The sequence below is a fragment of the Artemia franciscana genome, chromosome 21 (assembly GCF_032884065.1).
Source record: "Artemia franciscana chromosome 21, ASM3288406v1, whole genome shotgun sequence".
NCBI classification, from domain to species: Eukaryota; Metazoa; Arthropoda; class Branchiopoda; order Anostraca; family Artemiidae; genus Artemia; species Artemia franciscana.
The window spans coordinates 5,888,649-5,956,274 of NC_088883.1; the positions used below are offsets into that span (position 1 = coordinate 5,888,649).

General features: G+C 34.6%; 1 protein-coding gene across 2 annotated transcripts; it reads left to right on the forward strand.

The window, feature by feature from the left end:
• The first annotated feature begins 22,513 nt into the window (after positions 1-22,513).
• LOC136041069 (delta(9)-fatty-acid desaturase fat-7-like) lies at positions 22,514-60,354 on the forward strand. 2 transcript variants are annotated; one of them, XM_065725621.1, is made up of 6 exons: positions 22,514-22,632; positions 34,349-34,544; positions 37,370-37,503; positions 50,742-50,947; positions 55,500-55,685; positions 60,017-60,354. In XM_065725621.1, exons 1-6 carry the CDS (start codon positions 22,555-22,557, stop codon positions 60,312-60,314), a joined length of 1,098 nt encoding a protein of 365 aa, XP_065581693.1. In that variant the 5' UTR covers positions 22,514-22,554; the 3' UTR covers positions 60,315-60,354. The 2 variants fall into 2 exon arrangements, with proteins under 2 accessions (XP_065581693.1, XP_065581694.1); XM_065725622.1 differs by lacking the exon at positions 22,514-22,632 and adding an exon at positions 26,516-26,584.
• The last annotated feature ends 7,272 nt before the right edge of the window (positions 60,355-67,626 follow it).

Sequence of the window (67,626 nt, forward strand, 5' to 3'; positions counted from 1 at the left end):
GAAGGAATCCATGTCTCAGAGCTCTTATTTCAAGTCCCAACCAGATCTTTTGATATTGGGGGAGTTGGAGGGGGAAATCTTGGAAAAACACTTGGAGTGGAGGAATCGGGACGAAGCTTGGTGGATAGAATAAAGAAATGTCCTTGATACGTGATTGGCATAATCGTACTGGATTCGCTCTCTTAGGGAGAGTTGGGGGAGGGGTTCAGTGATTTGGTGAGTTTGGTGATTCTGGACGTGCTAGGACGATTGAAATTGGTAGGCGTGTCAGGGAGCTGCACAATTTGACTTGATAAAGTCGTTTTTCCTGATTCGACCATCTGGGGCTAAAAGGAGAGGAAAAATTAGAAAAAAATAGGTATTTATAACTTACGAGTGGGTGATCGGATCTTAATGAATTTTGATATTTAGAAGGACATCTTGACTCAGAGCTCTTATTTTAATCCTGACCGGCATTAAGCCTCTTATTTTCCTTTTTAAATCAATCTATTGATTCATAGAATTTTGTTAGAGCTCGTACCATATGATCTCTTGGCTCTTAGCTCTTCTCGCCTCGTCACAAGTGCCATATGAGCTCTTAGCTCTTGTTAATTTAATGTTCTTCGAGGAAAATACAGAAATGACATTTTAAAATAAAAATACCCCGAAAACGTATTTTTCGAGGGAATCTAGGGGGGAAATACCACACATCCCTTCCCCCCCCCCCCCCCCAAATAAACGCCTTTGCACCTGAGGCAAAGTCGTGATTGATCTGATTTAATAACTAAAGCTTTCAAACTGACGTTTCAAAATTCTAGTAAAGTTTGGAATCCTGCAAACAAAAAAGAAAATTAGTATTCTAAGATTTTTTTAGTGCATCCAACTATTTAAAAAAAAATTCAGAAATATAGTGGTCAATTCAAAGATAGGCTTTGTTGAATAATTTAACTAAGACCTAGAGCTCTGTAAGATAAAGGCCAATCTAAAGAAAAATCTTGAGGGGGCACAATGTGACAAGGGGTCTATAATTGACCAAATTGGCCAGTTTATTAAAAAAAAAGATACGAAGTGAGGCCTCCTGAAAATCTTGGGGGAGGGTGCGGTACCCATCTGCCCTGCTGTATTTGAATTAAGATAGGCTTTGTAAGGCTCATAAACACTTGGAACTATTTATGCATAAAAAAATTAGCAATGCAGGGTTTCTCAATAAGAAGGGTCCGTTTTTTCGAAGTTTATGCCTCCATCCTAAATAAATTCCCCAAAATAAACTCGTTATGCCTGTATCGTAAAGTTTTTACCGTAATTAATTTTTAAAATATTTACAGACCTTTATAAGGGGTTTCAAGTGACATTTCATCCCTTAGGCACATTCATAGTGCATAGGAGGAGGTACATTAAAGATGGCGCAAATTCACTAAGACAAGTGACTATTCAAAGAAATATACAAATATTTCAAGATTTTGGGATAGGTCGCAGCCCCAGCTCCCTTAATACTGGCCACCAGTATTATCACTGCTATTAAGAATAATTTGTCTTCTGACGTACTTTATACATAAATCTTGTCTCATTTGACCTCTTGATCTTAAATTTTATAGAATAATTTAGTATAGATTTGACTTGTAGATTGTTAAAGTGACCCTTGAAGGTATTTTTAGTAAGAGGATGCTGCCAATCATATTCAAATTCTATTTGAAAGCATACGAGGTGTCATTTAAGGGGGAACGGTATAGAAAACCTTATGGCTATCTCTTCCATGTTAAATATTTTTAGCATGTCTGACAACAACTGAAGTATAAGGGCATTGATTTTGGTTTTTATTTATTGCCCCGATCAAGCACTATAATCTGTGTTGGCTACTTATTTCCTTTTTTTTACAGGGTTTCTGAATTCAGCTTTTTCATGCGAATTTTATTTATACTCGTCTAAGAAAATGGTGCATACAATTTTGATGATTTTGTTCTTAATATTTTAAGCTGTCCTGAGGTGGTAATACAAATAAGACGTCATGTCATTTGCAACTAGTTTCTACCTGTTAGGCGGAAACCAATAAAAGTTTTTATTGCTTATGCTAATAAAAAATAAAACTGAAGACTATTTCATTTTTTCCTCTCACTACACTTTGTGTTTTATTACATCTTACTACGCGAATGTGAAGAAAGTCTAAGTATTGCTTAATTTTTGTTAACTTTAACATACTTATCGAAATACATCACAAGCACCTTTCTATTTTTAAATTTCACATTTTCCTCTAGATTTTGACAGATAACTTGTTTTTATGTGTTCCGGATTTTACCATCTATCGATCAACAGTAAACTTAAGGCCAATTTCCACCAGAATTAGAGTTCACCTTCCTTCCTCGCAAAAACAACCATTTTTTCACTACAAAACGCGAATTTCTTGAGTACCATCCAGTTCGACTCTTATCCAGCGATACCAGCGCTTTGACATAAACTTTAATAGTTTTCCCAACAACAATTGAACCACAAGAGATTAATTTGTACCATCTAAACAGTAGGTCAAAAATTTGTCCTAGTAAGGAGACAGTTCTCAATAAATTAAAACCTGTTTACTGAGAATTTTCTAAAAGGTGATTTTAAATAAAACCAAATATACCGGAAAATTTTATCGACCAATACATTTTCAAATGTACCATATTGTACGAGGACCTCTAAATTGTACCTAAAACTGTTCAATTTCACCTGTTGGTCAATTTCACTGTTAGTCCTGTTGGTTCAATTTCACTGTTGCTCAAATTAAGAATATCTCAGGGCAGAGTTGATGCAGAGCTTGAGCCCTTGTCTGAGGGCTCTTGAGGTGAGAGGAGCATCGAACAAAAATATAGGCCCGAGACGAACTTGGCCTTTTTTTTTTACCGAGTGTTAGTTTTAACTAGCGTAACGTTTATTTGTCGTTGTTACTCTAGCGCATACTCAGTGGGCGGTAAACATTCCATCATAATAGAACCGATGCATCATAAATAGAAAACAGACCGGAAACTGAAATCTGAAAACAGTTTTCATAGAAAACTGAAAAACCGGAAATAGAACTGAAACCGTGCAGCAAGAGTTTATTTAGTTTAATCTTCGGACCAGTTGCCTGTTAAGCAGTTGCAAGTTTAAGACTAATTATTCTGTATTTGTTCATTGAAGCCTTTTTGTATTTTCATTGGCAATAATCGAAATAACGATAATTTGGCCCACCTACACACATTGAAAAATAAACTGTATGTCCCCCTATATTAATATGAAATTTATACACGTAAAGACATTGGGAGGGGGGCAGTAGAACTAGAAGCAATTCTGAAACCAATTGCAGGGACTAACTTAGATCCAATCCCCTGACTCCCTAAAACTTCCTTGCATTTCTAGGCGCCTAAAAAAAATTATTTAAATTATTTACCATTCCTAATAAAATTATTTACCATTTTTTTACAATTACCCTCTCCCTTCCCAGGGATTCTCCAAAACCCATTCATTTATGACTTCCAATTTACGTTTTTCTTTTCTTTACGATATACTCTCTGCATGCACACTCTCTCATCAGCGGTAAAAAATAAGAGCCAAGAGCTTATATGGCACTTATGACGAGGTCAGAACCTAAAATTAGACTCGGTACTAGAGTTATCGATTTCATCGTCCTAGCATGTCAAGAAGCACCGAACTCGCCAAAGCACTATAAATTCTTACAACTCCCCCAAAGAGATCGGATCCGGTTAGCTTATTTCAATCACGTATCTAGGACTCGTGCATATTCTTCCAACCAAGTTTCATTCCAATCTCTCTACTCTTAAGTGTTTTCCAAGACTTCCGGTCCCCCCTACAACTCCCCCCAATATCATCGGATCCTGTCAGGATTTAAAACAAGTGCTCTGAGACACGAGGTCCTTCTAAATATCAGATTTAATTAAGATCTGATCACCCGTTCGTAAGTTAAAAATACCACATTTTTTTATTTTTCCGAGTTAACCCCCCCCCCCCTAACTCCTCCAAAGAGAGCGTATCTGGTCCGGTTATGTCATTCACGTATCTAGGACTTGTGTTTATTCTTCCAACCAAGTATCACCCCGATCTCTCCACTGTAAGCGTTTTCCAAGATTTCCGGTTTCCTCCTCCAACTCCCCCCTATGTCACTAGATTTGGTCAGGATTTAAAATAAGAGTACTGAGACACGAGGTTTTTCCTAATATTAAATTTTAATAAGATCTAATCACTCGCTCGTAAGTTAAAAATACCTCATTTTTTCTAATTTTTCCGAATTACCGGATTATGTTCCACCTTCAACTCCCCCAAAGAGAGAAGATCCGATCTGGTTATGTAAATCACGTATTTAGTACTTGTGCTTATTCTACCCACCAAGTCTCATCCCGATCTCTCCACTCTAAGCGCTTCCCAAGATTTCCAGTTTATCCCTCCAACTCTCCCCAGTGCCACCGGATCCCGTCAGGATTAAAATAAGAGCTTTGAGTTATGAGACCCTTCTAAATATCGAATTTCAATAAGATCCGATCACCCGTTCATAAGTGAAAAATACAAAATATTTCTAATTTTTCTGATGAAATTAAACGGTAACATAAACAAATAAACTGTTTATTTTTGCAGTTCGTTTATTTTAGTCACAAATTACGGCTGCATTGCTGCCGTCGACGTTCGTTTCACCGAGCGTTTTTTTTTTTTTTTTGTCACCCAATGTGTACGTCACAGTACTATTCCATACACCTCTAAGAAAAGTTTGGTAAAAATAAAAATAAGAAAAAACTCTCGGTAAAAAACAATCATGTCTCGGGTCATATACTTTTCAGTGCAAAAACGAAGGTTCACGCAAATATACCGTTTCTTTTTGAAAATGGCCCTTAACTAATCAATATTTAAAAAGTATTAAATGTGAAAAGAAGATATTTTGGTACTATTACATGGTCCAGTTGCAACATATGTATATGTGTATAACGAGGCATTATTACTGATTTAGGAAAATTCAGATAATGGGGAAACCTATGGGAATCTTGATGTTGAAAATGGGGAGTTCTAAGGATTTTCCTCCCGTCTAGTACAGATTTTATAAATTAAATAATGGAAATACCTCATTGCACTCTCCCCCCCCCCCATCAAAAGAATTATGCTTTCAGGGGCACTAATTAAAACAAACAGAGGGGGAGGGTCAAAGATTAAATGAAGGTACAGATAAATTCTAAACTTAAGGGGCTCTGCTTATCTTCCTCTGTAGGCCTATGTCTTTTTGCATTTTTCTTTTAATAAAAAACACCAAAGAAAATATTTTTCAAAATCCTAGAGAAATTCCACCCCTAAACTGGCGACTCTGTATATCTTCCTGGTGGAGATCCACTTAAATTAGTAGAGGTCCAAGAGTTCACTTGAAGAGAAATGGCAAATTTCCTTGAATTTATTAAACAAGCATAAGATTGTTGTCACATAGGAGTCAAGTTACGCTTTAGCGTTTGGATTTTGTCTTTCCCTTCAGAGCTGATTTTTTCCCACCCGGAGAATATGTGTTGGTATCTTGTGTTATCCCCAGTCCTAAAGCAGACTAAGGTATTCCCCTCCATTTTGCTTTTACCTCTACTAAATCATGTAAATCAAACACATTAGATCCTGTTTGAAGTAGAGGGAGTAAAAAACAGAATCAGAGCCAAGTTACAGAAAATAATTGCAGGGAAACCACGGAAATCCTGGGGGCAAAGAAATCACCATGTGTGTGCACCCTCTATCTTATCTATAATGCAGAATTTGTTATTGGCTATTTTTGGAACTGATTAGATTGGCTTTAAACGGTAATGGCTAATCAGCACATATGTTATGCATTAAATAAATGTTTACAGGATCCACGCAAAAACTGTTTTGGAAAGGGTGGACACCAGTGGCACCAATTGAGAGGGTGAGGGGGTTGGACCCCTGAAATTCCCCCTAGAATAAAAAACTACCTTTTCAGTTTTTCTACTTGGAAAAAGAACTAAGAAAGCTGCCCTTGATTTTGAAAGCTACCATTTTCCCATTGCTTCTCTACATTTTTATGAATAAGGTATTGTGAATACAATAAAATAAGGTATTGTGGAAAAAAAGAGAAAATAGGAAGTTACTTAAATTTCGGAGGTGCCCTACCAAACACAGGCAAAGACCTACTTTCCCTGTGTACGTGCAAGACAGCATTTATGTTGTCTCATTTAAATATTTCCTTTAATTTTTTTTATATTTTTCATTATTGTTTCATATTTAGCAGCCTATTACTACTACAGAGTATTTTGTAGAATAGCCTTTCTAGATTGGATGGATTAATGTCATCATTAACTGCCAAACTCATACACGGGGGAGGGAGGTTAATCCTCCTGTATATATGAAGCGTCACCCGTGGCATAAGAACAACTCCTAGAAGAGCAATCGAAGGCAGGATGAAAAAGGGTTATTGCTATTACCAGCTCGAAGGATCAAGTACCACTTGTTGCTGATGATTAACACATGGTAATCGACCCTACTTTCTCCTTTTAAGAATGGTGGGGTCCTCGAGATAGGGAAAAATAGCATTGGAAACCTTGACCGAGGCTTTTTTGTAAAGAGCAAAAAAGAGATACGTATACCCTGTTCAGAACATGACGCATTATAGCCCAGTAGCTAAAGATACTATATTGATGTTTCTTTGTGTGTGTGAAGGCAATGGGGCTTTATGGCCTGCGCCTTGTTTTAATTTTTTAAATCCGCCCAGGATAGTAAGTTTTTTTTCCATTTAAACGTGCTTTTCAGTTCCTTATGCAAATTTTGAAAACCTGTTTTTTTGCTGCCAGCAGTGCTCAAATAAAAAGATCAACAGCAACAGCAACATCTCAAGCAACAGAATTCATCAACTATCTTCACACCTCTATTTAAGCTAAAATGCATTTCTGGTTTGATAACTAATACTTTTTTTAACTGCTAAGAAAAAAACGCTAGAAGATATTATTTTCTGCGATATTATATTATACTCTCCGACACCTAAGGAACTTGTTCTAGCAAAACTGGTTCGGTCACAACTTGCATACTCCGCACCACGCGCAGACCCACTTTATTCCTGACGTACTTCCTCATGTCAAGCTTGTCATGACTTCACCATGTATGGCCCGTACCGAATGGTGTACGCAGTTTGTGAAAGTGGGCAGCCCCATGCAGTTTTCACAGCTTTTCTTATAGGTCAATCGTATTCAGATAGTCAATTTAGGAACATGATAAAAATGCCAATTGCCATCTAATCTGTGTTGAACTTGCACTGGATTTCCTGTATATCCGTATTTTTTGGACTGATATTAACACATTGGCTACTATTATGGGTTTGGTAAGCTAGACTTTTGTATTAATATATATATATATATATATATATATATATATATATATATATATATATATATATATATATATATATATATATATAAACGTACACCATTTATGGTGTAAATGGTATTTATGGCGTAACGTTTATTTCTGTGTTTGTGCTGTTGCATTGGTGATTTCTTTTGTCACTATATATATATATATATATATATATATATATATATATATATATATATATATATATATATATATATATATATATATATATATATATATATATATATATATATATATATATATTGGTGTAAATGGTATTTATGGTGTAACGTTTATTTCTGTGTTTGTGCTGTTGCATTGGTGATTTCTTTTGTCACTATATATATATATATATATATATATATATATATATATATATATATATATATATATATATATATATATATATATATATATATACTTTGCTTTGAGGAGCAAGCAGAAGGGTTGCCACCTCCAGTACTATTTTGCAAAATGATAAAATAGTATATAAACCCGTTTTTTTTGCTTATCATCGTGCTAAGATATTAAATCTTTGGAGAAAGAAATTTTTTAAGGGAATTTTAGGATTAAGATATCACTTCTTTTAACGTTCTCTTGCAAACGTCTCATCATTCTGCACTGATCAGTAGTAGAGTAATGATAAGTATATCATCAAAGTTATCTTGTCCTTGTCCTCTCTGGCTGAAAAATGGCGTTCTTTGCACTTTTTTCTAATATTAATGGACTAAAAGATCTTAGAACAATGAACTAAAGAACGGTAATCTGTTCCGTTAGATCGTTTTACTAGGCTTTTTAATACTCCCCTCTCCCCAACTGCCCTCGGCAGAACAGAACCTCTTAAAGCATTGGGGCAAAAAGTCAAACATTGTTGTAAAGAGCTAAGGGGTCAAAGGGAAAGGAGTAGCCCCATTTATAACGGACTGATTCTTATTGAGTGGAGCAGTAGGCCTAGTCGAACGTTAAGGAACGAGGGGGCCTGTGGTGACCACAGTCCTCTTCTAATAAGGAATAATTTCTGCTCGTTTTTAAGTATCATTGTAGGTCTTTACTACCATTTGAAAAAAAAACTTGTTTTTTCATGGTCTAATCACGTTCTAATCACATGTTGGGATCGTTTAAACTCTATTGCGATAATCTACTCTCCCCTGAAAAAGAGTTAGTATTTATTGAGAACCCCCATTTATCTTAAAAACCCCGTCTAACTAAACAACATTATTATCCACCCTCTATTTGACTTTAATGCTTGATTTTGTGAATGTAAATAGTAAGCTGTCGTGTAGATAGACAAGTACGCCAAAATTTATGTCGAGGGCAACACCAATTAAAACAAGCGAATTCTATAAACAATATAACAACTATCCGTAAAAATTGGCCTTTATCTGGCGCGGGGTCCACCAAAATTTTTTTATACTCAAGCTTTGAAGCCACTAATTACAAATATAGACCTACAATCGTAACATGAGTTTCACGAATTTTGAGGGGGGCTTAACACCACCGTGGTTTTCCGCCACCCAGGAAATCTTGCATCGTCAGGAGGACTAGTAATAAATTAATATAATAATATAAGTAATAAACAAATACAAAGTAGAAACAATAGGGAGAATCTTTTCAAGACAGTGGAAATCAGTTCTAAAGGAAATCAGTGGAAATTCTATGTCCAAGGGCCGTCTTCAGCACAATACGAGATCAAGAGAGAAAATATGTATATATAAATAAACTTACATTAAATTGTGAGAATTAAAACTAAATAATGTTTTTAAATACTTTTTTTTAAAACAGCCCTAGCATCCTTACTTCAACGAAGTTCAACCTGGACTGACAAAAAGAATGAAGTGAGAATATAAATTCATTCAAACTAAAGAGAACAAAGTGATTAAATGCATTTTCATTAAATGCAATTTTAAAAACTTTAAAAAACCTTATTTAGTTTTAATTCTCACAATTTAATGTAAGTTTATTTATATATACATATTTTCTCTCTTTTTCTCGTATTGTGTTGAAGACGACCCTTGGACATAGGGCCGAAATATTCACAGAACTGATTTCCGCTGTCTTGAAAAGATTTTCCCTATTGTTTCTACTTTGTATTTGTTTGTTATGGAAAGGCAGTGTGGTCTTCGTCGTTATTTTCGTCTAGGCTATGGGGAGCAGTTGACCTATGATATCTTCTTTTTTATTAGTCTAGGTAAAAAAATGCTAATATTATCAATCAACAAAATTTTTAGAATCCTATAGAAATGAAAACCTTATTCCCAAGTCTTTAAGATATAAATTACACTTAAATACCCGGAAAGAAGGGCAATTTGCCCATACACTACAGTTAAAAACCCTAGTCCATATTATTAAGGACAAAAAACTGAAAAGGCATATAATTTCTTCAGAGAGAAAATCGTTGGAAACTTTTTTGCTGGAAAACCTGTCCACTGTTGATTTGGCTGAAGTTGTTAGATTAGAAAGGAATTTGTTTAGCCACGATTTTCGCTTGTCCAAGGAATGCCTCTATAAAAAATTGGAAGGCTTGCGAAATGAATCTTGGATAAGAAACCGTATTTATTCTCCAAGATTCACTCCTGGACCTGCTATTGTTAACCTCTCTTTTAAAACATCGGAACCCCAGGAAATCGAAACACTGGGAGAAGGTTCAAAATTCTCTTTTCTACCGAAACAGGTTCCTGTGGCAGATATAGTTTCCTCTCTAGAGTCCGCTTTGCATAAACACTATCCTTCTGTTTCTAACCCTGACGAAGTTAGATCTGGTCTTATAAATACCCTTTATAACAGCCAAAAAAAGTTTAAACCTCCTACCACTTCCACACCGAAAAATTTGCACGACATAAAAATACTATCTAATCTCCGAAAAGATCTTTCTATTATAATACCTAAAGCAGACAAAAGCAATTCATTTGTTGTCATGAATACGACAGACTATTATAACAAAATTCTTTCGCATTTAAATGACACAATTAGATATAAAACAATAACTCATGATCCTATTGATCAGTTCAATAATATTGTAAATGAATAAAAGCAGCTATAACAAAACGGTAAAATCACCCCATAATTATACAATAAATTTTTTCCCCGTGATAGTTTCTGTCCTAAACTCTACGGTTTACCAAAAATACATAAACAGCATATTCCCTAAGGGAGTGTGTACTAAAGCCCCCGCTGCCATTATTGGGAAATGGCTTTGCACAGCTTTCAAACCTTTATTGTATTCTCAAAATTCCTATATTCGTAATTCGGCGGATTTGTTTGAAAAACTTAGCAACACAAGTATTTCAGAAAACACAATAGTTAGTAGTTTTGACATTGTTTCCATGTATACAAATATAAATGTAACTATTTCAGAGGAATTATTAAAAAACAAAATAGAAGAAAATTACCACTTGATCGAGACTTCAGCGACAGGAATTGATTGTGAAGTTTTAATGACTCTTGTTAAAATTTGTAATAAGTTTTCAATTATTTCGATTCGTATATAAATGCAGAAATAAACTTTATTTTTATTTCTTCCTCATGAAACTAGTTGCATATTGATGTTTTCTATTCGTAATAAGTTTTCTATGTATTTTCAATTTCGCGATTCTTTTTATCAGCAAAAAAATGGGTTACCCATGGGGGCACCTTTATCCGGGCTACTGGCAAATATTTATGTCGAGAACCCTGAAAATTGGGCATTAAATTCTAATTTTTTAAAACACGTCTATTGTGGTCGTTATATGGATGACGTAATTTCGCTTTGGAATTATGGGGAAGCTGAACTTTGGGGCCTCTTTGGGGCTTTAGATCATCTTAACATTTATGACCGGAATTTGCAGTTCACCCTAGAAGTTGAAATTGAAAATAAACTACCGTTTTGAGATGTGTTAATTATTCGTAATGCTGATTAAGTGGATTTTACTATCTATCAAAAGCCAACACAAAACAATACATATCTTCACTTTAATTCAAATCACCCGCGACAAGTTAAAAGACCAGTTGTAACTTCCCTCATTGACCGTGCCAAAAATATTTGCTCCGATTCGTATATAAATGCAGAAATAAACTTTATCAGAGATATTCTTTTTGGTAATGGATACCCCATTCCTTTTGTCAATAAAATAATTAACCGTAGAATAAAAAGACATTCTTGTAAAATCGAAGAAGATACTTCACAATGTGAGGCTACTGATAAGCCCTCAAATATTGTCTATCTTCCGTATATCCCAAAAATCACAAGAAAATTAAAAAATATTTGCACAAAAAATCATTTGTACGTAGTTTTTACTAATAATTTTAAAATCATTAATTTCTTAAATTCCGGTAAAGATAAGACCCCAGTTACTCGCCAAAGAGGGGTCTATCAAATACCCTGTGATTGTGGAAATTACTATGTCGGCAGGACCCATCAGAATCTAGAAAAACGGTTACAACAGCATAAAAAAAGACATAGACAAGGCATTAATTTCAAATAGTTCCAACAACTCCTTCGATTCTGCTTTAGGTTGGCATATATTTAATATCCGTCCCACACGATACTTTTTGAAAAATCTTCACTCATCAGTAATGATTTGGCGATAAAACAGGTGGTTCGAGAATCAGTCAAAATTAATCTAAAAAAAATAATAATATTTCTTTGAACAGGGACTTGGAATACTCACTAACTTCTTTATACTCAAATTTAATTAAAAATGATCTAACAAAATATTTTACTAAACCGATTTATAATAGTATTGAACCAGCTACGAAAAGGCCTTTGACACAGGCTGCTAAAAAAGCAAGGTTGGCTCTGAGAAATTGCATTTAATCACTTTGTTCTCCTCAGTTTGAATGAATTTATATTCTCACTTCATTCTTTTGGTCAGTCCTGGTTGAACTTCGTTGAAGTAAGGATGCTAGGGCTGTTTTAAAAAAAAAGTTTTTAAAAAACATTATTTAGTGTTAATTCTCACAATTTAATGTAAATTTATTTATATATACATATTTTCTCTCTTGTTCTCGTATTGTGCTGAAGACGGCCCTTGGACATAGGGCCGAAATATTCACAGAACTGATTTCGACTGTCTTGAAAAGATTTTCCCTACTGTTTCTACTTTGTATTTGTTTGTTATGGAAAGGCAGTGTGGTCTTTCGTCGTTATTTTTTTTTAATATAAATAATATTATTATAAATATAATAATATAAATAATAATAATATAATAAATTAATATAATTAATAAAGTAATAGATCACTAATAAATAAAAGTTTAGGAGGATTAGTTGGGTCAGAATAGGCAGGTTAGGTAAGTCTTTGTCTATATCTGTGTCTATGTCTGTTCTTATATCTATGTCTATTTTGACCTACCTGAATTAAAAGGTGACGGAAAACCGCGTTGGCATTAAAACACTGCTACCAGTTTCGCATAGCACAACCGTATGTATCTGTTTCAAATCTTGCACTGATATCTAAAAATTTCACCCTCTCTACGAAATTTCACGGACCATACTGTAAATTTACGATCAAAGTTGGAATTGCGAAAATAAAGATCCACTTTTAGAACAGTTCGTGGTAGCGAACTGTAAAGTAAGGAGAGACTCGGCTCAATGCTAACCGAAACTCTAAAAACTAAAATTTTGATACCAATGGATTTATCAAAAGAATTAGCTTACTATGCAGTTTTCAAATATATAGGTTTCATTACGTTTGGTCTTACCAATTAAAGGCTACGAGCCTGAGAAAATTTGCCTGATTTTCAAAAAAGGGGAAACACCCCCCTAAAAGTCATAGAATCTTGATGAAAAGGATACCATCAGATTCAGCGTATCAAAAAACCCTAGTGAATAGTTTTCAAGCTCCTATCTGCAAAAATGCAGAATTTTATATTTGCGGCCAGAAGAAAGATCACGGATGCGTATTTATTTGTGTTTTTTTTCAAGGGGTAATAGCATCGACCCAGAGACCATAGAATGTCGTGCGATGGCTCATTCGAACGAAAAATAAATGTTTTAGTGTCCTTCTAAAGTGACCAAAAAGATTGGAGGGCAACCAGACCCAAATCCCGACGGGGGGAGGGAATCGTCCGATCAATATTTTGAGATAGCCATTTTGCTCACCATAATTTAAAGACCTAATAACTATGCCTCTGGATATAATATGACCCTCTCACATCCCCGGAGGAAAAATATTTAAGTTATAAAATTTCTCTGTTGTTTACGCATGGTATTTATTATTTGGAAGTATGTAGGCTATACATTTTTGTATGGGGGGCGAATTTTCTAAAGGGAGTGTTTCAACGAAGTAATTTTCCACTGGGAGGGGAGTTTCCAGATGGTTAACTTATCAGGAGAAATTATGCACTTGGGGAATTAGCCAGAATTGCTAGACAAAATTCTTTTTATATGTCTTGCTTTCTCTTTTCCGTCTATTTTTAATCTCAGAAATTTTTAAGGGTAATTGTCAGAAATTCAGTCTTTTCACTGAAATTGAATTGTCTAGAGGATACTTCCGTGGAGAGGGAAATTTCTCCGTGAAGTTGGGGCCAGATTTCCAGATATTATTTAAAAACAAGCCACAAATTATATTAAAAAAGAAAGTTTTTTCAACTGAAAGTAAGGAGCAACATTAAAACTAAAAACGCAAAGATTGCCCCTTCCTCAATGCCTCGCTCTTTACGCTAAAGTTTGAATTTAGTCCCAATTCCTTAAGAACGACTCCTGAAACACAAGGGCCGTTTAATTTGAACAATAAAAAGCATTTTTAAAAGTAATAAGAAACTTTAGCGTAAATAGCAAGGTGTTGAGGAGAGGGCGATCCCCTTCATATAAGAAATAATTCATGCTCGTTTTAATTCTCTATGTTGTTTCTTATTATCAGTTGACAAAACTTTCTTTTTTTATTTAATGAAAAAAAAAGAACCATGACCCATTGGGCTTTCGTATAGACGTGCATATATATAATTATTCACACCCGAATCTATAATTTAACTATGGGTGCAACACAACTATGGGGCCAAATTTAACTATGGGGCCAACTATGGGTGCAACACAAGGACAAAAAGAGGCTAAAAAGACACATCGTCATTAATGGGAAATTCGCTTCACTCGTAAGGGAATTTTCATCAAAGTCACGTAAATTATGCGTTAAACCGAAAACAATTGTCGTTCTTAGCTTCTTTGTTAAAAATTGTATTTTTATTTCATTGATGCATGAGCGTAACGTCAATCGTCACCATTTTTAGCCAGCCCCAAAATTCCTTCAGCGCATGTCAGAAGGGGGGCCATTTCAGCCCATCTTCTTGCCCGTTGTTGTATTTACATGTTGGTGATAAACTAAATATTGGGCCAGTAAAAGAGCACAAACTATGATTGGCTCTATTGTATGATGTTTTGAGCGAATAGAAACCACGAAATTTTTTGGCATCACAACATATTTTACAAGTAAACTTTGTTTCTCTGTGATACATGCGCAGTTTAAAAATTATTTTTGATTTGTTTTACCCTGAAGCTATGTTTGAGTATCACTAGCTGAAACATTTATAACTTCACTACAAATTTTGTCAGGGTTGCAATTATTATGCACAAAAATCTGGGTAATAACAAGTCTTCGTGAAATTTTATCACACACTTCGTAAAGTTGCTGTCAAAGATGTTTTTATACTTTTCAGCAAATTTTTCCATTAAAGATTTAATCTTAGAAAAGGGAAAATGTTATTATTTGTAAATATCTATAGCTTCACGAGCAAGCCGCGGTTACAGCCCGCGCCCACTGGATGAGAAATTTGCTTGATTCGTATACATATTTTCCACGGTTCTAGCGTGAATTGTATATTCAACTGGTTTAACCCTAGGAATAATTTAATTTACGGTAATATAGAAATCCAAAAGCAAAACACAGCACCGGCGAAATTAAAATAATATATGTATTCTTTCCTGAGGTTGTACTAGGTTTTCTTCAGACGTGATATTTGCAATTGTAATATGAATTGCAATATTTGCAAATGCAATATGAATACGAGCGAAATTAATATATATATATATATATATATATATATATATATATATATATATATATATATATATATATATATATATATATATATATATATATATATATATATACATATATCCTTAAGTTATGCTTGGTGATGTAAAATTCACGATTTCGTTATGGATTTTTCACTGAGCTCTAAAGTGTCACCATCTTTGCGAAATTTAATAATGCGCATTGTTTATATACGACCGAAATTGATTTGTTTTACTTTTTTGATGGAATATTGCCGTTTTGGGATCCACCTTTGGAAAAGATCCACCTTTGGAAAAATGAAGAATATTATTCTCAAGCTAGCCTATTTTCACAAATTGGATCAGTTGGAAAGTCATACTGGATGCAAAAATGTTTTTGATTCGGATGGGCATTTTCTCCGGATCTACCATGAATTATGCATTTAACTGGTTTAACCTTTGGTAAAGCTTAACTTATGGTTAAATATGAAGATATCAGAGGATATTCTCATCGAAAACCATTTTGGGGGAAATCCAATGATGGTTCTGGCCTCTCTTGCGCCCGGAGCAAAATCTTGACTAAATCCTCCCTCAGTCACCCAAAAAAAATTCAGGCCTAATTAAAAAAAAAATTCATTTATAAGAAAAACTGTTTTCAATTTATTAATTAATATATCATTTGTTTTCTGATTATTTTTAATTTATTATTTAAATTACTCAAATACGTAACTATTATTAATCATTTTAATATAATCATTCCAAATCTTATTATTATCATAATTTTATTTTGATTTTTAATTCATTTTTGCTAATTAGTTAATAGTTCATTAATTATTTTTATGTATTAACTACATCCTCTTCTTTATTTTGATAAAAATAAAGTTTCAAAAATTACAAAATGATTATAACCGTTGGATTGTTCATAGAAAAGTTTTAACCCTTAAACTTTCTACTCCCGGGCCAATTCCCCCCTCTGTTAGTCCCCTAAAGTCACCTCTGAGGAAACCATTGGAGTATTAGAAGAATGTATTCATTGCATGATTATTTAATTATGAGTAAATCTTATCTTATTGATTACAAAATGAAAACTAAGACTACAATATCGAACTCTAAAAGCGAAACACAGGATGTGCATTTTTCAAAAACGATTTCATTTCTTCAGAATTGCATTCATGGTTTTATCATACGCTGGTTTCCGTTAAAAGCACAGTTAGCAATCGCAATGTGAATTTTGCGCGCAGCTGCGAAATTCGCCATCTTTGTGAAATTTTATAGCCCGCATACGAGCTTACGATTAGCTTAGATTTTTTTTTTTACTTCTTGTAGTTTTTATGGCACTTGATATTTACCAAGTGACATATAGCGATCGCAATTTCTGTCTGTCTGTCTGTAGGTCGGTCTCGGTTTTGCTAGTTTGAACACACCCTGATAAGCTAGGACGATGAAAGTTGTCAGACATATCAGGGACAAGACCATATTAAATCAGAAATAGTCGCTTCCCCGATTCGACCATATGGGGGGGGGGAGCGAGCAAACGAAATAGTTGAACAGAATTTCATTTGCTGATAAAACAAATGATTGTTCTTCTTAGGTGTGGCTTGCTGATCTAGGGGGTGTGATTTTCACTTAGAGTGCGAGAGGTCTTAGGCTCGAAACCCGGACCACCCTAATATTTACATGAAGAAGATCCAAAACTAGATAGGTGATCAATATAGCGATTGCTGAAAGTTGACAGGTGTATCAGGGACCGGACCAGATTAAATTATAAACAGTCGCTTCCCCGATCGACCATGTTTGGGGAGGGGAGTGGAAGGACGGTTAGTTTGGAAAAATTAGAAAGAATAAGGTGTTTCTAACTTATGAACGGGTTATCAAATCTTAATGAAATTTGATATTTAGAAGGACCTCGTGTCTCAAATCTCTTGTTCAAAAATTTTGGCTTTGGCTCTTCCAACCTCGTCATAAGTGCCATACGAGCTCTTGTTTTACTTGTACACTGTCGATGTAAAGTCAACTTTTGGAAAAATTTTTAACATAAAGCAAGTCAGCGAGTATACAAAAACTTGTTGGCTTGAGTATAAGCGTTGACGGGTTTTCAAGTAGACCTTTTGAACTTTTAAATCACGTAAAACCATTGCAGAAATAATTTACATATATAATATATAACATAGTGTTTTAACAGTTGTATTTCCAATATGTTATATAATAACTATGAAATTATTTTTCAGCTTTCCCTTCAGAACATATATCAATCAAATCTGACATAATTAATCGATTTAATACATTTTGTTCAAATATAGTTTTTCCTATGTCGGTTAGTGCATTGAGAGTTAATATTGCTCTCTGACAAATGGAATACGTTTTATTTCTGCAATAATAACAAAACCAGCAAGTGTTAAAAGTATTTGACGGTTAGATTTCGTGATGATACAGGTAGGCCTAATTCTAACATATTTAATACCAATCTGCCTCAATTAGACAAACATGTCAATTATAAGCCAGTCATTCAACCAAGAAAATTCGAGAAATCCCTGGACTGCGGATATGGGGTAACAAATCGATAGTTTTATATGTATATATTTCGATATATGTACCGTATGTTTATATTAATTTATATACGATCAACATTAGTAATACATATTCATAATTTTAAATATTGAATTATAAATATTGAAACAAAAATGGAGAATAAGCTAGGCATGGAAAAAAAGTGTACAAACAACACTTTTCCTAAGAAGAAAATCAGAATTTTGATCAGTGCTGATGACTGGTAGCCCTGCAACCACTATTCAACATCTCCCTCAATGTCTCCTGAAAGTTTCATTTCAGGTGAAAAATACTTCACCTTCTTCCAAATGCCTCCCCAAATAAATCTTTTCCTGCAAGTCTCAACTCGATCCCAGGACGCATCTTGGGCTATAATAAAAGAATGGTTAAGATGACTAGGGCACGCTCTACGTATGAAGGATGACAGATAGCAGAAGATGATCATTTCGGTCACCCGTTTAGGGCTAGACCGAAAGCAGGTCGTCCTCGTCTGGGATGGGAGGATGCCATAAAGAAAGATTTAAAGGAAACGGGAACTTCCTGGTAGGGTGTAAAGAGGGGGGCAACAACGAAATATATACTTAAGCACACATATACTCTCTTATTATTAGCTCAAACAAACTGACTGATAACAAAATTACTCTGGAAAATCCTAGCTTCTCCTATCCGTTTTATAACCTCACAAAAGTCAGCTGGAGAGGTACAAACTTTATATGTTTAAGTTATAATTTTTCGTATACCTATTTGAGTTGATCAAGTGAAATCCTCTTCACCATTTAGAAATGACTAAATAATTAACTGGGGAATTCCTATTAAAAGAGGAACTTTCACCCCCTTTACACCTCATACAGCACGCTCTATTCTGTATATATATATATATATATATATATATATATATATATATATATATATATATATATATATATATATATATATATACTTTATAAGGAAAAAAACTTTATTAGTAATTACACTTCATAAGGAAAAGGAAAATTTCCTCAATTTGCAGATAATTCATTTAGGTTTCTCATACATGAAAAATTTCTCGTCATAGTTTCAATCAAGGTGGCACCTCTTTTTGGGGAGTTTCTTTTCTATTTCAAAGATTAGGCAAATTTTCATGTACTTATTGCTTTTAATGAGTAACATTAAAATTTGTACATTTTGCCTATTTAGCACTGGCATAAACAATAAACTTTGTTGCATATGTTGTAATCGAAACCTTTTCAGAGTTTCAATTTCATTTGAAAAAGATTGCTCTTTATTTACAGTTTGTTTCCAGATATGTTTGATCCAAGGCTCTTTTAGCAATGAAGAAGGTCAACTAATCCCTCCTCCAACTCCTCTTTTTACACTCAGCTTCATATTTGTAAGACAATATTTTGACAATGATATTCTTCCCTGAAATCATTCCATGGTTTAAAGGTAAATTTATAGAACCAACCTGTCTTATAGGCACGTTCCCTATGGACGCAATCAGGGCCTTTTGGAATACAAGTAGACATTAAACATCGACACCCATGGGATACCAGTAGACATTAAATATTGGATACAAATAGAAAATGAGAAATTTTACCGTTTAATCTGTGTGCAAAAACCAAACTCCTGGTAATACTTCTCCCTCCCTCTCCCTAAGAAATTTCCTGGTCACGCTCATGACGCCCCAGCCCCATTTTCTACCTCTATGTCGGGAGGTTTTTGAATGTGCCCCCTTATACTAAAAAAAAGGCTGTTTGCCATAGAAGGGGCGCTATCTCCTTATCGCCGGTATTAGACAAGACTAGAAACATTCCCGGGAATCAAGAAGGATTAGAGATTGACCTCTACTATTACAAATGCGCCAGCATGAGACATTCAGTAAGGCATTGATGTCGCTCAAACTGGAAACCCCAATATGTAGCTTTTGACGTATGCAAATTAATTGGTTATCTATGGATTTTTATTTGATGGTTTCAAATATTTCGGCAACCTTCGGCGAAAACCGTCATCTACGTTACAAAACGACAGAAAATGCTACTTTATTTCGTCACAAACTTTTCTGGTTATTAGAAAGTTCAGTAGAACATTAAATCTTCTTTCTAATGAGCGTTCATCTGATATTCTAGAGAATAGCAAAAAGACAAATAGCAAACAGATAAATAGACACGCATCCGTAACCATCCATGTCGACAATAAATACGCAATTTCACATTTTTATAGATTAGGGCATAAGGCTTTTACAATAGATTTCTCTTATAAGCTGAATTCAATGGCATAATTTTGAAAGAATCAAAGTCACTCTCCTTTTCGGGTTGCTCTCCCCTTTTTCAAAAACTAGTCATATTTTCTCAGGGTCTTAACTTTTGATGGGTTACTTCAACTTAATTTAAAATTAAACTTATAATATTCAGAAAATAAATTTTAAAGAATAAATTACTTCAACTTATATATTTGAAAGCTTTAAAGGTGTAGGTTGTTATCACTTTTGTGTAATACACAAATTTTGTGTAATACCCTTTTGTGGAGTTTTGTTCATTATTAGCATAAGTCGCTCCTTACTCAATATTCGTCACCACCAAATGTCAAACAAAACAAAAAACATAACTCTTTATTTTCATCATACGTCGATAGCAACAAATTTCCTGATGTGACCTGACTCTCCCTCCTGGTAAATTTTCTAGTGTTGCTCAAGATTTACCCCCCCCCCCCATCCCTCTGCCTTTTATCCCAGTTAGAATATGTGTGTAAGCTTGCATGTTACAAAAGAAAACGAGTTTCTACAACAAGAATAGAGCTATCACCCCAAAACATCTTTATTCAGGCTTAGTTTAGATTAAGGGAGACTGGATATTAATTCCAACCTTCACCTCCCGCCCCTTTCTCTCGGATGATTTTCTATATTTATTTGAAAAATTATTGAGAGTTAGAAATTTTGGGTATTAAATTGCACTCTTTGAGGAATCTGATACCCTCCCACCCTGCTTAAGCCATAACCAACCACCCCTCCTTTGTAATAGCTGACACACAATTAAACATCACTCTACATAATTTTGTGAAATGTCAAGTGAATCAACTGATTTAAGTTTAATTATTACTAATACTTACTAATAAGTGCGTATATTATCGAAGGATCTTATGGGATCCTAATGGATCTTATCGGATCCTAATGGATCTTATGGGATCCTAGTTCTAAGGGACTTCTTAGGAACGATTGTGCCCAAGAACATACCTAGGATTTTTTTTCAGGAGGAGGAAAGTACGAAAAAACTTTAAAATACACATAAAATTAGGTTATATTCATTTTTGTTACGTTTTTACGAGTTGGACAAAGATTTCTTGGAGAAATCTAACCCCCAGAAACAGCCCTGATTACGCCATTGTGCGGAATTATTTGTGTGAAACTGGGGTAACCCTTAATCTTTACTGTGAAGTTTGAAATTTTATCCGGATTCATTAAGAACGCCTGATGAAACCCAAGGGCCGAGTTGGAATTAAAAGCTTCTTCAAAACACCGAAAAACTTAAGCGCAACAAGGGAATGGCTGAGGAGGGGTAGCCCCCTTTACTATACGGAACGATTTCTGTTCGTGTCAAGTTTTAATGTTGCTCTTCACTTTCAGTCCGAAATTCATTTTTTTATTTAATTGCCATATGAAGCGGTCTCTTAGTAGAGACGAACAGAAAAAGGCGATATTTCGGTTCTTGACGAACAAAAAGGTTCAATGCTTGCGAATCGCACTGTCAAAGGAATTTGCAGAGAAATATGGGTAAAAAAGAGAAATATACTTAAAGGTAAATACAAAATACGGTAGTTTGATCTATAAAGATGATATTATAATAGGTAAACATTCTGGTATCAAACCTTTTCCATTATTCGATATCACTGTTACCATAAGCATGGCTGTACTGAGCAGCATTTTACCGATACAGTTGCGCACAACTCTATAATACACCAATCTATTTCGGATTTTACTGTTTTTTTCATTCCCTTCAGTTTCCCACTTTCTTGAACTTTTTTCTGGCGACGCTTTTCTCATTCGATTTGAATAAGTCCTGCTTTTCGGGCGCCCCCAACTTAATTATCGATAAGCACAGTTTGATTGGATACATCTGAAGCTATAGGGTTGGATTGGAATAGACATAGATCCAAAAATAACCTATTTTATAGTTATAGTTATATATTTTATAGCCCCTCCAAAGTTTTACGACAATTCTTTCCATACGAAGCGCCTTGGTGAAAAGAAAAAAAGAAATAATTTATTTTATTTTCAATTAAGCGCGGATAACACCTGCCTTTTGAGGGCTTGAGGGGCGTCAACGCTACTCACATTTGTGGTGATTTACGTCGTTTTAAGTTTGACATATTATATAAGCGAAATTTTGTTTGGTCAAAGCTTAAAATTCGCTCTTTACTTTTCACGACAAACTTGCTATTTTTATATTTAATTACAATTTACAAAACTGCCGTCCTAATTTTTGCTTCCATAGCTCTACTCGACAAAAACTGTAGGTGCAGGAGCAGGGGGCTTGGGGAATCGCTCCTTAGATTTTCAATAACACCTTTTTATGTATTTTCAATGAAAAAATTATAAAGAAAACAAAAATAACCTATTTTATAGTTTCGAGATAGTTATAGCAACAAAGTGGTATGCTAATCTTGCCTTTCGTTTTTAGTTCTAAGAAAGATATTTTTACATTTCACTCGCTTCAAACGTCACTATTTTTATCAGCTTTGGCAATGTTTATGTGTCATTCATTTAGCAGTTTGTTTTCGCTAATTGCAAGGGTTAGGAACCGTGATATCTTTCCGCAAATGGTAAATAACTTTTAATTGTTAGATTTCAAGTCTATATTTTTAGAGTTTATTTTAAGGATAAGTTTGGGGATACTAGTACAGTCCAGGGAAAATTGTATTATAGTATTGCCGATGTATCAGATTATACCTCCACTGAGGAGATGAGGGCACTGATGAATACCGCCTCTTCCATGACCAGGTGAATAAATTCCCCTAGAAAAATTGGAAAACAGTTGAAAATTTTAACTGTTAATTCTCTAATAATGTAACTGGGTATTTCCCACGCCCCATCAACCCTTCGAGAACTGACTTTGGAGAGGAGGGGATCATGTAGCACTGAGCTAATTAAAAATCGTTTTCAAATGGTAAATATTATAAAAGTACAGCCTACGACTGAAGCTCCGAAGAATTGTTGTAGTGTGTCCCTACGAAAATTGTGAAATTTTGGAAGTGTAGGATGTATGTTTTTTATGCGGAATAGATAAAAAAAATAAGTAGAATTCTAGATTAGGAGCTTTCGTTGATCCAAGAAAGTACCTAAATTAGGCAGATGAAATTTTTGGGAAGGGATCCAGAGACTGAATAATCCCCAGCGAGGGTGTTTTAAAGCAGAAATATCTGCCTTCCCCCTCCAAATGATATTGACATTTTACAATCTTTGTGTTGTTCGTATAAAACCATCCAAAATAGACCCCTGTGCGAGTGAGGTACAAGAAAAGCTATTGTGGTCTCACACCTTTGCTCAATCCTCATTTATAAGATTCTAAAGATATACAAATCTTTCTTCTATAAATGTATCTAATATTCTTCTATAAATTTATCTAATAAATTCTTATAAATTTATCTTGATCTATAAATTTAAGGTAAAAACCCCCTTGAGATCGCTTAAATTCTATTGATCAACAGGAATTGCGCTGCAAAAAATAGAGCCAGTGAAAAAGATTTCAGAAACACAACCACTCCCCATTCCCAAAAACAAACGAAAAAACTTGTGACCCCTTCATCACAGAAATAAATGAATTAAATGTTCCACTAGTTTCTCCTTTTTTCTCTCTTTTTTTTTATTGGCTGATGGTGCTGTCCAGGTTGTTTGCTTGCTTCCCCCCTCTGATTTTTAGTTTCAATTTCTTATATTTTATATTTATTTATCGTTTTTGTATTTATTCACTTATTTTTGCCCCCCCCTCTTTGACCATTTTTTATCTTTTTAACTTTTCAATTGACTTATTACAGTTTAATTATCGACTCATAAATGATTATTCATTATGATTTTTCTTTTTCGCTGTTTTTTTTTTTTTGTATTTTTGCCAGTTTTAGTGTAATCATTTGATTTGTCGACTCCGAAGTCCAAATTTGGCCCTTTGTGGGCTTCTGATAGAAATTTTTTTTAAAAATAAATATTTTATCTTATTCTATACGAAATTAAGGTAACACGTTTTTGTAAGAATTCTGGTAGGTGATAAACTTATCATGCAGACTATGCAATTTTCTAAGCCCTCCAAAAACTATCCAAGATAGACATAGTAGCTTGACAGTACTTTCCGGGAGTATATTTTAGACCCTGATTTCATTCCTGAAAGTTCGATTCGCCCTACTAAACTACTGTTTAACACAGCTAAAAACCACTAAACTAAAATTTTACCAGTTATTCATGTTAATATTCTGTCAATCTAACAGAAATTTGTATTCGTTTTTTTTTGCAAGAAAAGAATGTGAGTTTATTTGTTTATTGATTTGTTTTCCCCAGGGGTGATTATATCGAACAAATGCTCCCAGAAGATCAGGTGAGGGAACAAACGAAAGCAAATCAAAATTTTTAACGCCTTTTTCATTAACCAAAAAGATTGGAGGACAACAAGCCCCCTTTTACACCTCTTTTTCTCACAAAGATACCCGATCAAAATTTTGAGATAGTCATTTGATTCAGTACAAATTGAAAGGTTCAAACATGGCCCACCTTAGGGCTCCGGAGAAAGGGCTGTTAGCTATGCAATTTTCCCATGGTTTACACAAAGTATTTTTCAATATGAAATATTCATAAATATTTTTGGGGGGTCCTTTTATGCAGGGAGGGGGCATTTTCAGCGACAAGAAATTACGTAAGAATGAAAGATTCTGGGAGAAATTTTACACGGGGACAAGGGGGGAAAGGCAACTTCTTGCCACAATTTCAAAAACAATCATAAATTAAATTTTAAAAAAGCTTTTTCAGTCGACGGAACGTTAATGTTTGATTTTCCAGACACTAAAGGTTTTAAGTCAAAATAACCAAAAGGAAAATATGAGAAAATCGCTATTTTCAAGTAAGAGTAACCAAGTTGGTTGCAGGGCGCAAAAAAAAATATACATTTTAGCACAGGTACTTATTATTTTTTCCGAAATCTATGCAGAAATATATACTGAAAATCCTACAAAATTTACTAAAAAGAACTATTACAAATATATGTAAATATTTTAATGCAGTTTTCCAAAATGTCAAGAGGTATATTGGTGCCTTTTTGGATGCCCCAAAATACAACATAAAGTCTTGCTTTTCAAGAAAAAAAACACACGTTTTCTCTTAGAAAATTAAAACCTAACATAGGTAAAAAATAGTCCGTAATTGGTATCATTTAAAAAAAAAGTGCAAGTTTCACGCTCATTTAATTAGCATTGCTTGGAAAAATTTAAGTTCGATAAATAAAAGTAACATTTGTGACATGTTTGTGGTATTTTTCTGGTTTCTCTTTATCGATTTTATTGATTCCAGTAATTTTCTCTTTCAAGTCTTATACCTGATTTTTTTTTTTTAGGTTTTTATACTTCATTCATTTTCTAAAAGCACGCGTACTTTCATGCTCATTTGATGTGCCAAGGATATTGAAGCACATATTTTCTCCCTTCCCCCTGGACCAATCTTATGTCTTTTCATGCACAAAACCGTGATTTTGTAAAATCTTTCGTTTGGCTAATCCAAAATTAGGATTTTTTTTAAGTGCAGTGCCATATTTTGTCAGTGTTTGTAGGTTGAGCCGCGAAAGCAAGTAACCACAACTAATTAATTCAATTCGATAATGCTTTCCCCCCCATAAAATCCAGACATTAACATTCTGTTGATTCCAAAAGATAATTACATCTTCAAAGGAAATCTATACCTTCTTAAACTTTTTGGTGTCATGCAAGGACATATCCTGAATTTTTGTTCGGGAAGGGGGTATTTTTTCGTTTTTTTAAAGCTTTAAAATCGCGTCAAAAATTTAATTATATACATTCTTTTAATTTTTTTACGATTCGGGCAGATATCTTGGGGGAAGGTCGAGGCTGGATGTGGCCTTGGGGCCATGTACTTTCTGCTTATTTTGCTGATTTTTAGCACACGTTGTTTTTTTAAGTTCAGTAACTGCTACTGCAAAAAAAAAATCGCACACTCCTAATTTTTTTATCTGTATATATGGCTGCGTAAATTTCCATAGCGCCAATTCCAACAATCAAATTTAAAAAAATTAAAATTTTCCTTGATGCTTTAATACCCGTTTTAATAATTATACATATATATATATATATATATATATATATATATATATATATATATATATATATATATATATATATATATATATATATATATATATATATATATATATATATATATATATATATATATATATATATGTATATATTATATTCACGTTAATTTAAGGTAACTCAATCAACGTTAATGAAATAAACTATAGCTAGGCTAAATAAAAAAAAATCTGACAAGTTTTACAATTTCTCTTTTTCTATGTTATTAACTCGAATGATTTTCACTTTTAAGTTTGCAATATGACTGCTCACTATTCATACAATCGACTACTTTTTAAACAGCTGAAGGGGTTGGTAGGCGTTCTACGTTCAGTGTTGCTTGACGCAGACTTGAGTAAATGTTCGAGAAATCGTACTAGTCTTGATGAAAAGTTGAATTAAAATTAAGATTATTTCAATGTGCCAAAGAGTAATTATTTAATTATATATCAGATAAGTTTATTTGTTTCACTCAGTGGCTGTATTCGTACGAACGGTTCGTACGGTTCAAACAGGTTCGTACGAACCTGTATGAACCAGTGTACGAAACAGGTACGAACCTGTTTTTAGGATTTTGTGTGCTGAGTTTTTAGTTACAACGCTTATTTCGTCGAAACAAAACCATAAAATTGCCAAATTCGACTCATTTACCAGTGTTCAGAATGATTAATTTGGAATAATTGATGTATTAATGCCGGGACTAATTTTTTCAGCTGTAAAATTCCGCAATTGTCTTTTTAATTTTTCTAAAGGTTGATGTTTGAGCGAAGGTTTTTTTTCGCCAGAGAAGTGTGATTTTTTTTAAATATTTGGTATAAATTACAGACTGAGCCCCAATCCCCCCACTAGCCCTTATTTATAATAATGAGTGGACTAGTTTTTCATCTCAAATGGAAAAATTACACTTTATATTTTTCAGGTTGCGGAAATTCAAGTAAAAATTTGAAATAAAATCAGCTTGAAGTAGTATTACAATTACAGTAGTAGTAGCAGTAGTACAGTAGTAAAACAGTACACTATTAGTAGTACAATTTTGACAAATAGACAAGGGAGTATATTCTCGAGCTTCAAAGGGGGGTAGGACGGAGATCGTTAAAGTATTTATTAACTAGCTCTGATTAAATAAACGATTTTTTGGTAAATCAGACTTCCAATTCAGATCAATGCTACAACAAATTTAAGTCAACTAGATTTACGTTGCATGGGCAATGTGAGGTGTTGTGGGAACGTTTTTTTCGGCTTCACCAAGCAAAGTGCTGCGAGAGCAACACTTTGGTTTTTTTTTACTTACTTCGATTAAACACTGAAGTTGTTAATCTATAAGGATCTTAAAATAAATACTAGGTACACCAACTCGCAAAAGTTGCAAACCCGTCATTACAACTAGCAAAAGTTGCACACCCCTCATCGCTGAAGATGATTGTAGCCTAACAGCTGAATATTACTTACAAGTCCCCTACATGCCTTAACACAGGAACCAAGTTCGTCTTACCATCAAATACACCGGAAACAAATAATAGGTACACCAACTAGAAAAATTTGCAAACCCCTAATTGTCGAACATGATTATGAGCTAACATCCGACTGTTGCTTAAAGCTCCCCTATATGTTTCACAATTGGTATCGGCCTATTTTTGGTTTCAGTGTGTACCTTACTACTAAAGTTGTCAACCCCTTTAAACTTCAAACTCGTATATCTCATGAAGGAATTTTTCTACTAAAAAATGGATAACATATACATTGATCGGCTCAACAAGAGCTATCGACTGCCGTCAGAAAAATCTATTTGTCTTAGTTCAAAGGTTGATTTATTTGCCATAGCCCAAGTCTCAAACGTCATCTTTTAGAAAGGAGCAAAGGATAAACTCTAATTTCTTTAGCAGTGAGAAAAATTTTAAATTTCAAGAGACACACCTGACACCATTTCTGTATCGGCCTATTTTTGGTTTCAGTGTGTACCTTACTACTGAAGTTGTCAACCCCTTTAAACTTTCAAACTGATATATCTCATGAAGAAATTTTTCTACCAAAAAATGGATGATATATGCTTTGATCAACTCATCAAGAGCTATCGACTGCCGTCAATTATCTGTCTTAGTTCAAAAGTTGACCTGTTTGCCGTAGGCCAAGTTTCTAACTTCATCACTTAGAAAGGAGCAAAGGATAAACTCTAAGTTCTTTAGCAATGAGAGAACTTTTAAAGTTTAAGAGGCACATCTGATACCATTTCTCCATCACAATCCCAAGTGTAAAAAACCGAGTGATAAACTCAGCTGAAATCACGAACAGAAATGGGTAGAAACAATAGATTTTTGGCCCCAGGCAAAAGTTCTACGAAGCTTTCCAAAATGCATTCATCAATCTAGCCTAAGGTCCACACTTTCCGTCAAAACTGCAGAGGTTAGACTCTTGCCACTTTCTAGGATTAAGTTGAAATCGGGGTGCTAGAAAAAAAAAACACGACAAAACCAAAGTGCTGCTCTCGCAACACAATTACTCGCCCTTCTGATTACTTTTAGATACTTCTTAACGTAAAAAATTCACAAATTAGATTTCTCTTATGTCAGAACAACTAAGTATGTAATTTGAGACCCAATTAAATGGCAAAATTAAGCCAAAAAACGAAGCAACAGCGACAATTGCTAATATTGTTAATTGACTACAACTGGTAATATTGGTAGTAACAATATGAATGTATCGATTACTAGGTGAGAAAAATGTATAAAACTTATTTTTATCTTTCATGTCACTTTAATTTCATCAAACTTTCATTTCATCTTTAATCTTTGAGTTTAAATAGTCCATTATTGTACCAACTACTTAAGAATTGCTCAAGAAAGCTCCTAGAAATATTTTAAGTGATGAATGGCCATTTCTCCCATATTCAAAGGGCCTTTTTTCATACAAAACTCAAAACGAAGAATTTTGTTTGAGTCAATTTGGTCTCTCAAATGTACGCAATCATATTTACTTTATTCCCCCTTTTTTCTCCCTTTTCTGCATTTATATAAGTAAGAACCAATTCTTCGCCATCCTAAGTGACAAAACAACAGCTAGAACCCAGAGAGAAGCAGTATAGAGAGAGGTGGAGATCTTTGGGTCCAGATTTTGGAGATACAAAATAGTCGAATCATAAATGTTGCTGTTTTAAAAAAAATCCACATCTTTTCCCTCTGAAATATTTGAACTAATTTTCATAAAAATAAAGACGATTTCCAATTAAAATATTCTAATTTTCAGAACTGCTTTTCTACAGATTTTTTAAATTCTGTGTAGAACTATGTCAAAATATGTAGAACTATGTAAGAAATACGTAGAACGTCTGTTCTACATATTTTCTAAATTCTAAAAAAATTTTAAAAATTTTAAATTCGAACACAAATTTCTAATTCTTAAGAATAAAGACTATAAAATTGATTTTCTCAAGAAATTGAAAACAATTTGAATCAAGCATCTTTTAAAATATTCGAACACATTTATCATACTAAGCCACCTAAAGTTGAGGCTCTAGTGAATGTTTCTTTCTTCATTCTACCCTAGGTGGAATGGAGGATTAGAGTCTCTTGAAGATTTTAAAAAATTTAAATTATTTCAGACTGACCCAATTCCGAAAGCTTATTTCCACTCTTTAAATTTCAGGTTTCTAGGGGGTATCCCACAAGTTCTTATATTTGTTACATAATTCTTTTTTTTATCTTTTACCAAATTTCAATCGAAAGCTAGTCATTACGACTCGAGAGGTATAATAAACCTTCAGGTTTTCTTTGGTAGCAATGGTGTGAGAATAATCTGAGCTTGATTAAACCAATCGATCAATTAGACTATTGATCTCATTTCCGAAAATTGTAACATTATGACAGCTTTTTTAATTCCTAAGACCATGGTGAGGGTCCTAGATTTGCTACTCAAAGGGTTTGGTTCTGAGGAAAAGTTTCGGAAATTTCTGATATGACCAATCCCACTACTGTAAGCAATGCTTTGTAATATCCATCGGTTTACTGGGGATACGATTGCACCTTTATCATCAAAAGCCCTTTTCCATTTATTTTACTTAAACCTAGTCCGATATGTTAATTATTCCTATAGCAGTCAGAATAAGCTAATTTCTCAGAACTCATAGAAGCAGGATTGCCAAACCTAATTTTTGCTAGCCAATCCCCGAAAAGAGATCCATATTTATTTTCTTCTCAATACAAAATACTCACCAAGTCTGAAATCTTAGTATTTAACAGAAATCACTAACCACATCACCGAGGTATGGCAAGGGCACAGCAAAAGGAAATTACCATAGAAAAATAAGATTCATCTTGAGATATTTAACAGAGCCTGGGAGTGAAATCGCAAACGTAGAATTAACCCGACATTTTGGGGATAAAACCTTCGTTTTTAAACTCTCATCCCTGTTCAAAATTACGTCTAGGATCCTTCCTGGCCACCTAAAACATTTCCATGAATATAGAATGTCGCTTTATTTCTAATAAAATGAGCCATACGAAAGAACCGCAATACTGTTACGCTTTTGAACAAAAATAAAATTACGCAGAACGTACTTCAGAAGAGCCAATAGTGTATCATGTGTGTAGTTTTCTAAATTTGGCAAGCTTCCAAGCATCATTTTTATAATTGACCAATCACAGTGAGGACTTAAGGTATATATTTTTTGGAAATTTAAAAGGACGAATGTTTGGAGCAGCAGTTTCCCTATCCTCATGATGAATGTGACGAAGATAATAAGATGCAGTAGTAGTAAAGAATACTTGGAATTAAAGTGGTGTCGATATAAGCTTTTCAAACCAACTTCTATCTATTTTAATTTCCGATTCTGCTATATGAGGCAGGGTCGTATTCAGTAGTATACTCTCCATGGTTTTTGTGACAGCCCTATCCCTAGTTTTAAACGCGTCCCTATTCCGCCATTCCGATGAGAGATTTTAGGTGCCTGTTACGTGATGTGTTTTGTTTACTTTGGTTGTTACGCAATAGGGAATGTTTTCAGATGTCTGTTACGTTATAGGGTTTGATTGTTACCTAATAGGGAATGTTAAGAGTCCGGTAGTCAAGATGCAAACGTTACATAATAGTTTCTCTAATTACGCCAAATCATGATTTATTTGCTTGTTATGTTTGAAAACCTCCGAGACCCCACCCCAATTAGATTTCCTTTCAGAAACCTACGAAGCCCCATCCAATAAATATTTCTTTGCTTGTTACGTCATAGCAAAATTTACTTTTGCACATTATGGTTGCTCGTTACACAATAGTTTAATTAAATTTTTGACAATTAAAAATCAACTAACTATCTGAGAATTTTCACGTAGTAGCTTTTTGACTTCTTTGGGCTAAAATTGTTGTTTTGCACCACACAATGGTTGAAAACACCTCATTGCTGTGGGACAGTCTTTTTTACTAAAATATGTTTCTATGTTAACCGTTATATTGTAAGACTACCCGCACCTTCAGAAACGAATGCACTACCTTATGGCATTATTGCCTCTGCCACTCGAGGCTCAATATGCGTATAGTTTTCAATAATTCAAAATCAATTGACCACATCGTTCTCACAATAGCTTTCTTGGACTTCTTTTGCGTAGAACACTTATTTTGCAGCACAAAGTGGCTGGAAACGCCACTTTGCTGTGCGACAGTCTTTTTGACTAAAATAAACGTCTATGTTAACCGTTACTTTGTGGGGCTACCTGCACCTTTAGAAACGAATTTGCTACTGTACGAAATTACTGTCTCTGAAAGAGGAGGCTCAATATGTGTACAATATTTCGAATCAATTGACTATCTCAGAATTTTTAAACAAGCTCAATGTATGTCAATTGTTTTCGTAAAATTTATTGTATGTTAATTTTTTCTTCAGTAAACTTGTTTTATTTCTTTTTTTATTTTTATTTTCTTGAAAGATATTTTATATTGATTTTTCGTTCGTGACACATGTTGCATATACATTTTTTTCTCTTTGTGACACTTGTTCTACGTTAATGTTTTTTCTCTTCGTGAAACTAGTAGCATATTGTTTTTTTTTGTTCATGAAACATGTTGTATGTGGATTATTTCTTCGTGAAACCTGTTGCATATTACATTTTTTTTTAAACTTCTTGTAGTTTTAGTTTCTCTTGATGAAACTGGTGGTATGTTAATTTTTTCCTTTCATGAAATTTGTTTTATCTTGATATTTTTCTTCGTGGAAAACGTTACATGTTGAAATTTTTGGGTTCGTGAAACATGTTGCATGCTGATTTATTCTGCTCGAAACATAATATATGTTATTGCTTGTCTTTCTGAAACTTTTTGTTGGGCTGATTTATTTCAAACTTGTTGCATATTGAGTTTTTCTTCGTGAAACAAGATGCATGTAAATTTTTGTTAGTAAAACTTGCTGCATGTGGATTGTTTCTTCAAAAAACTTGATGTATATTGATATTTTTCTTCGTGAAACTGGTTGTATGATGATCTATTCCTTCGTAAAATCTAATTTATCATATTTTTATAGTGAAACTTTTAACATCTTGGTTTTTGTGCGTGATTGCGAGTCATGCTGATTTTCGCTCGTGAAACTTGTTGCATGTGGATTATTTCTTCAAGAAACTTAATGTATCCTGATTTTTCTTCGAGAAACTTGATATATTTTTCTTCATCTTCATGAAGCGTATTGCATGTTAATTTTCTCTCCTTGAAACGTGTACATTTATTTTTTCCCCTCGTAAAACCGTTTTTGTTCGTGGAACTTGGTGCTTGCTGATTGTTGTTCGTGAAACTAAGTTATCTTGATATTTTCCTTCATGAAATTTGCTGTATGCTGTTTTATTCTTTCGTAAAACTTAATTTATCATGATATTTTTCTTCATGAAAATCGTTGCATATTGGTTTTATCGTCGTGAAACAAGATGCATGCTGATTTTTGTTAGTGAAACTTGTTGCATATGAATTATTTCTTCATAAAATTTATTTCATCTTGATTTATGTCCACAAGAAATTTGTTATATTTTTATTTCTTCCTCATGAAACTAGTTGCATATTGATGTTTTCTATTCGTGAAACTTGCACATTTCTCATTGGGAAACCAGTTTTGTTCATAGAGCTTGTTGCTTGCTCATTTCTGTTCGTGAAACTTAATTTGTCTTGAGAATTTTGTTCGTGAAACTGGCCGCACATTGATTTATTCTCTCATATAACTTGACTAATCATGATTTTCTCTTTGCGAAACTTGTTGCATGTTGGTTTTTTCTTCGTGAAACATGATGCATGCTGATTTTTGTTTGTGAAACTTCTTGCATGTTATTTCTTCAAGAAATTAAATATTTTTTTTTTTTTACTGAAAGTAAGGATCGACATTAAAACTTGAAACGAACAGAAATTACTCCGTTCATGAAAAGGGCTGTTCCTTCTCAACGCCCCGCTCTTTACGCTAAAGTTTGACTCTTTCTATCAATTCTACTTTATAAAACAGTAAATAACTATATAATAACAGCAAATATATAATAGCAGTAAAAAATATATTATATGTCGTTCTTAATTTTTTGTGTTGAACAAAACTCAATTTTCAAACATAAGCTTGACAACTCAGCGATTAGAGTGAAGACTAGGTATATTCCTTTTAAATTGGAAAGGGAGAAAGTTTAGAGCAGTGGTTATCATATCTTTCTGAAATCTGACAATAGAAGCAGTGTTGCGATATTAGTATTATTGAGGATCAAATTAGTGTTGATACAGGTTTTTCAGTCTAATTTCTGGGTATTTCACTTTTCTGCTTCTTTATAATGTTATCTTTTATGTTAAAATATGCAAAAAAATCTACATCGTTCACAGATCTTGTTTTTTTTTCTTTTATTGGGTATGACAATTGGTTTTTTTTTTATTTTCGTTGAAAAATGTCTTTGCGATATTTTCGTTGTCAAAATTGAAAGAATCCTTCCCTTCCTCTTGGTTTTGGAAAATGTATTTTTGTCCTCCTTTTCATTTTTTTGAATTGACGCTAATGGTTAAAGCTACCAATCATCAAATGACCACTTTACATCCTAAGTAGCGCTGATTATTCTTGTATTTTATTTTTGTTTCTCAATTATATATCTTTGTTTTTGTTCATTGTTCTGTCTTTTTCTTTAATTGCGGCATTCTTTTTAGATTTATTTCGATATCTTGGTGTTTTTAGTAATTATCTCCCTCATCCGATTTTTTTCCCCTATAGGAGTCAGAATCGGTTACTCTCTCAGAGTTTATAGAAGCTGATAGAGCTGGACAAATCAGAATTCAGGATGAAAGGAGGTATTTCAAAACAGACGTAGTATGGAGAAATGTTGGGATGTTTATCCTTTTGCATACTGCTGCCATCTACGGATTTTACCTCGGACTGTTCTTCGCCAAATGGGAAACTCTCGTTTTTGGTAAATACAATTATGTATCAGTTGTGGCAAGCAATAGTGGTAAAGGTGTGGAACATGCTAAACTCCCTGAGATCTATGTAATGTTTAAATATCTCGTGTTTTGCAATTTAAGGTATCATTGCTAAAAATAGAATGGCGAGATGAAAAACTTCATTTTAATTTCTTACTGAAAATTTTTTATGCACAGCCCTGGGAAAAAAAAATGTAGTCTGACTATAGCTTTGCAAGATTGTGTTAATTTCTTATTGTCAAATGTAGAACTCTTGTTTTTGGTAAATGTAATTTACCACACAAGTGGCAAAGGGTGGTGGAGCAATTAAAGAGAATGATCTCACACCCCATTTTCATGAAAACATGCATAAATAAAGATATGTCAGTATTTAGAGGTTAGAAATCTTTGGAATCCTCATGGCTAGATAAGACTTTAATTTACTTTCTCCGTGAAGATCCTTAGTCTACCCCCCTCCCACCCCCTCGCCAAAAAAATTAATAGGGCGCTACTCTTACTTATGGTAAGTTCAATTTTATATCAACAGCTGCAAGTGGTGGTGGTTAATCCCCAAAAGGATATCCTTAAATTAAATTATATTATCCTTAAAAGAATAGAAAAATCCCCATTCCTGTTAAATTTAAAAAAGTATATGTCAATATTTCGTGGTCAGAAATTTCATGGATTGGGTCCAAAAACTCCATGAATAAATAAAAAACTTTAATCTTCTTTCTCCCTAAAAACTATTACCATAACCCTCTCCCCCACCGAAAGAAGTGTAGTTGAATAACAAACTTATAACAACATATCTATACTTTATTGCCAAATAGGCAATTCTCGACTTTGGTAAATAAATTTTTATGTCTATGTAGTAAATGGTAGAGGAGCTACCGAAAGGAAAGAATAAACTATGTTCCTATAAAAAAAAAGGAAAAAAAAACTGTGAAAATTTTCTAGCTAGAAATTTCAGGTATCAAACCTAAGAAAACCCATGGTTAGATAAAGAACGGTAATTTAGTTTACACCTGAATATCATTGCTCTCCCCCCCCCCAGAGAACAATCTAATAGGTTTACATATTTGTAACAGCACTTCCTTTACTGCCAAATGGGTAACTCCTATTTTGGTAAATACAATTTTATATCATAGGTAACAATTGATGGAAGATTGATCAGAGTGATGGAAAATTTCCCATTCCCGTTAAATCTAAAATATTATAAGTCAATATTCCATTGCCAGAAATCTCAGGGCTTTTTTCCAAAAACGTCATGACTAGATAAAGAATTTTAATCGACTTTCTCTCTAAGAACAGTTTTTTCTGACCAATCCCCCTCCCCTACCGAAAAAATTAATAAGATTGCACATTTGTAACAACGAATCCATATCTTATTGCCAAATGGGCAATTTATTTTTTGCTAAATACAATTTTATAAAAAAAAATTGCAAATGGGTAATGGAGTGATCAAAAGGATAGAAAAGTTCTCATTTATATTAAATCTAAAGAAAAAATTGTGTCAATATTTCTAGGCTTGGATTCTTAAGAAATATTTCTAAAATCACATTGTTAGAAAAAAATTTATTTAGTTTCTCCCCTAAAATTTGTTAACTTAAAATATAATAAAGCTACGTAAGAACTTGTAAGAGCTCATCCACGCTTCGTTGCCAAATACGAAACTCTTGTTTTTAATAAATGATACTTTTTATCGTGTATATATAATGTAATGTAAAAGATAAATAATTTATCTTTTGATAAATTATTTTGATTATTCTGATTATTTGATTATGTAATGTAAAAGATAAATAAAACAAAAAATAATACGTGAAATGAAATTAAAAGAAATGTAAAGAATCAATTCTTATAAGAGTATTTTCGTAATTGTTTGGAAGGTGGCTTTACAACAAGTTTTTGGTTGAGAAAAGACTGTGGGTTCAAGTCCCGAGCAACTTCAATTTTAAAAAATCCAACTTTAGTAACTGTTGTAAAATTTGTAACATATTGCCTATATGACTTATAATCTGAAATCAGGTTCGAATCAGTCACAGCCTTGAATATACTATTTACACTTTAATATTTTTAATATGAAAATAGATTTTTGCTGAGCTAATAAACGTAAAAGGAGATGTAAATAATTCAAACTGATTATCGAACTAATAAATTTGTTTTCTTTATTGGCTATGAAAATAATTATTAGCTATAGAAATTCAAGGGCATTGCAGGCGCCAAATTTTGATTTTAGCAACAGCTTTCCTAGTTATTGAATATTAATATTCCGTGACGCATTGATTAATAAAACATACTTGTTTCTTAGGAGTTTATTTGTCATTAATATTACAAAAACTTCAATAAATTTCCTTCATGGGCGTAGTCCTAGAAAAAGAGAGGTTCATTTCTTTCCTATTAAGGATCATTCGAGTCTACTGAAGCCAGAATCCTTAAAGTCATAATTAAGCTAGAAGGCATAAGATAGAATAAGGCCATAAGACTAACAATGAAGACCAAAAAGATAAGAAATGTTTTAGTTCTGCTTTTAACTTATCAGTCATTTAGTTTGACGTAAGTGGACGTAGTTTATTCATGTTGGTGTTTGATTTCTATTTAGCTGAATTCATTCTAAAATGGACGACGAGAACCAGTCCTATCTAAAAGTAGTGCACTGACCCTGGTTTTTATTTCCCCACCAGTTTAGGAGGACAGGTTATATATATATATATATATATATATATATATATATATATATATATATATATATATATATATATATATATATATATATGATCATCAGTGAATGTTGGCAATCTCTCATTTCGGTCTTTCACGGTAATATTTATTCTTTTAGCATGGCTTGTTCACCTGTTCAGTGGCATGCTTGGTATAACAGCGGGAGCCCATAGACTGTGGTCTCACAAGTCATACAAGGCGACACTACCATTAAGGGTCATCCTTATGATTGCTCAAACGACAGCCCTTCAGGTAAATATTTACATATATTTGTCGCTGGAATAAACCGAGTTAGGTAAAACTCGAATTTAAATATAAAATTGTATCTTCAGTGGTATCAAATGTTCACTCCGTCGTCAACGAGTCCTTCATTTGTGGTTTCCCTAACAGCTCTTAGGAATTTTCTTCATAAATTGCGCCATAAATATGTTACTAATTTAAACTTCATAACAAATAGAAAGAGAAAATAGACCCCGACCTTATCTTAGACCTTAGTTCCTCCAGTGCCCTGGAGGCACACAGGGCGTCGGTGAGTAGTCTCTAATTTTCCCTCATCTGAGCCACTGTATATATGTCTTCCCACTCATGAATGACGCTCGTCTGGAGGGCTCTTCCGTCAGGTTCATACGTCTTACGGAGCAGGTTCTTTGGTCTTCCTTGGTGATGGGTGCCTTCCAGTTGCCAGTAGAGGAGCATTTTTTGAAGTCTGTGTTCTAACATAAGGAGGATGGGTCAAAGGTATCGCCATCTACGTTGCCGTACAACGGTTGTGATATCTGGCTGGCCTGTGCAGGTACGGATCTCTTCGTTGCTGACACGGCCTCTCCAACTGATTTTAAAGATTCGGCGAAGACAGTTATTATCGAAGTCGTTTCTCCTGTTCCACAGTTAGCTTAATGCATTCCATAGCATAACTTAGGACAGACAGTACTGCACTGGACCAACCTGAGTTTCAACTTCAACGAGTATACTGTGGATTTCCAGACAAGTACGAGTCGCTGAAATGATGCATTGGCCAAGGCTATCCTGGTGGGCAATTCTTTTTCAGTCACCACTGGAAGTGACTGTACTTCCCAAGTACTTGAAGTCTGTCACCTGCTCGATGTCCTGTCCTCCTAGTTAGATTCCCATGAGTGGACTACTGATTGACATAGCTTTTGTCTTTGGTGCATTGATGTGTAGTCTGAATTTTTCAGCTTTATCTGTGAGTTTGTTCAGGAATTCCTGAAGCTTCTGCTTGTCGGCTTTTAAGAGCCCAGTATCGTCGGCTAAGTCGACGTCCTGAAGAAGTCTTCCTGCAGTCCAGATTACACGCCCATTTATCTGTTTAAATATGTAGTCTACAACTAGAACTAAGAGGAGAGTTGACTGGACACAGTTTTGCCTGACGCTAGACATCACCTTGAAGCCACGTGTGTCGCCGTTCGATGCTTTAACACAGCATACTGAAGAGATGACCCGAGGAGATGAAAAAGAGAAGGAAAGACAACTAGCATAGTTCTGTGTAAAAACATAGTACACGTTTCAGACATAGTACTATAATAAGCCATATAAGGGAAAAAGAGAGACATAGAGAGAAAGAGAGGAAGATTGAAAAACAGAAGGAAAGACAACTATCAAAGTTCTGTATAAAGACAAAGTATTGTAAAGGGAAGTACCCGTTTCAGTTATAGTACCATCTGAGGCCACATAAGGAAAAGCGAGAGACATAGAGGGAAATAGAGGAATATTAATTTGATTGTCTGGCATTAATTAACTCATTAAGAAGAATGCCTTTTTTTGCATTGATACTTGGAAATATTAAAGCCATTTTTAAAATGGCTTAACGATAGCCCTGTGGGACATATTTTTACGCAAGTGACCGGGGGGAGGGTCAAGATTGAGGCCTCAAAAATCCTAAATTTTCCTGGATTCCTTAAAACTTCGAATTCAAATTAGGTAAAAAACATTACATTACCCGCTTTCAAATAAATAATGATACGTAAATGCATGGGTCTATCCTGTTTGTTTTTTTTTGGGGGGGTTGTATTTTTCTGGAGGGGGATGTATTGAAAAGGTTTCGTAAAAGTCATCAAAAATTTGTAATTGTGCATTTTGTTACTTTTTTATGAATCGGACAATTTTTTTTTTGGGGGGGGGGAGGGGTTCGAGCCCAGTAGATCACCCACTGGATACGGCCATACGCAAATGCCTCCTTTACGTTTTCATCCATTCATTATCGGACGGGTTCCTTGTTTCCTTTTTATATTGATCACTGTTCACTATTCTAAAATACTTCGGGCTAGTAACATATCTAGTGAGGAGTTCATGCGCTTAAATAGTTTTTTGGGCCGAAGGGGAGCCGTAAAAATATATCAGAAACTCAAAAGATTTCAGAATTAAAATGTTTAGGGATGAGATGGGTGAAATGATGTTATTTGAGATCCAAAAGAGAGCTTAAGTTCTAACAATTTTTTTTTGTTTCCAGATATTTTGGGATATTTAAAAAAAATTGGATTTGTCTCTTGACATTTCCATTGTCTAGTATCCAACTCTTGCAAACTAGGAATGGATTGTCAACTCTGTCCCAAAGGGGATTATCTCAAAACAAATCAGAAGGGCTTGGGATTCCAGAATTGAGTCTTGTGGGGCGTTGGTGGGTCTAGGTCTCTGTGTGGGAGCAGCTCCTCCCCTATTTTTCTGACATCCAACATTAAATTTCTTTTATTTCATATTCTTATTCTTATGGTATATCTTGCCCCCCCACATTATGGAGACCTAAAACCAATACTGCTGTGGGGACATTTTTAATTGCACCTTTACGGCCATACGCAAATGCCTCCTTTACGTTTTCATCCATTCATTATCGGACGGGTTCCTTGTTTCCTTTTTATATTGATCACTGTTCACTATTCTAAAATACTTCGGGCTAGTAACATATCTAGTGAGGAGTTCATGCGCTTAAATAGTTTTTTGGGCCGAAGGGGAGCCGTAAAAATATATCAGAAACTCAAAAGATTTCAGAATTAAAATGTTTAGGGATGAGATGGGTGAAATGATGTTATTTGAGATCCAAAAGAGAGCTTAAGTTCTAACAATTTTTTTTTGTTTCCAGATATTTTGGGATATTTAAAAAAAATTGGATTTGTCTCTTGACATTTCCATTGTCTAGTATCCAACTCTTGCAAACTAGGAATGGATTGTCAACTCTGTCCCAAAGGGGATTATCTCAAAACAAATCAGAAGGGCTTGGGATTCCAGAATTGAGTCTTGTGGGGCGTTGGTGGGTCTAGGTCTCTGTGTGGGAGCAGCTCCTCCCCTATTTTTCTGACATCCAACATTAAATTTCTTTTATTTCATATTCTTATTCTTATGGTATATCTTGCCCCCCACATTATGGAGACCTAAAACCAATACTGCTGTGGGGACATTTTTAATTGCACCCGCACTTAGTTGTCCCGTTCAGACTTAGTACACTGTCCCCACGCTTACTTGTGCCATTCTTACTAGGAACATTGTGGGGAACATACTTACTAGGAACATACAGTCGTGAACATTATATGCTCATATGGTTTATATTCTTAAGACTTAGTTTATTTGGTTTTGGGAGTGAGAACTCCTCCAAAAAACGTTGCCCATATGTTGTGTCAGCCCTGGAAATTTTTTTGCTCAAACATATTTTAATTCTGAAATTTTTTATTATTCTTGGGAGGGACAAGATGGCCATTTAAAAAAAATCTGAATAATAAATTATCTGTGAATACTGGATTACTAAATCCAGATGGACGTACTAAACCGAATAAAGTTTACCGGATATTTTAAAGCTGCATTGTAAGCAGGAGCACCAATTGGAGGGGCCAGGGAGAATTCTTTCCCTCCTTAGATTTTGAAAAATAAATGTATAATGCATTGAAGGAAGCCTATTTTTGATACATTCAATAAAAAAAACATATTTCCCCATCCTAGATTTTAAAACATGCATCATTTCATACGTTTCAGTACGACAATTTAATTACACTTTTGCGAATAGAAATCCCCGCTTGTTACTACGATTATGATCAATTAGATTTTTTTTTTGGGTTGTTGCTGTGGTTAGGACTCAGCTGCATTTTTGTTTTATATCGGGTATTTATCCAAGGCAACAGGTTTTTCAATTAGATGTTTTGCAGGCAAGATTTTTGTTATCCTGCTTCATTCTTAATCTTTATTTAATATTTCTTAATTTTCTATCTTTACTTGCATTCTATTAAAAGAGTTTTTATTCAATATTATCATTAAAATTTGAAAGAGCTGGTTCAAAATAAGAAAACAAGAAAGCATTAATTATCGCTAATTAGTTTCGAAAAAAAAACATCTTTGATCGTAAAGCGTCCGTGCAGTAACCTTCAGATAATTGTAAATAAACAATAAAACTCTTCTCGTAAAAAGATACATCCGTTTTGTAAGTAAATTTTAATTTTATTTTTACGGTCAATAGTTCAAGTTCCTCCATACGAATTCAACTTCGGGCTAATCACGTTTATCAAAAATAATATTAAGCATTAGAAAGGAAGTCGAAAGGAATTAAATCAAGAATATGAAAATGATTCTAAATCTCTTGTACAGATCTAGCAAACCAATAATAGGATTATTCTAACATTAGTAGTATAGGCCTTTTGGATCCAGTACACACATACCCCGATGTACCAATCGAGTTAGTAACCCCTCCTATAGGCCTTTTAGATCCCAATTCACAGATATCCCGATGTACTTTAGGATTTGCTAATGCCTTTTTTGGCATAATTCTGAAAATATACTTCCCATTTTTTGAGAATTTCATGAATGATCCGTTATCTGGTATTGTGTAATCATTCATCTTGTCCGTGAAAAAACGCAGTACGTTCTGTGACAACCCTTACATCTGATCTTTTGAGATAACAACCGAGCCAACAACATTTGTTAACTTCTAAGAAGTTTTCCATGTCTGATGTATGATTCGAACGTGAGGCCCATTGTTTCCTATGGTAAAAGAACGACACCTTACACGACTAGCCCAATAAGTCATTGATGATACTATATTTTTAGAAATACATTTTAGGTAATCAATTTGTTGTTTCTGGGATTAATTGCACAAAATATTTCTCAATTGGAGAAATCGCTACTCAATTGCTCAACTTATCTATAAGAAATTTTTTCCCCTTTTTTTACTTTAAATCGAGCGTTAGGTCCATTATTTCCTATGGTAAAAGAACATGTTACTCGACTAAGCCAACAAGTCATTGATGATATTATGTTCTGAGAAATGCATCCTAGGCAATAAATGTATTGTTTCTGGGACGCTAGCCAACTGATGTAAAGCGTCAAAATACCTTAACAAGTTTATTGCGCAATCGATTTCTCGATTGGAGTTGGATATACAGTAAATACTATCAGTGATTTGTTTCCAGGCATGTTTTTCGGTATCACAGCATGAATTTGCATACCAAAGTGATTTGAAATGCCTGCTGGATAGACATATTCTTTTGATGTTTAATGAAACTTGTTTTGATCTCCGAAAATCGTATTGACTACAACGGATCAGAGATTCTTTTTGTAATGCAATGGTTCTGAGCACACCCGTTTTTCATTACCGGGCTTGCGCATGAGTTTGGGTCCCAGAGCTCCCCTCAAGGGCCCGATGTCCTCCTCCAGGGCCATGACTTTTTCATGTCTTAAAATAAAATTAAATATACTTGTTACCAAAGAATCACGTGTTATTTTAAACATACATAATAAAGATGGTATAAATATCAGCCACGATTTTTCCATTAGAAAAATAATCTTTGTAATGGCATTTTTCTTCTTTTTTCGAGCTTAGACTTTTATGGGGGACTTAAAATTATTTTAGAACCTAGAATTTTTTGGAACTTTGAATTCGTTCAGTAAACTGAGCAGGTTGATATATTCTTTGTTTTAGCTGCTGGATGAGTAGGCTACTAACAATATTGATGAAAGCACTTTTGACTACAAGAAACTCAGCAATTTGGTAAACTTCGAGTCTTTTGATTGGTGACTGAGTATAAAAAAATTTATAAAAACACTTTTGTATGCAATAAACTAAGCTAGTAGGCGAATTCCGAGTGTCTTATTTACTGACTGAGCATCAAAAATTAAAAAAAAGCACTTTTGACTACAATAAGCTAAAGTAGTTCAGGTACTTTGTAAATTCTGAGTCTTTTAATTCTAAAAAGAAATAATAAAAAAGCAATTTTGACTAAAATAAACTCAGGTATTTGATAAGTTTGTAAATTTTACTCAGCTACTTTGTAAATTTTAAGTGTTTTTCATTGGTGACTTAGTACCAAAAATTAATAAAAAGCCCTTTTACATACAATAAACTCAGCTAGTAGGTAAATTATGATTGTCATAGTTGCTGACTGAGTATGAAAATTTTAATACAAACAGTTTTAACTACTTCAATCTCAGGTAGTTGATAAATTCCGTGTGTTCTACCTGCTGGATGAATAGGCTACCAAAAAAATTAATAAAAGACCTTTTGATTAAAATAAGCTCAGCAACTTGGTCAAATCTGAGTCTTTTAATTGGTGACTGAGTATCAAAAGGTTAAGTAAGTGCACTTTTGCAAACAACAAACTCAGCTAGTAGGCAAGTTCCGAGTGTCTTCTTTGCTGACTGAGAATCAACAATTTAGTAGAAAGCACTTTTGAATATAATAAACTGAGGTAGTCGACAAATTTCGAGTATATTTCTTACTAGGTGAAAAACAAAAAATTAATAAAAGAATTCGACTACAGCAAACTCAGCTGCTTGGTAAATTCCGAGTCTTTCAATCGGTGACTGAGTATCAAACATTAATTACAAATTACTTTACATAGAACAAGATCAGGTAGTTCATAAATTCCGACCGTCGTAGCTGCTGAATGAGCATCAAAAATTTAATAAAAGTGTATTTGACTACAATAAACTAAGAAGTTGATAACTTCCGAGTTTTTTAGCTACTGGATGAGTACCAAAAATTAATAAAAGCACTTTTGTATACAACAAACTCAGCTACTTGATAAATTCCAATCCTTTTTAATGGGTGAATGAGTATAAAAAAAAAATCATTAAAAAGCGCTTTTGCATACAACTCAGCTAGTTGGTAAATTCCGAGTGCCATAGTTGCTGACTGAGTATCAAAAATTTGATAAAAAGCACTTTGCACTACAATAAACTCAGGTAGTTGATAAATCCTAAGTGTTTAAGTTGCTGGCTGAGTAGCACAGGATTAATAAAAACACTTTTGACTAGAACAATCTTAGTTACTTGGTAAATTCCAAGTCTTTTAATTGGTGAGTGAGCATCAACAGTTTTGCAGAGAACAAACTCAGCTAATAGGTAAATTCGGAGCGTCTTAATTGCTGTCTGATTACCAAAAACTTAATAAAAGCACTTTTGACAACAATGAACCGAGTGAGTTGATAAATTCCGAGTGTTTAGTTGCTGGCAGAGTACAAAAAATGTATCTACTAGCTGAGTTTTCTGTATACAAAAGTACTATTATAAAATTTTTGATACTTAGTCAGCAACTAAGATATTCAGAATGTACCTACTACCTGAGTTTTATTTTATGATATGGTGCTTTTGAATTAATTTTTTACACCAAGTCACCAATTAAAAGACTCGGAGTGTACCAAGTAACTGACTTTGTAGTAGTCAAAAGTGGTTTTATTAATTTTTATGGTACTCAGCCAGCAAGCAAAACACTCGGAATTCATCAACTACCTAAGTTTATTGAAGTCAAAAGTGCTTTTTATTATATTTTTGATGCTCAGTCAACAACTAAGACCGATGGAATTTAAGTATTTTTTTGTTTTGTAGGATCGAAAAGCGTGCAAAGTTGCATTACGAGTAAACCTTTTTCTGACATACCTCACACTCGTAGGGCTGCCCCTTTGTGTGGATTCTTTCATGTGTATGGAAGTTTGAAACCTGATTAAATCTTTACCTTTCCAAAATATTCTAAATTCTGAAATAACTATAAGTCCCAATAATTTTAGGTTCCAAACATCTAAGTCTCCATAAACACTAAGTCCCAAAAAAATCAAAATATCGAAGTTCAAAAAAGAAGAAAAAATTCTTTTTTTGTAGGAAATATTTTCTCCAGGCATTAGGGCTAATTTTAGCATTAGGCATTAGGGCAAGTTTCATTAACCGTCAAAAGAGTATATCTGTCCAGTTAGCATTTTAAATCTCTCTGGTATGCAAATCCATGGAGTGATGCTAAAAAAGCTGCTCGGAAACAAATCACTGATGGAATTTACCGTATATCCAACTCCAGTTGAGAAATCGATTGCGCAATTAACTTGTTACAGTATTGTGACGCTTAACATCAGTTGGCTAGCATCCCAGAAACAATAAATTCATTGCCTAGAATATATTTCTATGAGCATAATATCATGAATGACTTGTTAGCTTGGTCGAGTAACATGTCCTTTTACCATAGGAAATAATGGGTCTCACGTTCGATTTAAAATTTAAAAAAATGGGATGAACAAAATTTTGTATGGACAATTTGATTAAGAAGCTAGAAGACATTCGCGGGAAATTTATAATTTCAGTTGTGGGGCTGGGCCTTTATCCCCCCCCTCTACTTACGCACTAACAGAACCAGGGGGGCCCCCAAAATTTTTTCTGACGCCTTTTTATCCTGTTTTTTCTTTTTTTACTCTCGTTTTAGGAAAAATTTAGTTAGTTCGGTCCATTATTGGCATCTTTTTTGCATTACCCCTTCCCCCGAGATTTTCCTCCTTGGCACCCTTGTCACATTTGATCTCCCCTAAGATATTGCTCTAGATCCGTCCCTGCGCTCACGTCTATGAGTTACGCCACGTGATATTGTCACAAAACTTTAAATATTTAGCGACGGAGGGAATTTTCAACACAAATTTTCCATTGGAGTAAAAGAATATGGATAATTCATATTCCTAAGTAATTTTTTCTATCAATACTGGCCAGTACCCACAAACAGTAGACAAATGTTATAACTATCGGATTTAAAGGTGCTTCCCAAAGGTAAAAGTGCACATCTGACATTTACGCACTTTAACCTTTGACTAAAGACTCGAATTAAAAAAAGTCCCAAAAATAAAACTTTGTACAAAAATACAGAGTTTTTTTACTTTTACAAAAACATGGACAAAAACCCCGTATCAACGACTTGTGCCCAAGACAGAACCACACATGAAGCATGCAAAAAAGTCTAATTTTTGTGTTGATATGCGTATTTAGAACTTTCAAAACGATATAAAATCACTTAAATATATTTTTTGGCTGCGGACGACTTAAAAACACCACTATCCTTCAGCAAATCGACAGAACCTCTTAGTGAGGCTGTTAGAACCTCTTAGTAGAACCTCTTAGTGATCAGAACCTCTTAGGTTTGCATAATTTTCCAAAACGTGTGACGATTTAAGTTTATAAAAGGTATAAGTTTCTCTAATATGATTTTCTTCTCTTTTCTGGCTTCATCCTCATTGGGTCAAGAATTAGAACTGGCATAGGATGCTTAGCCTCCTTGATTTTTCTAACCAGCCTTCTTTGCATATAACTTGGACTCTTTTCTTCGCCCTCAGGGCAAGTTATATAGAACAGTTCTGCCTCCCCCTTCTTAAAAAATGTTTCACTGGATACATCAATAGTGATGCCCAATTCCTTTATAATGATGTCAGGAGCTTTCAGCCTTTTATTTGGCTAAAGTCTTCCTTTTTCACCGGTTTTGTGAGTTTTCTACCTTTTTTTCTGTAGCATCGCACGAAATTGACATTTAATCGATCTGTGTGTAGAGTCAGCCCCTTTGACCTTTGACTAGATAAATGACAGAATCAATTCAGGTCCTCCTTCACTGTTGACAATCATTGACATCGACATAACAGTGACAGTATTAACTACATATAATTATTAACCGGTACAAATTAATATAGAAATTGCCCAATTCATGTTCTAGGCACATCAATCGTTAGCATAAAAATGGAATGCAAGATATTTATTTTAATTTTTATGAAATTGAGAAAGGCACTGCCTATACCAGATGGATCACGTCCTTGTAGAGATTAGTTCCAAACATTGCAAAGGTTCTGGTTTTGTTGGGTGGCCTCAACGGGGGCAAACACCTTATTCAAACACGCAAGTCTTGATAGCTCTGCATGATGGGAAGCAATAGCCCTTTTTTTGGTCCGCGGTAAACAGCTTAGGAGTTAAATCTTCTTCTTATTTTTGCTTACCTTTAAAGAACGGTTTTGAAACTTGTTCAATAAGATCTCTGTCCTTTGTGTACAGTTCAGTTTCTTTCAGAGTCACCATTTGTACCATCAGTTCAGCTCTCCCCGCTTTGTCCGTTGATAGTACGCAAATATCACAGCTGTCTGAGGAATGATAATCTGGGCCTGGCCAGCTGTCTGGGCCTGTATAATGATATTTTCATACCATTAAGAGCCTTCCATATGTCCCATCACAGATTTTATTTGCAGATATATTTTTATTTTATATTTTTTATATCTTTTTATTTATATATTTTAATGCATTTTTTACAAATGAATTCTTAATATGTTTTTTAAATATTTTTATTTTTATATACATTATTTTGCAGATACATTATTAATGAATATTGTCACAGATATATAATTCATTGGAATCTTCTGCTATAAATGTGTAGCTGAAATAACAAGAAATATCCCAAACACTTGACGTGGGAGTTCGACGATAGTGCGGAATTTCTGAAACCTTTCAATATACTGCATCAAAAAGGCATTCGGCAATTTTGTTTAGCGGCCTTGCCGCTTTATGGCCCTTTCCATACTTCAGTTTAGTCCCAAGCACAAACTTTTCTATTTTTTACTTGCTTGTATAGTTCACTCTGTCGTTCTTTCCTATTTCTAGACAGTTGAGCAATATAGACTTGTAAACTGACAAGTTTTCAACTATTAGGGTAAGTGCGGGGCTGTTATTGTTAGTGCGGGGCGGTAGGCGGTATTTAACTGTGTTTTTTTTCTACGGGCAGCTTCTCTGGCAATAGTCATTCTTTTAGTTACTACAAGTTTAAACAAAGAAGCGATTTATATTTAAATGATTTTTATTCTTTGCTCCGACATATGTCATATATGTTCCTGAATTCTACGCTAGATAACTTCTAACATGAGTTTGCGCATTTGCTAGATTTATAGTGAGGTCCATTGGGAGATAAATTCCACTTAATACCTCTCTCAAATTTCTCCTGTTCTGAGCGAACTCGTTTTGAAGTAATGTCCACGTAGACCTTCTTTCTTTTCCACCATTTTTTCATGTCCATTTTCTATCCCCCCCCCACCTACCTTGCTGCTAAAGCGTCAATTATGCATTTAGCAAGGTCTGGGGAATAATAATCACAAATATTTTTTGGACTTTTATTACCTTGCCGACTGTCCACATTTAGCTGGTTTCCTTGGTTCTCATAAGTTGCATCTGAAATGAACTCTTCCCAGGGCAGGAAAGAATCGTCAGAAAAATGGCTGAGAATGTACTTTGGATAATCCGATGGGAACTGATTACTGACTAAAAGAGGAACTAAACCTTTAAAGAGCTCTCTGGCTCTGATCAAATTTATAGGTTTTTCATTGTAAAAAAGATTCAAACGTCCCTCTAACATCCATTCAGCATTTTGATTGGAGGGGAAAAGAGGGTCCACCTTTGGGGGATCTTGGGGGTATGGGAAACCATTCAGGGGAATGGTAGGTTTCCAGGGGCTATTCCCCAAAAATTTGTGAAAAATACAAGCCTAATCGTGTTTTAACCTGCCTGAAAACTTACGTTGGGAATGATTTTATAATGAATACCAAACCACAAACAATTGAAAAATAAAGGTGGCGTGGGTATGCTCCAAGTCTGCAATAGCTCGTTTTTCTTCAAGTGGTAATTAAGAAAATTAAAGTTTAGCAAAAAAAAAACGATTAGTTTAGCAAAACTAATCGGCTAACTTCAAAATGCTGCACAGTACATAATAAACCATAAATACACATCAAACAAATTTAAAATTAAGTTAGTAGTCCTGCTTCCATGCCCATCTGGGGGTGGAGGCTCCCTGATTTATTCATGGCTCCCGATATGTAGGGCATGTATTTATTTTTTTTCGCTTACCTTACCCTTTCAAACTTCAAACAGAAATAGCGGTATCTTAATATTTTTCGTGTTAACGTTATTTTAGTAAAAGTTTATTTTAATTTACCCCTTTGATCTATTTTAATTTAAAAGTGTGAATTACCTTTTCACCTATCACAGTCATATGTTTTGTCAAAAAGAATAAGCCTTTCAACACACAAAACAGTTTCTTACCAATCGTAATTTCGAGGTTCTTTAAAGACTTATAATATTTTCTAAATTACTGGAAGACACACTGTCCCCTTGCCTCCCTAAAAAATTAGAAATGATGTCTATATCTTTAATTAAATGTAATTTTTCATATTCTTCATCATCAAATGTTCCAACTGTGCCTTACCAATAGCTCCCCTTCCCTTGTGTCCTATCATCGAGACCCAGAGAAATTTGATGATGTGTCTGTTCCTTCACTTATCTGAAGAATCTCTAAGGGAGAACGGGAATTACTTCCTTGTTGCTCTTCACTAGAAGATGGCGAGTGAGTGTTTTAATGTGATGCTTCTTATGTATTTGCTTCACATGCCAATGCCCTGAAAAATTGATTTGTGTCTTATTAGAGCTCAATAAGATAGTTCTAGACAATGCCATATCTAAATGTAGTTAAGAGGGTGGAACCCTCCCCCCAACAAAAAATGTTTTTCGGGCTTATAAAAATGTACCGAAAATGAATATAAACAATTTTTTATACGTCTTTAAATTTTTGTGTACCCCCCCCCCCCCCCGAGAAAGGTCCTTTTATGAAACACCCCTCCAAAAGAAAGCATGGGTACAACCCTGATTACAGTTCCCTAAGGACATTTTTGTTGTTTATGATCATGTATAATAGGAAATGGGAGATGTCCGTGAACCAAACTGCGTCTTCAAGCAACCATCCATTTGAAGAACTTGTCACTATTTGCCATTAGTTTGCTGGGTTTGAAAACCGATTACCATTAAATTTGTGTGCTATAACCCTCTGTTTCATATTTCTCAGAAGCATCATAGCTATCTGAAAAGTGGGTGGTAGGTGGCTGCAATCTTGGTCACCTGTATTGCATACACGTGCGGAATTTTACCTAATGTTGTATTGGTTGACCAAATAACCCTCCTGATTATCTCAGATAAAGAGGAGGTTCCAGAGATCATTTTGGTAAATTCCTTTTTTTATTCAAAATATAGGCTATGGGACAGGCCCTCCTTCTGATATTCTGAAGAAATGAAATGAACTTGGGTAATAAAACTTTCATAGACTTTTAGGTTTTTATACTGAACTGATCCATGAAAATTTCATTAGTCCGGTCCTCTCACCTTTTTCACGCTATCAAATAGAGTTTGTCTGAAAAGCGATTATTTACCCAACTACAGACCTTTTTTCTCCATTTCAGAATGACATATATGAATGGTGCCGGGATCATAGAGTTCATCACAAGTTTAGCGAAACAGATGGCGATCCTCATAATTCAAAAAGGGGATTATTCTTCGCTCATATGGGATGGCTCATGATGAAAAAAGATCAAATGGTGATAGAGAAGGGGAGGAAAATAGACTGTACAGACCTTTTGGAAGATCCTGTAGTTGCATTCCAAAGAAGGTAATATTATCGGGAAAAGGTCCAATAAAAAGCAATTGCAGAGGAAAAGACCAAGTCATCGAGAAAAACTAAAGTCGGCACTTTGGTACCCAGATCAGGCCTCTTTGGATCTAAAAATCGATGTAGCGGTTTTATAATTTCGGTACGAAAGAATTTGGGAGCTTTCTAAGATTAGATGTGCTACTTGCAAGGCCGTGTCCAGGTTTTATTCGGGAGCTATTTTTTCGCACGGGGGGGGGGGGACAAAAAACTTTAATAAATCCATCAATATTTGTTTCGTGCATTTGTTACGTTTTTACGAGTCGGGAAAACATTTCAGGGGGCAGGGGTTCAAACCCTCTAACTGGATACGACCCTGGATACTTGCTAAATAACAAAATAATCTAGATAACATGATAGTGCATACGATGGATACTAATGGGATCATTACTTTCACAACCTTTTCAAATATCGTTGATGCACAACCTCCCCCTACCCCCCTAAGAGCAACAATTTGTAAAGTCACTTGAATGTAGCATATTTTGTTTTCTGTAAAGTATTCTTTGACTTTCTTACCGATGAAAATTACAGATAAAACCCCAAAGGTGACACCCTTCAAAATAGTTACACCATTTGGGAGGTGAGACTCATAATTGTTCTTGATTTGAAAATTGTAATCTTTTGTATTTCTGTTTTACAAAATTGAAAAAGCCCAATTCCAAGATCCACCTACTCGTCCTAGAAAAATCGAAAAATCTTTCCCCTATTGCATTTTTGTGATTCCAACTTAAAACGTGTTTGGGTCACATAATTGGTTAATTACTGCCTTGATTTTAGATATTGACAAGAACAGATCCGGGTACCAAAGGAACAGTGTTAGAGAGAATTCATATACACATTGGGATGATCTTTTTAACACTAAAATTTACACTTAATTTGTTTGGATGCAAAAATTAGCTTATTTCATTCCAAAGGAAAGTCAACTTTGGATAAAGAAGGAGGTAAAAAATAAATTGGATACATTTGTTTTTGGCTCACCCTACAGATATGGACTAATGGTATAAAGAAAAGGGAATAAAATAGAATTTGTTCATAGTTTAGATACTGCAACAAAGTAATAAAACATTTTCAGTAGTTGTGTACAGCACGTTTCTGACAAAAGTTGAAAATAACTTAGGGAGCTAAACTTCAAGTCGTACTCCGATGAAACAAGAGGTTCTCCCGGGGTTGAATAATTGGTTCAGTTTTGTTTCGATTCTTAGTTGGAAAACTGTGCTTCTTCGTCCATCGAAAATGTTCTAAAGAAAAAGCTTATTGTTATAAATTGTTAACTTTCAGAAAGTCATCAATCCTCAATGATGAAATTAGTACAGATTTTTTTTTTCTGTTACCTCTCAGTTTAAATTAAGTTACAATTCCGTCGAAAAAAGTACACCCATTTATACTATTGTAATGGATCCCTTAGCAGACTATCAATGATTAATATTTGTCTATCCACGTTGTATAACAAAAATTGGATGTGTCATAACAAATTTGAGAATCATTTCTTTGTGAAAGAAGCAATTTCACTTGTAATAAAGTTCATGTCATCTTTTGTGCGTTTCATAGTATTTCGCAATTAAAATACCGGGTGCATCAAATTAAAAATTTCAGCAAGCAAAAATGCAAAAAATTCTGTACAAAAATATGGTTCAATCCCACTTTCTAGGACTACAATGAGAGAAAGGTTGATACGGCTAGGGCACGTTGTGCGGATGAAGAATGACAGATTGTCGAAGATTTTTCTTTTCGGCCAACCGTCTAGGGCTAAACGGAGAGCAGATCGTCCTCGTCTGGTGTGGGAGGATTCATAAAGAAAGATTTAAAGGAAATGGGAGCTTCCTGGGAGAGTGTAAAAAGGGAGGCTTTGAATAGACTGGGATGGAGGAGGAGCGTGTATAGCTCTGTTGGCCTCAGGCGGCTTGGTCGTACTTAGTAATCCAAAAAATCAAAATTTGACATTTAAGATCGACTTTTCAAGAATTATTTCCAAGAAATCCAGAAGATATACCACTTTTTGCTCTGCAATCCCGAAACGATAATAAAGTGTTTTGCATTAGTACGAGATAAAACTGTTCCAGAAAAGATTACTTTTCCACCTAGAAAAGTTTTGTCTTGACACCTTGAGCAAAAAAAGTTTATTGTTTTTTTCTGGAAATTTCGAAAACTTCACTGAAGTATTTCTGTCCCGTTTCACAATTCTCATCCATAAAAAAATTTTGCGCGTGTCTCTCTTATCATTTCGAAGCTACAGACCGCTAATCACAAGAAGAAAAAATCTTCGAAAACTGTAGTTCTACTTGGCATCACAATAAAAGAGAAGGCTTTTGAATTAACAGATACCTTTAACATCAAGTTTCATAATTCATGAGGAGGCAGGGAATCCGCCTAATTGTAAAGTTGTAGAAGTCCTGTCTCTGCACTGTGTACTCTATAAAGTGATTAATGTTCTCTCTCTCTCTCTCTCTCTCTCTCTATCTCTCTCTCTCTATCTCTCTCTCTCTCTATCTCTCTCTCTCTATCTCTCTCTCTCTAACTCTCTCTCTAACTCTCTCTCTAACTCTCTCTGCGGTAGGAAGTCCTCTCTCTAAAGTGATTAATGCTATGTGCGAGAATAATATAATTGCGCCTAAACTAGGTCCAAAAGCTAATATTAGTCTGGCTTAGAGTGTGGTCTATTTTGATGTCCCCAGTTCTTAGTAACACCTAGGGCATCGTTGAAACCAGGCATCGTTGTCTGAATTATTAAATTGTTAAATTGAATTGTTAAATGTCTCTGACGATTTAAAATTACTGCTGAAGTCCCTGGGACAATAATGATTTGCTCCAGAGGCAAATTATCTGTGTACCATAACTATTTATAAGAAAATAGTCTGGCAACACATTCCTCACAAAAATAGGGCCCAGAAATGGCCCAGAAGCCATTTTTATGATTTGCTTAAAACTTATGTTTTAAGACCAAGTGTCTATAATTCCCCTTAAAATGGGAGCAGAAATGGCAAGAAGTTTTCCTGGACGGGCAGAAACTTACATCAGTAATTTTCGTTGCCAAGAAAACACTAAAACAAATTTAAGTTGAAGCGCCCCGAAATTGGGAATAAAAATAGTTCAAAAGACTATCCCTTCTGGATTGGTTTGTAATTTATATTTGAAGGCCGTGGGAAGAAGAGAAAGCCCAAATAAGATTGAAAAGGAGTTGCCCAGATATCACTATAGACCGTGCCCATTACACAAGACTCCAGCGGCTTTATAGTACCAATAAGTGACCAAATTATTAGGCTCGGATAAAATAGGAAATCTCGTACTTAATAATCATAAAACAGAAGAAATTGGCCCTTAATCGCAATTCTTTTGGATCTGTTTTCAGTCCAGACCGTTTCCGCGGTTGTAAAAGTGTGCACACATAATTCTGGTTCCTAAGCCAGATAATGATCCTATTCAAATTTGCTCAGATAGCACAATTTGCCTCGTCTCTCACGCTTATGAGGTCTATGCGAGCATTTTCAAAAAAAAAAAACTTCACTCATGCATGAAGTCAAATAACCTTATAGTGATAAGCATCATGAATTATGTCATAAAACATTCACCACTTGACTGCTTTAATGTAAAGCTTCAAAGTGGGCTAAACCTTCCAGACCAGTGGCACGTAATTAGGATATTGTTTTTGACATTGCTCTTGATATAGTCTGGCAATCTCAATAACCCCCTTTTACCATTTCTCCAGCAATGCCACGGTCTCTGCAGCTGTCTATATGCATGATGACCCTCTACAAGTTTTCGTGGTTTTACAGTAAGGTCTACTAGGGATTCAAAAGTAATCTATTGTCAAGATGACAGATTTCAATGCATCTAAGGCTTAAGAGCTACTGACCATCGAATCAAAGGTCTCCTGTGCACATCCTGACTTTACCTTTACGGGTAAAGCAATGACAAGAGTAGAGAAAATCTGTTTTTTTTTAGATTCCACTACACCTCAAATCTCCCTTGAGGGTGCAAATCTCGATTGGCTATGAGCCTTCTATGCGACAAAGCTAGGTCTAATTGTTTGCTCTAGAGAACCTCTTAATATACTACTCAATTGTTCCTCTGTACCGGTCGTACAATAGGCCTATTTCCAAACATGGATACCCACTTTTGCAGGAGCCCTTAAAAACTTACCAGCACTACACCTGAGGATCCAAATTAGAGAATCATGGGAAATCTTTAACAGCGTTTGCCTGAGATATTAACAATCTATAAGTGAGAGTTTTGGCGTTGTGTCAAGGGCTTTTTCTACAAATACATCCACTACCTCCAGAGGCAATATATAAGCACCAAGAGGCGCTAGCTTCATTTGGCTTAATTCTTGTTCGTTTGACTTGACTTTTCGTTTTAATCTCTGTCCGTTTTAGGTTTATTTAGTCAAACTAACTATTTTTAGAATCAATATTAATAAATGTTGATCAGTATATATTCTTAACACATCAACAATTTCAGTTGAAGATTTTTGAAGAAAATCGAAGGAGCTGAATTTTACAAAATATCTTTCTTTTAGGTTCTATAGACCCTTGGCAATTCTATTCTGCTTTGTCTTACCTGGAGTTCTCCCTGTCGTTCTATGGAATGAATCAATACTTGTGTCCTATTTCTTTCCGACGTTCAGCCGCTACGTGTTTACTTTACATATGACTTGGCTTGTGAATTCTGCGGCACACTTCTTTGGGGATAAGCCTTATGATAGGTGAGTGATATTTGGTTGGTAATTTTGAATTTGCACTTAGGAGCGACATAGCCAGTCAGTCCTTCTATTAGATACATATCCAGGATTTTTCTTAAGTAGGGGGGGGGGGGGGGGCGGGGGTTACAAAAGAATTTTTTCGGGGGAGGGACAATTTTTTTTCAAAAATACATCAAAACTGGTTTACATTCATTTTTACATATTCGTTTTTACAAGTCGGATAAACATTGCAGAATGGGGGGTTCAAATCCCCTAGCATATTTGTATTTTTCCCACGGTGGTTGTATCAAACCTGTGGTGACGCCATGATATCAAAAAGGGGTTCACGTTATCTGCGGTTAGAAGAGAAGCGACAATGAGAATTCATATATAGAAGCTTACCACGTAGCCATGACATGCTCCCACTGCAATATATATATATATATATATATATATATATATATATATATATATATATATATATATATATATATATATATATATATATATATATATATATATATATATATATATACATATATATATATATATATATATATATATATATATATATATATATATATACATATATATATATATATACAAATATATATATATATATATATATATATATATATATATATATATATATATATATATATATATATATATATATATATATATATATATATATATATATATATATATATATATATATATATATATATATGTATGTAAATATGTACAACATAAATATGCACATATATATGTACGTTTTTATGCTATATGTTCTTAGGGTTTCTTTGCTGTTCCTTTTCGCTTTGGTGTTTTGTGTTTTTTTTTTCTTAATCTGATATAAGAGGTAAATTTTTCTATTGGAGCTTGTAGTAAACTTTTGAAATACATATTATGGTTTCTTATTTACTCAAACCCTGCACATATCTTTTTGTTGAAAAAAGTAAATTCCTTTGAAGCTTGAAGAACCAAAGGTAAAATTGAAATTGGACTAAAAGTTATAAATGGAAGCACACTAACAGCTAATAATCAAAAATAAACAGTAAATTCTCTATTAAACCGTATTTGAAAGTATTAATATGAAAAACAAAGGCAATGGGTTTTGCCAATGCGGATCCGTACTTCACCCAAGCTACCACCTCCTCAGAGGATTGAAATCTGCGCAATTCAAAAGTCATGCGAAAAATCAAACAAAAGTAAATTTTTTTTAAATGAAAGAATCTGTTGATTTTATTATTGGCGAAATTTAAGAAGGATCTGAAGCAATTATCTCGGCTCCATCAGTTGCCACATGACAAAAGTAGCAGTGTATGAACTGATAAGCAGCAGTACGAAAGTGGTAATATATGAACTGCTAAGTAGCAGTATAAAAGTGGCAGTATATGAACGACTAAGTAGCAGTTCAAAAATGGTAGTATATGAACTGCTAAGTAACAGCACAAAAGTGGTAGTAAATAAACTGCTAAGTACCAGTACAAAAATGACAGTACATTGAACTATTAAGTGGTAGTACAAAAGTGGCAGTACATGAACTACTAAGTAGCAGCACAAAAGTGGCAGTACATGGTTAAGACTATAAGTAAAAACAAAAACAAAATCCGAAAAATGGAAAGTTAAATGATAGTACTGATGTAAGAGAAGAAAAATCAGATAAAGAAGAAAGGGGAATAGAAATAGAACCAAATGGAGAACTCATGGATCAAAATCTAAAGGTAGTAAGTCATGAACCATTTGAAAGAGTGCAATTCAATAAAGTTGTGACTGGAATTATAAAATTGCAGGAAATTTTGAAGAAGAGTAACAGGAGGAACACAAAGAGCTATATTAAATTTAAGACCAGCAGAAACACTGTCCTATAATAATTCAAACTAAAAAAGATCATAAATTACTATTCAAAGAATAAATGAAACCCAAAATGAACAGAAATTCAAATAAATGGTTAATTTGATAACTGATTTGGTACTTGTATGATATACCCCTTACCTAATATTCTTCTAATATATTTCTCTGACGCTCAATCCTAATGAGATGTTCCATAGTAAGATAAAAAATATAATATTTTAGAAACATATTTGAGCTATATATTTGCACATTAGGGTGGGGGGGGGGGGTGTCTGCATGTTCAATATGTTATGTACGACTATTCTGCATATTATGTAGTAAGAATCGTTTTCTAACTTCACACTGTCCAAATACACACCTCACACTGTTCAAATTTTATACAATCCTAATAAGGGGGGTTAATGCCAGATTTGCCTCTCATTCAATTGGACTATCTGTCTTGGCTTTTTCTACAATTTGCCATGGCTTGATGCCCACAACTATTCGATTTTAATTCAAAATCAACGGACTTGTTTGAGGCCTTTGGCCTAGGAGGGAGTATTGTACTCCCCCCTAATGTGCAAATATATTGCTCAAATTATATATTTTTCATCTATTATGTCACTTCTCTTTTTCTTGTATCACGCTAAGCTTAAAGAAACTAACGAAAAAACAACCAGTTTTATAATGAGTCAATGAATGACCAACTTGAACAATAGGGGGTCTACATCTTACAAGTACCAATTATTTCCTAAATGAAACCATTTTATCAAAATGATAAAATATAAATTACTACATGAAATACAAATGTTACTGATATAGTAATATCAATACCGATATTACTGATGTAGATATATAAATAAATCTTAAAATGAGTGAAAATTAAAAATTCGGAGTTCAAGTAAAACCTGAAACGATAAAAAATTTTGCAAGCAGGAATTTTTACTACAGCCAACGGGAAGAAGATACGGACAGTTAGGATTGTATTTTAAAAGCAGCTTAGAAGGATGAAAAGATGAAGGAGAGGGTAATTCATCAGCAGTCACTAGAAAAATGGTAAAAGAATAAAAAAAAAAGCAAAGAATACGGTATTAGACTTTACAGTCCCAACCGGCGGTGCTGATCTCCGTTTCTTGGCCCTTCAGCCAGGAAGTGCAATGGAGGGTCAGAGATTACTTTGGTTGAGGATTCTGTTGATGACCAAAATCTCATGAACAAATAACCATTCAAAACACTTACACTTTGAAGTCATTTGATTTTATTGTTTTTATGGCACTTGCCCGTCGGCCAAGTGCCATATAGCGATCGCAATTTTCTGTCCGTCTGTCTGTCAGTCCCGCTTTTGCTTGTTCGGGCACTTCCAGATAAGCTAGGACGATGAAAATTGGCAGGCATATTAGGGACTGAACCAGATTAAATTAGATATAGTTACTTCCTCGATTCGAACATCTGAAGGGGAGGGAGTGGAGGGATAATTTGTTCGAAAAACTTAGAAATAATATTTAAAGATGTCTGATTGAAAGCCTGCATAGCACAGTAGATATGGCGTTGATATCCTACTTCGAAGGTCAAAGATTCATTTCCTTAAAAAGACAATATTTAATAAAAGTTTTTTTATTTTCTTGCTCTGCCATTTTGTGTATTAATTTTTAGTTTAATTTCAAAACCTTTTCAAAAATGTTTTTGAAATACTTTTACCAAAAATATCAGATTGAATCACGTTTTATAGTGATTAAATCTGGAATTTGCTATTGTAAGGGCCAGCAAGCGTAGAAGGAGCTAAACCAAGCAATTGATTTTAAGCGCCCAAAAATTATATAAAAAGCTATTCAGATTCAGAGGCAGAAATCCCGTGCAGTGGTGCTTATCATGGTGGTGCTTATATCATGGTGCTTATTATCATGGTGCTTATCCCGTGCAGTGGTGCCTATCCAAAAAAAAGCTATTCAGATTCAGAGGCAGAAATCCCGTGCAGTGGTGCTTATCATGGTGGTGCTTATATCATGGTGCTTATTATCATGGTGCTTATCCCGTGCAGTGGTGCCTATCCAAAAAAAAAGCTATTCAGATTCAGAGGCAGAAATCCTGTGCAGTGGTGCTTATCATGGTGGTGCTTATATCATGGTGCTTATTATCATGGTGCTTATCCCGTGCAGTGGTGCCTATCCAAAAAAAAGCTATTCAGATTCAGAGGCAGAAATCCTGTGCAGTGGTGCTTATCATGGTGGTGCTTATATCATGGTGCTTATTATCATGGTGCTTATCCCGTGCAGTGGTGCCTATCCAAAAAAAAACATCACCGCGATAACATTGCGAAATGTTGGCTCTTCCGACCTCTCCACAAGTGCCATATGAGCTCTTGGCTACTGTTTTTTTTCTTTTTTGCATGTGAGACTATGCATGCATATAGTGAGAAAGTCATTCTTTGTTAAATTTTTTAATCGAAATTTATTAAGTTTGATCGAATTTTTCGATATTAAGAACCTTAGTATTGTATTGGCAAAGTTTAATAATTTCAGGTTCATAAAGGCTACAGAAAATGGTTTGGTCACACTATGCACAGGTGGTGAAGGATGGCATAATTATCATCACACTTTCCCCCAAGATTATCGTGCAGCTGAGCTTGGCTGGTGGAGGTTTAACCTAACTACAAATTTCATAGACTGCATGGCATGGCTTGGGCTTGTAATGGATCGAAAATCGGTTTCATTGGAGATGGCTTGGAGAAGAGCTAAAAAATCAGGAGATGGAACTCATGAAAAAGAGTTAAAGTGGATATTGGAGAGGTTAGCAGAAGAATTACCAGTTAATTGGTGACTGATAATTTTCTTTTGTGAGTTTCTTCAGTTTTGTAACGTGTGAATAATTTAACTTTTAATTAAATTTAGTTTTAACAATTATTGTATTTCTTCTCCCTATTTTTTCTATTTGGAATTGTGCCAATTGTGCCAGAAGGAATTGCTTCAAGCTGATTTCATTACCAGAATTAAATTTCAGCCTTGCAGTGGGTCGCTGCACCTGAGTTGGAGCTTCTGGTCCTGCATCACTAGGAAGAAATCAATCCACTACACCACAACAGGAAAATATGTTGCATTTCCTATCTTTAAACTAATTTATTTGCTCTAGGGAAATCAGTCAACAATTTTCTCTCTTTTTTTCAAGTCTATAAAATGGATACGCATAAAAATTGTTCGATTCAAGATAAAAAATTGATCTTTTCTTGACTATGTCCAAACTATTACTAGAAAAGGTTCAATCATTATTCGCTAGAAAAGTCCTCCAACCCCCGAAACTGGACTCCGTACACTTTTCCATGGGTAGTCTTGTCCATGGATTAAAGACACAAGGACCACAAAAGGTATTCGCGTCAGATTAGCAGTAGCTGGGATTAAATCTTGGCCGCATATTGCCAAGGATCAATCCACTATACCAACTCCGATTTTTACAATAAAATATATTATCGCCGTAAAGAGGATTTGGTTTTAAATTTAAGTTTTTCTCTTAAATAAAGAGGTGATATAAATTTATCTTTATCACAAGTGGAGGTTTAAATCGAAAACAAAAATTGGACAAGACCCCAGGATATATGATCATTTGTAGAGTATTTTACAACCTAGATGGTGTAAGATTTAAGAATTTCTTTTCTTAGGTTTTAATTCCGTTTCTAAGGTTTCAAATCTAAAATAAAAATTGGACAAAATCATCCAGAAAAGTGGTGATTAGAAGATGGTTTCACTACTCAGATTATCTGTCTATTTTTAAGTTAATATAAATAAAAAAAAAAGAAATTGCCACACAACAATTTTTTCAAAGAAAAGCTACATCAAAGCAAAGGCGAGCAGAAATGAATTCAAACAATTTTCAAGCGTAAAAATACCATGAATCGTCATCAATAAGTAAAGGAAATCCAAAACGAACAGAAATTACAGTAAACAATCGTGTTAAACTTAAAATAACTAGAAACTACCACAAAGAGGAGTGAAGCTGACACCCCCTGTGCCTTTTTAAGACCAGAACATAAGTTGCAGTTGACTTTTTATTTTATTTTATTTTATGTATTGTGTTTTTATGATCCATAACAACAAACAGAATCACCATAAAACAAGGATTACTGAAAAGAACAAATGAATGCGGATTGATAGATAATCATATTTTGATATTCTCCTTGGAAGTCTAAAAAATTTTGTATTTATTAACATTATATGCAAGAAAATGTTTAAACTATATATTGTTTTCAGTAAAGTGCAAACAGCAGTAGTAGTGATAGGAGCATTAGTAGTAGTAGTAGTAGTAGTAGTAGTAGTAGTAATAGTAGTAGTAGTAGTAGTAGTAGTAGTAGTAGTAGTAGTAGTAGAGGTAACAATTGTAGTATTAGAATTAGTAACCTAAATGTCTTAGCTTAATGTCCTATGGAGTTATTCCTGATATACTCTTTCGACAACCTGCATGCACACAGTGTTTTGATTAGTCTGAGACCCTCCCCCCATTATTCCCTGAAATTCCCCCTTAGTGCTCTTAGCCTTAGTTTTAGTGATACCCATAGTATTAGTAGTAGCAGTAGTAGTGAGCACATGGTGCCTTTTTATTAAATAAGCCCCCCCTCTCAATACACCCTGGATTTCGTAAACAAAATTATTGTATTTCGTAGGGTACTAAAACTAGCAAAATTCTGTCCAGCCTTTTTTTTTGGGGGGGGGGGGGGTTCTCAGAATTAGCAAACCTTACATTCATTTTAGATTACAGTGAGCACTGTGAACTGTTATTTGCCCCCATTTCTTTAAAGACACGGGGGATTTATTCCTATTTTAATGTTTTTCACTGTATTAAGATTTGAAAGTTAGCTTAAAGACAAAATTAAAAACCCTGTCTACTATCTGATTTTGATCCCAAAAAGGTGTTGGACAACACTCCCCAGAAAATTATTAACACATTTTGATCCCAAAAAAGCGACATTTTGGATCTCAAAAGATAGTTGCAAAATGCTCCCAAAGAAGACACATTTTTATCCCAAAAAAGCAAGATTTTGGATCCCAAAAAAGCGTTAGATAACACTCCCCAGAAAGTTATTAACCACATTATGCCCTTTTTTATTTTGGAAACATATGTGGCTTTTATATAGCTTATCTATATATATAAAAATAAGTTGTCTGTGTGTGTGTGTGTGTCGAGTGACATCATGTTTGTGTGTCGACTGACGTCATGTTTGTCGACTGACGTCATTATAAGGATTGAGCTGTATGCGTCATGAAGCTGTTTGTCAACTGACGTCATGTTTGTCAAATGATGAAATTACATACCGGGACACCGGGACACAAATGACGACCAAGACACAGGAAATATAAATGACGACCGGGAACCTCAAAAGGAATTACAAACTGGGACACAAATCACGACCGGGACACAGGGAATATAAATGACGACCGGGACACAGGGACACAACTACAACGGGGACGTGATTCCTCGGAATCACAACGTGATTCCTCGGAACGCTTTCTTTTCTTACTTTCTCTATCAGCAGCAAGTTTTTTGGCATAAACTCTTTGAGCAGCTTCCTAGGCTGTTGCCATTGTAGGTTCTTCAGTCATTTTACAATTAAACATTTTTCCGTGAACAAATGTCTTAAATACCGTTAATGACGTCACCGTCATAGCAAAAATGACGACAACTAACTTCATGACGTCAGTCGACACACAAACATGACGTCACTCGACAGACAGACAAACAACTTATTTTTATATATATATATATATATATATAATATATATATATTATATATATATATATATATATATATATATATATATATATATATATATATATATATATATATATATATATATATATATATATATATATATATATATATATATATATGTTTTTAACTACGTAAAACTTGCGAATATACAACATTCTTTGCTGTCCCATTGTCTGTGCATATAAATAGATTGTCAGGTTTACCGACTCTTGAACATGCAACATATAATGGTCCATGGGAAAACAATCCGTATTCAGATCTATACCTCATGATTCTAATGATTGCCCTTGAGCTGTGTTGATGGTGATTGCTAATCGACCATTCCCTGTGTCGCCGTCGTCATTTATATATCCCCCTGTGCCCCCCGGCGTCCCCGTTGTAGTTGTGTCCCTGTGTCCCGGTCGTCATCTATATTCCCTGTGTCCCGGTCGTCATTTGTGTCCCGGTGTCCCAGTCTGTGATTTCTCTTTGAGTGTCCCGGGCGTCATTTATATTCCTTGTGTCCTGGTGTCCCGGTCGTCATTTGTGTCCCGGTCTGTATATACATTCGTTTTTGAATTGGTCTTTTTTAGTTTTCAGTTTTTTACCTTTTTTTTAGTTTTTTAGTTATACTTCATGATTCTAATGATTGCCCTTGAGCTTTGTTGATGGTGATTGCTAATCGACCATCCCTGTGTCGTAGTCGTCATTTATATATCCCACTGTGCCCCCCGGCTTCCCCGTTGTAGTTGTGTCCCTGTGTCCCGGTCTTCATTTATATTCCCTGTGTTCCGGTCGTCATTTGTATCCCGGTGTCCCGGTTTGTATATACATTCGTTTTTGAAATGGTATATGATGAAATAAATTTTGTATTTTTCCCCTTTTTTAGTTTTTATCTTTTTTTAGTTTTTTTAGTTTTTTTTTACTTATGTCCTGGTCGTCATTTATACTCCCTGTGTCCCGGTCGTCATTTGTGTCCCGGTGCTTGATGGTGATTGCTAATCGGTTGATGGTGATTGCTAATCGAACATTCCTTGTGTCCCGGTCGCTTTCTCTTTGAGTGTCCCGGTTGTCATTTATATTCCCTATGTGCCGGTGTCCCGGTCGTCATTTGTGTCCCGGTGTCCCGGTCTGTAATTTCGTCAGTCGAAAACATGACGTCAGTCGACACACAAACATGACGTCACTCGACAGACACACACACACACACAGACAACTTATTTTTATGTATATAGATAGATGTGCCGGTGTCCCGGTCGTCATTTGTGTCCCGATGTCCCGGTCTGTAATTTCGTCAGTCGAAAACATGACGTCAGTCGACACACAAACATGACGTCACTCGACAGACACACACACACACACAGACAACTTATTTATATATATATATATATATATATATATATATATATATATATATATATATATATATATATATATATATATATATATCACAGGTGGGACGCAGGGACACAACTACAATGGCGCGTAACGACTTACGCGCGGGGGGGGGGGGCTTGGGGGGCGCGAAGCGCCCCACCAACTGGGTGTTGGGGTACCCCAACAGCTAGTATTTTAATAAATTTCGCTTATATTTTATCCATTTTGGCCGGCTTGACAGTTTTTATGGCACTTAGTATTAACCAAGTAACATATAGCAATCGCAAATTCTGTCGGTCTGTCTGTAGGTCTGTCGGTCTGTCGGTCCCGGTTTTGCTACTTTGGGCACTTTCAGGTAAGCTAGGACAATGAAATTTGGCAGGCGTATCAGGGACCAGACCAGATTAGAAATAGTCACTTTCCCGATTTTACCATCTGGGGGAGAGTGGGGGGACGGTTAATTCGGAAAAAATAGAAAAATGAACTATTTTTAACTTACGAACGGGTGATGGGATCTTAATGAAATTTAATGTTTGGAAGGATATCGTGTCTCATAACTCTTATTTTAAAATCCCGACCAGATCCGGTGACATCGGGGGAGTTTGAGGGGGTTACCTAAAATCTTGGAAAACACTTAAAGCGGAGGGATCGGGATGAAACTTGGTGGTAAAAATAAGCATGGCCTTTCCAGTAACCCTTTCAGATAGAATGAAATCAAGAATTTCATATAAACAACTACCAAATCAATTGAAGGATATAATATTTTTACAAAATAACTATCACCATGACCTTAAATTTGTATTACTGTCAATCACTTTTAATAAACAATTAATAGGCATTTAATTGCGTTTTTAACTACATAGAAATAATTTTATGTATAATTTTACATCCTATTTGAAAAACTTCCTTTTCTTTTTCAATTTGATATTAAAATATTTTGATTGACACATTATACAGTTTCAAATAATATTTAAATTACGATATTAGTGGTATTTGTGATGAATGTGTTAATGAACCATTAATGAAGTCTTATTGAATTTCTTGATTGATATTAAATAATCGAAATTTGCTGGCACTAATATTAATCTACTAAGGCCAGGGTTATACTAAATCAGTATTCACTTAAAAACAATGTCCAAAGTCGCAAAGAACAAATTTCTTTATTTGTAGAAAACCTTCGCTCCTCCTTGGTTCCTATATTCCTTTCAAATTAGACATAATTAAACATCAGCTGAATGTGTTCAATAGCAGTTGCTTATACATAATATGCTGATACCACTGGCGCCATTCGGGGAGGACTGAGGGGGGCCATGACCTTCCCCTGATTTCTGGAGGGGACAAATTTCAACACGTAATTCTTTGTTTATTCGTCCTTGTTCTACTTTTTTCTCTTATTTTATCGTATTTTTCTGTGAATTATTACTAAATAGCAAATTCAGGATACTGGACGATTATTGCTTTTGAAGAAAGTATCCTGTTTTTGCCGTTCTTCCTAATGACTCCATGGTCACCCTGTTGGCAGCGGTTCGTAAAGTCCTTTTTGGGCTCGGAGACATTGAAATGTCTCCAGCAATTAATGAATCCCGTCAGTCAGCACATTTATGTGTAGGCTAGCATCAGGAAAAAAGGGGTATCCAGACCAGGGTGTCATTCCAGTTTCGTATTTAGTTTCTCGTTACCCTTCATCAAACAATCCGTGGTAACGAACTGTAGTAAGGAGCGACCCGGCTCAATAGTCACCGAAACTAAAAAAAAATGGGATTTTGATACCAATAATTACATCATTTACATCAGATTCTTACTATATAGGTTTCATCAAGTTTATTTTTACACATCAAAAGCTACGAGCCTGAGAAAATTTGCCTTATTCTAGAAAATAGAATCAAATAACCTTAACAAAAATCACAACATTAGAATCAGCATATCAGAGAACCCTACAGTAGAAGTTTCAAGCTCCTATCTAAAAAAATGTAGAATTTTGTATTTTTTGCCAGAAGACAGATCACGGATACGTGTTGATTTGTTTTTTTGCTTTTTCTCTTCCCCAGGGGTGATCATATCGACCCAGTGGTCCTGGAATGTCGCGAGAGGGCTCATTCTAACGAATATTAAAAGTTCTATTGCTCTTTTTTAGTGACTAAAACAATGGAGGGCACCTAGGCCCCCTCCCAAGCTCATTTTTTCTGAAAGTTACTGGATCAGAATTTTGAGATAGCCATTTTGTTAAGCATGGTCAAAAAAACCTAATAATTATGTCTTTTGGGATGACTTACTCCCCCACAGTCCCCGGGGAAGGGGCCGCAAGTTACAAACTTTGACCATTGTTTACATAAACTAATGGTTATTGGATGTGTACATACGATTTCAGGGGGACTTTTTCACGTTAAAGTGGGACCGGGGGAGAGGCTTACGTGGGAGGATTGTTCCATGGAGGAATTTATCATGAGGGAAGAAAATTTCCATGAAGGGGCCGCAGGATTTTTTAGCATTATTTAAAAGAACAATAAGAAAATAAATAAAAAAAAAAAAATTTCTGGTGGAAGCAAGGAGCATTAGAACCTAAGACGAACGGAAATTATTACGCATATAAGGGGGTTCGTCTCCTCTACAATACCTCACTCTTCACGCTAAAGTATTTTTAGTAATTTCAACTATTTTTTCTACGGCGTTTGTGATTCAGAGGTCATTCTTAAAGAATTGGGACCAAGTTGAAGCTTTAGTGTAAAGAGCGAGGTATTGACGAGGGGGAGAACCCCTCATATACGTAATAAAAATATACCAATATAGAATTTCGTTACGTAAGTTAATTCGTAAGTTATGTACATTAATTACTAATAAAAACCTTCGTAAAAAATAAAAAGTTCTAGTTGCCTTTTCAAGTAGCCAAAAATTGGAGTGCAACTAGGCCTCCTTCCCCACCTTTTTTTTATATAAAAAACGTCCGGTCAAAGCTATGAGATAGCCATTTAGCCAAAAAAAATAAACTAATATGCAAGTTTGGTTTTGATTATTCATGTT

What these genes read in the sequence shown, in the direction of transcription:
- LOC136041069 (XM_065725621.1), top strand. Translation starts at nt 22,555, where the DNA reads ATGTTTATGTGTCATTCATTTAGCAGTTTGTTTTCGCTAATTGCAAGG. An exon ending in ATGGGAAACTCTCGTTTTTG is followed by an intron (nt 34,545 to 37,369) that starts GTAAATACAATT and finishes TTATTCTTTTAG; the next exon opens with CATGGCTTGTTCACCTGTTC. An exon ending in GGGGATAAGCCTTATGATAG is followed by an intron (nt 55,686 to 60,016) that starts GTGAGTGATATT and finishes TAATAATTTCAG; the next exon opens with GTTCATAAAGGCTACAGAAA.